Genomic DNA, 72089 nt, shown 5'->3' on the forward strand with positions numbered 1-72089 from the left:
AATTATTCCCATCAATTTGACTTTTTATTCTAAAAAAATTAATATCAGTCTCACTCTTTGTCCATTATTTTTATACCCTCCTCCAGATAATTTACACAAGCATTTTAAAGTACAATCTGGAATAATTGGGATTCTTTTAATTATTAATGATAAAAACCTAACTCAAACTGGCTTAAGCAAAAAGGGGAATTTATTGATTCATATACTCAAAAAGTCTGATTTAAGGCAAACCTGAATCCAAGTGCTCAAATAATGCTTTCAAAAATCTGTCTCTCCAGGTCTCACCCCCATCTTCCTCCATGTGGCCACCCCATCAGGCAGAATCTTCCCAGGTGGCATCTAGAATGGCTACTGGCGGTTCCAGGCCAACATCCTACTAGTTTAGCAATCCCAGCAGAAAGAGGGCCTCTTTCAAAATAGCCCAGCAAAAGTCCCAGGACTGAGTCTCCTTGGTATGACCTGGGGTCAAGTGCTTCTCCCCTCACCATTCACTGTGGCTGGGTGATAGAACGTACTGATGTTTGTGGACTGGGTCATATGCTTACTCTTGAAGTTCCATCCAAACTATATGAATTAGATGTGGAGAAGGAGTGGCATCCTAAAGAAAATCAGTGCTTTTATCAGAAGAAGAGGGATGGAGCCTGGGCAGATAAGAAATAATGACCATCCTCTTTACAAGTTTAATGTTGATTCCTTGGAAATACTGCAAGTTACACTTCACCCAGAGAAGCCCACTGATCTCCACGCCTTATTCCTGGTCCCTAAGCCAGCTTCCAACCTACCAGAAAACAGCACTCACATGATCCCAGGTATGTGTAATTGCTTTCAGAATGTAAAAAGGTTTTTGAATATGTAAATAGGTTACATATAACGAACACATGCATATTTCCCCATGGCAGAGCTTTGGTAGAATAAAATTCCCTCTTAACAGCCTGGTTGTCTTTTCCTGTAGTTGATTATGTTTCTTGAGTTTACTAAAATAACCAGTAGACTTGTGGAGTTGAATCACAGTGTTGGTGAAATAGAAAGAGCCCCGGATAGAGAGGGATAAGACCAGATCCAGCTCTGTTGCTAACAATGGGCCCCAGTCTGTTCATTAGTGAAATGAGGTTGGGCGAGACCTCTAAGGTCTACTCCAGTCATTAAGAACTTAGAATTCTATTCTGAGAACTGAATCATCAGAGAAGCAGTGAGATAGGAAGGCCACTTATTTAGGGAAGAGAAGTTAAGGTCCTCAGGCTGCAGCTATGGGCCAAAGATGAGAGGACGAGTTGTGGTTCAAGTTTTATAGATTTAAGTTTATGTGCATGAAAAGACACAGTCAACAGTACAAAAAGGAAAACCATTGAATGGTAGAACATATTTGCAAATCATGTATCTGATAAGGATACTATCCAAAATACACAAAGAACTCCTACAACTGTACAACAAAAAACCAAATAGCCCGACTTAAAAATGGGCAAAGGGGCTTCCCTGGTGGCGCAGTGGTTGAGAGTCCGCCTGCCGATGCAGGGGACATGGGTTCGTGCCCCGGTCCGGGAAGATCCCACATGCTGCGGAGCGGCTAGGCCCGTAAGCCATGGCCGCTGAGCCTGCGCGTCCGGAGCCTGTGCTCCACAATGGGAGAGACCACAGCAGTGAGAGGCCCGTGTACAGCAAAAAAAAAAAAAAAATGGTCAAAGGACTTGAATAGACATTCCTCCAAAGGAGACATACAAATGACCAAGAAGAATATGAAAAATGTGCTCTACATCACTAATCATCAGGGAAATGCAAATCAAAACCATGTAACATCTCACATCCATTAAGATGGTTTTATCAAAAAATAAACAGAAAACAAGTGTTGGCAAGGGTATGAAGATACTGAAACCCTTGTACTCTGTAGGTGGGAATGTAAGATGGTACAGTCATTATGGAAAACAGGCAGTTTGTCAAAAAATTAAAAATAGAATTACCATACGATCCAGCAATACCACTCTGGATATACAGGAAAAATAATTGAAAGCACGGTCTCTAAGAGATATCTGTACACCTTTGTTCTTAACAGCATTATTCACAATAGCCAAAAGTGGTAGCATCCCAAGTGTCCATGGGGACAGCTGAATGGATAAGCAAAGTATGGTATAGACATACAATGGAATATTATTCAACCTTAAAAAGGAAGGAAATTCTGACACATGCTACAATATAGATGAACCCAGAAGACATTATGCTAAGTGAGATAAGCCAGCCACAGAAAGACAAATACTATATGATTTCACTTATATGAGGTATTTAAAGTAGTCAAACTCATAGAAACAGAAAGTAGAATGGTGGTTACCAGGGACTGAAGGGAGGGGAAAAAGTGGAGTTGTTTACCGGGTACTAAGTTTCATATTTGCATGATGAAAAAGTTCTGGTAATGGATGGTGGTGATGGCTGCATAAAAATGTGAATATACATAACTACTGAACTGTACACTTTAAAATGGTTAAGATGGTAAATTTTATGTTATGTGTATTTTACTACAATTGAACCTTTTTTAAAAAGAAGTTTGAAGCTAGAAGGAACCTTAGAGATCTTCTAGTTCAAACCCTTTATTTTACAGATAGGAAAACTGAGGCGCCTTGAGTGTTAAATGATTTATATAAGAACAGAACACAGTAATAGAGATGGAACCTCCATCCATCCCGGCCCTGCCTTTTCTTTTTCTGATCAATTGTGACTTTAAAATACACATCATTTGACATTTGTATAGTGCTATAATACAGCAACCACACAGATTTCTTTCTGGTTACAAAATGGAAAAAACACAATGAAGGGGTCAACACCTAATCCATGGGGTAATCTTAGCATCACCAATAGTAGGACAACCAGACATGTCTCCCAATGTGAGGCAACGTGAAGTCCCAACATCATCGAGGGTATATCCTTGCTAAAAATGTTTAACTTGAATATAATCAAGCCCTAAAATCTAACTTACCATTTATAGGAAGTAAAGGGCATAGAAGAACCAGCTAGAAGAACATTACAACAAGGAAGCAGTCGGATAAATCCAGAAGTTGGGATGCTCCCCTCCACTTCTCAGCTTGGATTGAGTATTAGACAATATCAGGAAATTATAATTAATTTTGTTGGGTATTATATTTTGATTTCAGCTCTGCAGGAAAGTATTTTTTGTGGTTTAAAAATTTTTTTAATTTGGGGCCTCCCTGGTGGCACAGTGGTTGAGAGTCCGCCTGCCGATGCAGGGGACACGGGTTCGTGCCCCAGTCCGGGAAGATCCCACATGCCGCGGAGCGGCTGGGCCCGTGAGCCATGGCCGCTGAGCCTGTGCATCCGGAGCCTGTGCTCCGCAATGGGACAGGCCACAACAGTGAGAGGCCCGCATACCGCCAAAAAAAAAAAAGATACAAATGAACTTATATACAAAACAGAAATAAGCCCACATACATAGAAAACAAACTTATGGTTAGCAAAGAGGAAACTGGGGGGAAGGATAAATTAGGCCTTTGGGATTAACATATACACAGTACTATATATAAAATAGATAACCAGCAAGGTCCTACCGTATAGCACAGAGAACTATACTCAATATTTTGTAATAACCAATAAGGGAAGAGAATCTGAAAAAGAATATGCATATGTGAAACTGAATCACTTTGCTGTACATCTAAAACTAAGGCAACATTGTAAATCAACTTGACTTCAATCTTGAAAAATTATTTTAAAATAAAATAAAGATATTGTTCCACTGTTTTATTTTAGTTTATTATTTATTTGGTTGCACCAGGTCTTAGTTGCTGCAGGCGGGCTCCTTAGTTGGGAGCAGTTGCAGTTGCAGCATGCATGTGGGATCTAGTTCCCTGACCAGGGATGGAACCCGGCCCCCTGCGTTGGAAGCGTGACGTCTTATCCACTGCGCCACCAGCGAAGTCCCTGTTCCATTGTTTTGAAAAGAGATATATACTGAAGTACTTAGGGGCAGAATGTCATGATGTCTTTAAATATACTTCTAAATATTTTAGCAAAAATTAATAAAGTGAGCTCGATGGGAAAACAAATTCTTCTAGAAGACACTGGACACACAGTGGGGCGGCGGGCAAAAGCAGTATGTCAAGGCCATACAAAACATCAGGGTAAACCACACAGGTCTCCTTGGCAAGGAAAGGGATGATCAATGGCATTGTCCTCAGCATTTCCTTCCCACTTAGATTCTAATTCAGATGCCCTTAGGGTTTGTAAGTTTCTGAGAAACTGATGCTTTTATTAGGACCTCTCCTGGGGGTGTCAGACTAAGGCATCTGAAGGGCTGTCCCATGGAGGAAGGAGAGAGGCCCAGGTGAGCAGGAGGGGACTGTTGGAGGAGGCAGATTTCATCTGGATAAAAGGCAAAAATGGAGCTGATTCCTTGGGGAAGCAGCAAAATTCCCATCTCTGGAAGCATCCAGCACAGGCTGGAAGACTTGGGAGTACTGGCCTTGATGATAACTACAGTCCCTTTCAGCCTCACATGCCAGGACCCAGGAAAAGGAGAGGAGGGGCTGGAGGTTGTGAGAACAGGACAGAGCTGTAGGGAAGGAGGCCAGGGCCAGGCACTGACTGGGCTGGGCCTGGAGCTAATTCTCTGGCTTCCCTCCCAGGACATTGCTTCTCAATGCTGCTTCCTGTCTCTCACAATCTGGAGAAGCCAATTTCCTTCAGTGGCTGATTTCATTTGATAAGAAAGGGAGGGGAGCCCAAGCCAAGCCAACACAGGGCGTTTCTTGAGCAGAAACAGGGAGCTCAGTCTTGACAGTTCCTACCCCCATCCTGGTCAATTCCCAAAGGAGGGAGGATTAGGAGAGAAGCTGCAAGCCAAATTACTGCAATGTTTGTTTTGAACTTTACAAATACTACATGTAAAACTGTCAAAGAACAGTGACTAGCATATTTCCTAGTTCTGGTGAGGATAGAACAATACAGTTCAGCCAAACACACTGGACCCCAGGGCCACTCTGTGCTGGGCTGAGATGGGATAGGAAAATGAACGCATGCTTTTCCTGCCCTTGAAGCGTTCAACACCTTCAACTGCAGAAAAAGGCGAAAAGTGAAATACAAATGACAGCTCACTGTAAAATATACTTGATTCTGAATTGCCAGGAGAGGATATGGAATCTCCCCAGAAACAGCTTAACAGACTATATACCATATTCTTTCTTATCTATCTGAGGTAGTTTAGATGCAGTCTTAGGTGAGAGACAGGGAAATGGCCTAAGACTAATGACCCTTTGGTGATCTTGTCCAGACCCAGAATTCTAGAGGTAGATCACCCTATTAGTCTCCCTTGGCCCAAGGGAAAGAAAGAAACCCCTCCTCTCACAAAGGGCTAGGAGCCAAGTCCCTAGAAATAGTCCCACTCTGTTCTATCCTGACTTGTCTCCCAATAGCCCTGGAACCCACGAGAATCCAGTTTGTCCCAATACCTGATTCTGTGCCCATGAAACAGAAGCCAAACTGCTCTTCAAAAAGAAATAGTCATGGACTTCCCTGGTGGTGCAGTGGTTAAGAATCCACCTGCCAGTTCAGGGGACATGGGTTTGATCACTGGTCCAGGAAGATCCCACATGCCACGGAACAACTAAGCCCGTGCACCACAACTATTGAGCCTGTGCTCTAGAGCCCATGAGCCACAACTACTGAGCCCACGTGCCACAACTACTGAAGCCCGTGTGCCGACAGCCCATGCTCTGCAACAAGAGAAGGCACCACAATGAGAAGCCTACACACCACAATGAAGAGTAGCCCCTGCTCGCCACAACTAGAAAAAGCCCGTGCGCAGCAACGAAGACCCAACACAGCCAAAAATAAATAAATTAAGTAAAAAAAAAAAAAAAAAAGTTGTGACAAATGATAGTTTTGAAGCATTCTATTGTTTATAAAACCTTTTCATATCATTATCTTACTTGGCTATCTCCACTCTGTAAGGTGGTTATAGACAGAATTATCAATATCCACTTGCAGGAGAGTAAACTGAGGCTTGAAGGTAAGTGACTTGCCCCAAACCACACAGCAGTAAAGTCAAGCGTATGGCTTGTGTCCTGGTCCCATGTGCTTTCTACTACACCACACCGCCTCTACAGTAATATGCCAGGCTGGCCATGTTGCATAGGGCATCGTAACAGCAGATTTGGGGGAAAGCAGTGAGAAAGTACTAGGATCACGTTCTTTTGGGATCTTTGAAAAACTATCTCCCACCACAGTGCTTTGATCCCTAACTCCACGTGTTCTGCCCCCAGGAATTCCTTCTCCACATGGCATGCAGGTGTAGACCAAGTTACAGGCCAGATTGCAGGGGTGGTGCCCATGTTCTCATCCTGTCCCGGCAGAGGATTCAGCAAGTGAGTGGGAACAGGATGATGAGCAAGAGATTGCCAGGTGTCTTTGATTAGAGGTGATTCGAGTCTCTAATCTAATTGAAAAATGATGCCTCTAGGGAGGCAAGGAGCTCAGGAAGCCAGCCAGCTTGCCCCTCCCTCACGCTGCATCTCTTCTTCCCAGTGTGACCTAGTGTCAAGGAGGTGATTATTTGGATGGACCCACAACCATGGTGGTGGGAAACTGGAGGAAATGAAAGAATGGAAAAGGAAAGCTGGAGGAACTAGAACTTTCATGGGCAAAAGCAGAGGATAAAGAATTAGGAGAAAGGAAAAAAAAAACCAGGTCCTCTAAAGTATTGAGAGCATCCTCCTCCCTCCATAAGAGAAGACTCTGTCAGCTTTACAGAAAACAGTGTTTGTGGCTCAACCCACCGCAGGGTGTGGGTTTGGCTCTGAAGTGGGTTGAGGAACTAGTTAACTTTTTGCACTCAATGGGTTTCCTTCTGTGAGCTCCTCCCCACTGGGCACCCCACAACACCCCACCCTCCCCTGAGACTCTGAAGTGTGCCGCTGCTGCCCCCTGCTGGGAGAATGCTGCAGGACCCGGGGAGCCGGGTGCCTCTGGAGGGTGGCCCCTTTCTGCACCCAGAGTGGAAGTGGGAACTCTAAGGAGCAGTCAACAAAACAGAGTACTTCACTACAGACTGACACTAAAATCAAGCCTTGCAGGAAATATCTGAAACATCTGGCTTAGAATCAGCATATAGACCTGTTAAAAGAGGTTAAAAAAAACCTATGTAGATCATTGCTTTCATAAAAATTAAAATCAATACATGACATTTTATTTTTATTTTTTTAAAAGGAGGTCAAACAGAGCAAGGGGGAGAGTACTCACTTGAGACAGAAAGCTTTTGATGAGGCCTAGACTACCAATCTTCTCTCTTTGGCCTATTTAAAACATATTAATCTTCCTAAAGGACAGTATTTGTTGTGTGGTGAAAAACATCTTCAAAGACTACATTGCTAAGAGAATAATGTTCAAATTTTTCAACTAACCTTTTCTCACCTTTTATTCCAAAGTCCACAGACTGACCCCAACCCACCTTTCCAGCCTTGCCTCCCACTAGACTTCATTGCACAAGCTTTTCTCCTATCAAACTCAACTCTTCACTGTTCCCAAACCCTCCCTCTTTCCTTCCCATTGTCATTTCACCATCAGGGCTTCTCTCCTATCCATCCCGCTGCTCATCTAGCTCTGTGAATAATATGCATTACACAGATACAAAATTATGAAACAAAAACTGGCAAAAATGAAACAAGAACAGATGTGTTTTTAAAAAGCCACTAACCTCTTCATTATGTTTTATATCTTTTGAATTTTGTACAATGTACCTATATTACATATTCAAAACTAATAATTAAATGGGTTTTTCCTTAATCAGAAAAAATAGTTTAGAAATATTGTAAATATAATCTTTATTCAATGATTTAAAAAATTAGCAAACCGGAACACAAAGAGAAAGTTTGTGAATTAAAATATGACAGAGGAGTAAACACTATGAAAAATACTCTTATGTAAAAAATGTAACAGCAGTCAAGTGACATACAGAATAGGTTGAGTCTCCATTCCAATCTCTTTTAAAAGTCTCATAAGAAAAGAATGCAGAGAATTGTGAGGAAGAAATGTTTGAAAATTAATAGTTCATGTGTTATATGTGGAATCCAAAAAAAATGGTTCTGAAGAACCTAGGGGCAGGACAGGAATAAAGACACAGACATAGAGAAAGGATTTGAGGACACGGGGAGGGGGAAGGGTAAGCTGGGAGGAAGTGAGAGTGGCATGGACATATATACACTACCACATATAAATTAGATAGCTAGTGGGAAGCAGCCACATAGCACAGGGAGATCATCTTGGTGCTTTGTGACCACCTAGAGGGGTGGGATAGGGAGGATAGGAGGGAGATGCAAGAGGGAGGAGATATGGGGATATATGTATATGTATACCTGATTCACTTTTTTATAAAGCAGAAACTAACACACCATTGTAAAGCAATTATACTCCAATAAAGATGTTTTAAAAAAAGTTCATATGTATATCTGCTTGCAAAAGAATGAAGTTGGACCCCTACCTCACACCATAAACAAAAATTAACTCCAAATGACCATAGACCTAAATGTAAAACTAAAATGTAAAACTAAAACTATTAGACTCTTAGAAAAAAACAAAGGAATAAATCTTTATGTCCTTGGATTAGGCAATGGTTTCTCAGGTATGATACCAAAAATCCAACTGACAAAAGAAGAAACAGATAAATTTGACTTCATCAAATTAAGTTTGTGTACTTCAAGAGGGCACCATCATGCTAGGGTATATAAAGAACCTCCGCAATTCAACAATAAAAAGACAAGTTTTTCAATTTAAAAATGGCAAGAAATTTGAATAGACATTTTTCTAAAGAACTTATGTAAATGCTAATAAGTACATAAGAAGATATTCAAAATTATTTAAAAACCACAAGTTACCACTAGGATGGCTAGAATTTTTTTTAAAAAGAACAAGTGTTGGTGAGGTTTTGGAGAAGTTGTAATCTTCATACACTGCTAGTAGGAATGTAAAATGGTGCAGTCACTGTGGAAAACAGTTTAGCCATTCCTCAAAACTTTAAAGTTAGAGTTACTATATTATCCAGCAATTCTACTCCTATGGAATTCCACTGATGGGAATTGAAATCATATTTTTATGCACATGTTTGTCTAAAAATATGGACACAAATGTTCACAGCAGCATTATTCTTAGTAGCCAAAAAGTGGAAATTACAATGTCCTTCAACTGGTGAATGGACCAAAAAATGCAGTATATACTTATGGAATATTATACAGCCATAAAAAGGAAAGAAATATTGACACATGCTACAACATGGACAAACCTTGAAAAAATTATGCTAAGCGAAAGAAGCCAGATACAAAAGGTCACACATGATTTATAGGGAATAGGGAAATTTATTGAGAGAGAAAGTAGGTTAGTGATTGCCAGGGAATCAGGGAAGGGAGGAATGGGGAATGACTGCTGATGGGTATGGAGTTTCTTTTTGCTGTATTGAAAATGTTCTTGACTTAGTGGTGATGGTTGTACAGCTTTGTGAATATACTAAAAACCACTGAATTGTATACTTTATAAAGGTGAATTTTATCGTATGTGAATTATGTCTCAATAAAGCTATAAAAATAGTTGAAAAGTTTTTAGGATTGAAGAAAAACATGAGTTCTCATATAAAAAGTACATGCTGAGTATCAAGCAAGATAAATAAAAATAAATTCACATCTGGTTACATTGAAGTGAAATTGTGGAATAATAAGTTTATAGAAAAAATCTTAATAGCCATTATAGAAAAAAGATTAACTATGGAGAAGTGATAATTAGACTGACAGCAAACTTCTTATCCTGCCAGAAAATAATGGAGTAATATTTTCAAAGTGCTAAGGAAAAGGAATTGTTAACTTAGACTTTGTTCCCCTAGTCAAACTTATTCAAGAGTGAGGGCAAAGTGAAGACATTTTCTAGACATTTAAAGATTAAGAGAGTCTCAGTAAAAGATACGTGTCAAAAGCCCAGAAATTGGTTTCTAAATACTATTCCCCACTAAAAGTAACCAGGCTCCTTGATAGAACAATTGATTCCAGGTCTGGGGCAGGAAAAGTGCAAGATGAACCTAGGACATCTTGTTATGCTAGAAATTTATTTCATGTCATGTGTTTAAAATGACATATGTACAAGGTTACTTGTTGCAGTGTACCTGTAATAAGGAAAGACTGGAAATAAACTGAATATTCATCAATAGGGATTGAGTAAATAAATGATGGGTCATCCATACAACGGATACTATGCGTTCATGTGAAAGAAGTTTACATGGGGATTTAGAGTGAAAGCTCTGGAATCAGACTGCCTAGGCAAGAGCCAGGCTCTACCACATCCTACGTCTGTGACCCTGAGCAAGTTACTTAAACTCTCCGTTGCCTCAGTTTACCTAAAAGAGAATAATAACATTACTTATCTCATAAGGTGGTTCTTAGGTTGCTGAAAATGAGGTCATCATAGATAAATCAATAGAATTCCTATATACCCATGATAACCAATGAAAAACTGTAATGGGAAACAAATTCCATTCTCAATTTAAAAAGACTAAAACCTAATATAAGGTATATAATATAAAGAAAGAATATTTTTTCCTACTTGTAAGATTTCTATCCATTTGAAAGGAGCTCTACTGGTATGACAAACCCTCTCAGTCTCTCTGCCCCTTTACTCATTTTGCTCCTTGGAGGACAGAGTGATATTAAATAGTAAATTTAGGAAGAATAATGTGGGCGTGCTAGGCTCAGTTCTGTTTTTCTTCTTCTTGGGGTGCAAACTCCTGACAGGGTCCTATATATAGTTCTATCTTTGAGATTGTTTGTATAAATCTTTTGAATGCTTACTGATATTTAGTACCAAGAACTTGACTATCTGACCCAAAGCCATATCCTCTAACCTGGTCTCTATCAGCAAAAGGTAATATCTTTGTCTCCTAAGTACTACTCCTTTATTTCTCAATTTGTTCCAAATCCAAGTGGAGAACCCTATCTAATTATCGTACCCTTAAAGATAACATTGAAAGACATAAAAGATAATGAGATATACCATGATCATGGATGAGAATACACTTTATCATAAAGATATAAGCTCTTTTAAAAAAATCAGTTCTTCCCAAATCTAGTAATTCAATATGTATATTGATTTATGTTTTCTATTTTTAATACTTATCACAACAGAATTTTCAGGTAACTTGACAAGTTAGATCTAACATTCTATGGAAGAACAAATGGCCAAGAAAAACCAAAACAATTTTTTAAAATCACAAGGTTGAGGAACTTACTCTTTCAAAAATGAAAACTGATTATAAAGTAAGAATAACTAAGAGTGTATGGTGTTAGCCTATGTGTAGAGGATAGACCAGAGGAATAGAACAGGGAGCCCTCAAACTGACCATGTATGTATGAAAACTTGATTAGTGACAGAGGGGGCATTGTAAATCAATGGAATAAAGTATAGGCTGTTTAATAAATAGGACAAGGATAATATGTTAATCATATTTTTTTAATAATGAAATTTCTACTTTCTCCAAAACAAAACATTCTAAATAGATTAAAGACTTATATTAAAAAATTTAAAACACCCTTTCTTCCTTTGTATTACAGATGTGGACAAGAAGTCCCAAAATACCTTTTTACCTTTCATAGCCCATGATGCACATTTGTCACAATGTTGTCGACTAATACATTCCCTGCATCAGAAGGCCTATGTTTAGCAAGGCCAGAGGTGTAATGTAGAGAGATAAACCAATTGTCTGCAGGACGACTGTTGTGAGCCTTGTTCAGGGAGCCTATCAATGAGCTGGCTCTTCGGGGAGGGCTGCAGAAACTCCGGTCTATAAATTCTCTAAATTATTGGGCTGTTTCCGACACATTTCTCATGCCAGGAAGGCTAAAATCTTAATCACAAAGCCAGCTTGCTCAGATGATCCTGATTCCTCCATACACCTCTATAAACATGTGAGGTCACAGGAAATGTGTAGTCCTTCTCCTGTATACAATACATAGTGCGTCCAGCTGTGCCTGGCCTGAGCACACTTCCTCATGAAATGGTCAGAATCTGAGGCACCACATACTTTCCCTTATACCTGCAGGTTGAAACATGCATGTACCACGTGTTATCTGTGGGGTTTGCCCCTGCCCCTTGCTCGATAAACAGAAATATTGCTAGTGAGAGTAAATTGGTCCAAATGTTTTGATAATCAATTAGGCAATACCTAACAAAGGTGAAGATGAGTATAACCTATAGAATGCCGTTTCTAGTAATATATTCTAGAGAGACTATAGTGTATGTACAGAATGTATTCCAGCTTTGTTTGTAATAATAAAAAATTGGAAATAACCTAAACGTCCATCAACAGAAGAATGAATAGATTGTAGTATATTTGTAAAATGGAATGCTATACAGTAATCTAAAATGAATTAACAGCTCTATGCTTAGGTATGGATAAATCATAAGGACATAACGTTAAAGAAGGACATAAACGGTATTATGATATATATGTACATACACAAATAGTTTTTAGATATGCAAAACAATGCTAAACCTTTAAGGAATCATGCATATGTAGAAAAGTATAAAAATAAACATGGGAAAGAGAAGTCTCAGATTCTGGAAAGGAAAGGAATCAAATCACAGGCAAGGGTATATAGGGGCTTCAACTGTATCTGTAATATTTGTTTCTAGTGAAAAATTATCTGAAGCAAATATTGAAAAATGTTAAGATTTGCTAAAGCTGAACAGTGGGTGTTTGTTGTTATTGTCTTTATTATTCTGCTTATTTCAAAAAAGTCAAAATTACATAGGAATAGTCATGCGATAGAGAAAGCTTCAAGCATGTGTCTGCAGAAAATTGTACCCGTGGGAATCAAGTCAGTGGAGTCGCAGAAGCCCAAGTACACAGAGAAATGAGTTTAAAGTTGGTTGGAAGAGATTCATCAGGAAAGAGAAGGTTCAAGACAGTGTTGTAGCAAGATCCTGAACTCACCTCCTCCCGTGGACACAAGAGAACTACAACTATGTATGGAATAATCCCCTCGGAAGGGGACCTGAAAACTGGAGGAACAGAGCTTCCACAACAAAAGGTAGAAGGACAGCATTGACATGGGTAAGAGAAGCAGAGAGACGGGCTCCTCAAAGAAAAACTCACACCCTAGCCACAGTGATCCACACGCAGAGGGATCACAAAGGTATGAATCTCTTCCCTGAGGAACAAGGGATTTGAGCTCCACATCAGGCACCCCAACCCCTAGAACCTGCATGGGAGAGACAAGCCAGTCAAGCATCCCAAGCTCTTGGCTTTGAAAAACCAATGGGGAATATGCTCAGGAAGACTATAGAAATGCAGGGAATGGAAAACCCACTTTTTTCCCTTTTTTTCTTTAAGTTGAAGTATAGTTGACTTACAATGTTGTGTTAATTACTGCTATACGGCAAATTGATTCAGTTATACATATATATACAATATACATTATTTTAAAAAGTATTCTATTATGGTATATCATCGGATATTGAATATGTTTCTCTGTGCTATAGAGTAGGACCTTGTTGTTAACCCATTCTATATATAAAAGCTTACATCTGCTAACCCCAACCTCCCACTCCGTCCCTCCCGCAACCCCCTCCCGCTCAGCAACCACCAGTCTGGAAAACCTACTTTTAAAGCGCTCATGAGCAGACTCTACCCAAAAACCAGGGTAAAACCACCAGATTGAAAATCACATGGACTATAGGTGATGGGGATCCACTTACTAATCTGTAAATTGGTGGAGCCAATATGGAAAACAGTATGGAGAGTCCTCAAAAAATTAGGAATAAAACTACTGTATGACCCAGCTATTCCACTTCTGGGTATTTATCTGAAGAACATGAAAACACAAACTTGAAAAGATAAATGCACCAAGTTCATTGCAGCATTATTTACAATAGCCAAGATATGGAAACAACTTAAGTGTTCATCAATGAATGAATGGATAAAGAAGATGTGGTGTATATATACAATGGCATGCTACTCAGCCATAAAAAAGAATGAAATTTTGCCATTTGCGACAACTTGGATGGACCTTGAAAGTATTATTCTAAGTGAACTAGTCAGGTGGAGAAAGACAAATACCATATGATTTCACCAATATGTGGAATCTAAAAAAACCCCAAAACGGATGAACAAACAGGATGAAACAAGAACAGATGCACAGATACAGGTATACAGATACAGAGAAGAGATCGGTGGTTACCAGAGGAGAAGGGGTTAAGGGGTAAGCAAAATGAGTGAAGCGGATCAACTCTATGGTGATGGATGGCAGCTAGACTTGTAATGGTGATCACTTTGTAGTGAATACAGATGTCAAATTATAATGCTGTACACCTGAAACTGATACAATTTTTAGACATTAAAAAATAAAATCGGGTGGAAGAGAGAAATAAACCTTATGATATTTTTGATATTTGGGACATGAACATTGCCTGAGATTTTAAAAAACAATAATAAACAATATTTGGAAGTTTTGGTAAAAAACAAATTGCTATAAAGTCTATAAATAGTTAAAAGAAACAAGGTTTTAGTGAACTGGTCATTTGACAAATTATAAATTGCTGTTAATGAATCAGTGTTCAACAGTTTGTTATTTAGCAAAATGAGAATGTTTAAATACTATTTATCCTTTGAGGGTCTGCTCAAAAGACACCCCCTTCACGAAGGAGCTTGGATTGACCCTCTCCCTCACCTTCTTCTTCTTCTTCTGAAGTCCCATAGTTTTCTCTCTGCACTTCCCTCAGGTGTTAATTTTCTACTGTATGTTACAGCTATTTAGGCAGACCTTGGTTTCCTTGCTGGGCCATGAGATCCTTGAGGGAGAAGTTTTCCTCAAGGAAATGAAGCTACTCGTATGGTGTTCATGGTAGGTCCTTCGTAAACATCTGAACAGGGAAGAGGAGGAGAGGGACCAGGAGCCCTAACTGAGGAAAGAATCGAGTAACTAAAAATGTCTGCTTCTTCCAACCTGCAGAGTGAAGGATATTTATTAACAGTCTGTGCTTTGAGTTTAGGTCACAGACTTCTACTGTTTCAACATTTTCCCCTCTTGGGCCATTTCCTTTGAGATGAAGCTCTGCCAATTTCTACCTGCATGCTCTGCCGACTGTGCCAGCCTGCCAGTGTGGTGCCAGGGAGGTGCTATCAGAGAAAGCAGAGCAAGAAAACATGACGAAAGCTTTTCTCTGCAGCAGCAGCAGAGCCCGCTCCCATGCTGGGGCATGTACAGCAGCAGGTGAGGGTGCTTGGGTGGAACCCAGGAGCCCAGGGCCAGGCTGCTATCAGGATGCTACACAGAAAAGCCAAGGGCTAAGAAAGGTATGGCTTCTGGCTGTGAGGACCAAACAAGAGGTCTCTGGCTGGGTTTAGAGTTGTCAGATTTAGCAAATAAAAATACAGGACACCCAGTGAAATTTGAATTTCAGATAAACAATGAATAATTCTTTTTTTATCTAACATCTTTATTGGAGTATAATTGCCTTACAGTGGTGTGTTAGTGGTGTATAACAAAGTGACTCAGCTATACATATACATATATCCCCATATCCCCTCCCTCTTGTGTCTCCCTCCCTCCCACCCTCCCTATCCCACCCCTCTAGGTGGTCACAAAGCACCGAGCTGATCTCCCTGTGCTATGCGGCTGCTTCCCACTAGCTATCTATTTTACATTTGGTAGTGTATATATGTCCATGCCACTCTCTCACTTTGTCCCAGCTTACCCTTCCCCCTCCCCATGTCCTCAAGTCCATTCTCTAGTAGGTCTGCATCTTTATTCCTGTCCTGCCCCTAGGTTCTTCAGAACCATTTTTTTTTAGATTTCATATATATGTGTTAGCCTATGGTATTTGTTTTTCTCTTTCTGACTTACTTCACCCTGTATGACAGACTCTAGATCCATCCACCTCACTACAAATAACTCAATTTTGTTTCTTTTTATGGCTGAGTAATATTCCATTGTATATATGTGCCACATCTTCCTTACCCATTCATCTGTTGATAGACACTTAGGCTGCTTCCATGTCCTAGCTATTGTAAATAGTGCTGCAATGAGCATTGTGGTACGTGTCTCTTTTTGAATTATGTAAACAATGAATAATTCTTTAGCATAAGTATATATTATGCAACACTGGGAACATATTTACACTGAAAAAGTATTCATTTATCTGAAATTCAAATCTCATTGGCCATCCTATATTTTATCTGGCCACCCAGACAAAGGTCAGGGGTTGTGTAGTTACTACTGATCGTAACTAATAGGCAGGACGAAAGGGGACAGTTCACAGAGGTGAGAGACGAAGCGAAGAGGAGCTAGCACAGACCCTGAATGTGGCTTGAGGGCAGGGAACATGTGTTGTGCCCATTTGTCTTCCCAGTCCTGATGAATAAAGCAACTGTCACAGCGTCTCTGCTGACTTTCCAGGCAAGTCAGCCACCACCACTACTTGTGTCTGCCTCTTCAAGAACACCCACTTTGTTATGGGTTGTTTGTCTATTGACGTGTCTGCCTCCCCCTTGAATGGAAAGTGATCAAGCTTTTGAGTCACAGATCTGGGTCCAAATCCCAACTCCGAAACTTAGCAAGTCACTTATCTTCTGAGAGCCTCAGGTCTCTCCTATAAAAAGTGAATACAAAATATTGAGTATAGTTCCCTGTGCTATCTTATGTATAACTGAATCACTTTGCTCTACACCTAAAACTAACACAACATTGTAAATCAACTCACATCCCCAAAAAAGTGAATACCATTAAGATGTTGTGATAAATAAATGAGATAATGTAGGCAAAGCACACAGCAGGTGCTCAGAAATATTAAGCATGACATCTACGAAGATCAGGAGTGCAGGGACCTGGTCCTAACACAGCACCGTACATGCTATGGAGAAGGTGCTCAATAGATGTATGAGAGATGAATGAACATCCAGGTGAGGAGAGTGAGCTCTACACTGATTCCCTACCCTAGAGGCTCTGAGTATTTTATTCATGCCACTAGTCATGATGCTGATGGGAAAAGAGATAAGAAAGCGTCAATCATAATTTTCCACAAGCCACCTCTGATAAGGCCCTGGGTGAGAGATGCATAGAGGACAAACCTTGTAATACCCTTGTTCTTTACTGTATCTTGTGCTTCCTCATGGGAGGGGCTGCTGCACAGAAGAGACTTCAACTCCTCGAGAGGGTCCCTAGGTCAGGGACATGGGTGCAAGTGTGGCAGGCCACAACAGGTCATGGAATCAGGAGACACATACACGCTTGGGCAGGGAGGAGGGTGCGGACGGTGCAGTAGGTCCTCTTGAGCCCTCTCTGGGAGGATGCCTGGCTCCATCTTCCTATAAGAGCTCCTTTTCTACCTCAAAAACCTGCAGCTCTTAAGTTTCACCCCATGCGAAGCAGGAACATTTCACTTGGTTGAAGCAGTAGAGGATTTGAACATATGATTCCTTTGCTGTTATGGACTGAATGTTTGTGTCCCCTCAAAATTTATATGTTGAAACTCCACCCCCAAAGTGATGGTATTAGGAGGTGGGGTTGGGCCTTAGGACGTAATTAGGATAGATGAAGTCATAAGGGTAAAGCTCTCATGAATGGGATTAGTGGCCTTAAAAGAGTCACAAGAGAGCTTGCTTTTTCTGCTCTGCTGTGAGCCGTGTGAGGATACAACTAGAAAGGTGTGCAACCTGGAAGAGAATTTCTCACCAGAAACCGAATACCCTGGCACCCTGATCTCACACTTCTAGCCTCCAAATGTGAGAAATAAATTTCTGTTGTTTATAAGCCACACCGTTTATAATATTTCACTATAGCATCCTGAGCTGACTGAGATCTGTCCTTTCCCTAAAATATTTCCTCAGTTCACCACATCACCAAACTCCCCTCCAGGCTGTGACCCTAAGTTCACTTCAGGACCCCCAAAACAATCGAAATTAAACTTGGGGTCCTCCAGGAGAGGAATCCAATGAACTATGTAAGCATGATTCCCACAAGAGAGGGAGCAACTCATTAACAATGCAATTACCCCCATTTTTCACATTCGCGGAGGGCAACACATTGGCTGTTCAGGATGAGCAGCCAATGAGCAGCTGGGTGCTAATGATGCAAGATCAGCCAAACAAAGAGCAGATCATGGAGCTGGCTTTCCTCTGCATTTCAAGTCTCACCGTCCTTTAGTCTCTGTCTTAAAGCAGGGAACTGAAGTATGAGGCAAGAAGCATAGTTTCTTTTTTCAAGATCCACAGGACCTGAGCTTCTTATTCTTGCCCTCTATTTAGCAAACCAGCTCTTGCTAAGGTGCAGCCCCTGCTGCCCAGGCGGTGTCTGCTGCCTCTCAGGACGGAGTCTGGCATGGAGTCGCTGGTCCTCTCCCTCGGGTGCTATCATGCTGTGAGCCTCCATCCCTCTATGGGGTTGCCCTGCTCTCCTCTCTGTATCCTTTTCTCCTCACCCCTTTCAGCCTCCTGGTTTTTTCCCCCCCCTCAGAGTCCCTAAACGTGCTACTCTTTATATGGCCAAACTTTGAAATAAAAGCATGGTCGATGGCCAAAAAGCACGTGAAAAGCTCAACATCACTAATTATTAGAGAAATGCGAATCAAAACTACGAGGTATCACCTCACCTTAGTCAGAATGGGCATCATCAAAGAGTCTACAAATAATAAATGCTGGAGAGGGTGTGGAGATAAGGGAACCCTCCTACATGTTGCTGGGCATGTAAATTGGTAGAGCCACTATGAAGAACAGTATGAAGGTTACCGAAAAAACTAAAAATAGAACTACCATATGACCCAGCAATCCCACTCCTGGGCGTATACCTGGAGAAAGCCTTAATTCAAAAAGACACATGCACCCCAATGTTCATTGCAGCACTATTTACAATAGCCAAGACATGGAAGCAACCTAAATGTCCATCAACAGAGGAATGTATAAAGAAGATGTGGTACATATATACAGTGGAATACTACTCAGCCATAAAAAAGGAACGGAATATTGCCATTTGCAGCAACGTGGATGGACTTAGAGACTGTCATACCGAGTGAAGTAAGCCAGACACAGAAAGACAAGTATCATATCACATGTGGAATCTAAACAAAAGGGTACAAATGAACTTATTTACAAAAGAGAAGTAGAGTCACAGATGTAGAAAACAAACTTATGGTTACCAGGGGATAAGGCGGGGAGGGATAAATTGGGAGATTGGAATTGACATAAACACACTACAATATATAAAATAGATAACTGATAAGAACGTGCTGTATAGCACAGGGAACTCTGCTCAATACTCCATAATGGCCTATATGGGAAAATAATCTAAAAAAAAAAAGAGTGGATATACATATATGTGTAACTGATTCACTTTGCTGTACACCTGAAACTAACACAACATTGTAAATCAACTATACTCCAATAAATTGTTTTTTTTTTTAAAGCACGTTTGGGGGCTTCCCTGGTGGCACAGTGGTTGAGAGTTCGCCTGCCGGTGCAGGGGACGCAGGTTCGTGCCCCAGTGTGGGAGGATCCCACATGCCGCGGAGCGGCTGGGCCCGTGAGCCATGGCCGCTGAGCCTGTGCGTCCGTGGCCTGTGCTCCGCAACGGGAGAGGCCACAGCAGTGAGAGGCCCGCGTACCACAAAACAAAACAAAACAAAAAGCACGTTTGTTGGTGTTTGTGTGGTATCCAGCCTCTCTTCTCTGTGACTGCCTCCCAACTACCCTCCTCTCCCCTCCCAGCCATTGGGTACAGACTTGGGACCCTAGCAGCTTCGGTACTAGTGAACCTGCTCCCCACCCTATGACATGACCACAGCTGACTGGAGTGGGAAGTGGAGTCCCTATCTTTCGAATTTGGTATTAGGACTAGGGGTTCAATCTCATCCTGGGTTGATATCTGAACAAAGAGGTACAAGGCAGCCATTTTCCACAAAGTGAACTATGTAGAAGAGAAAGAGTGAAGAGATGTCTCAGAGACGAGGAAGAAGCGATACTCCCAGGCTCCTGATGCCTTTCCCTTGCCTTGTGCAAGTCCCTTGTGAAGTCCAGCTGCATTCTTGCCATGGTCCTCTGTGAAATACCCCTTAATCTGTCTCTTTTGCTTAAACTACCTAAAGTTTCTCTTGCTTTGAATACTTTCTTTTTAATGTTTCCTATTCCTAATTTTAGGACCAAATGTGTTAAAAAAATTTTTTTTACACACACACACACAATTGCTTTTTTCTCAAGGTCGGTTCTTAATGATATTTACCTATTATAATGAGAAATGTACTGAATGCTTACTATGTTCCTGGCGCTGTTCTAAAGCAGCTCAATGTGCCTTTCATTTCAACCTCACCATATCCTATAAACGATTTAGCACTCCCCTCGCCGTTCCCCTTTTACAGAGAAGAGAACTGAGGTACAGAGAAATCAAACGTCTTCTCCAAAGTTACGCAGCTATTAAGTGGTAGAACTGGGGTTGAATCCAGGCAGTCTTGACTCCAGAATCGATGCCCTTAACCATACACTACGTATTGTACTTTACAAACTCTGGGTTACCAATGCAACCTGACAAAAGACCTTCCAACAAATCTATAACACCCTTGAAAATATTTCCTGGCCTTACTCTTGATTCAGTGAACAACACAGTACAGCATCGAAGTTGCCCCCAGAGAGAAATAGGAAAATTGGTAGAGCAAAAACTTACCAGGTATATTGATTTCCTAGGGCTGCCATAGCAAAATACCACACACTGGGTGACTTAAAAACAGAAATTTGGGGCTTCCCTGGTGGCCCAGTGGTTGAGAGTACGCCTGCCGATGCAGGGGACACGGGTTCGTGCCCCGGTCTGGGAAGATCCCACGTGCCGTGGAGTGGCTGGGCCCGTGCGCCATGGCCGCTGAGCCTGCGCGTCCAGAGCCTGTGCTCCGCAACAGGAGAGGCCACACCAGTGAGAGGCCCACGTACCACAAAAAAAAAAACAAAACACCAGAAATTTATCTTCTCACTGTTCTGGAGGCCAGAGGTCCAAGATTAAAGTGTGGGCAGAACTGGTTCCTTCTAAGAGCTGTGAGGGAGGAATCTGTTCCATGCCTCCTCTGTCCTAGCACCTGGTAGTTTTGCTGGCAATCTTTGATATTCCGTGGCTTCTGCTCAATCTTTGCTTTTATCTTCACGTGGTATCCTCCCTCTGCGCATGTCTGGGTCCAAATATACCCTTTTTATAAGGACACCAATCACACTGGATTGGAGACCCACCCTATTCCAGTATGATCTTAACTAATTACACCTGCAACAACCCTATTTCCAAATAAGGTCACATTATGAGGCACCTGGGACTTTGACATATGAATTTGGGGGTGGGGGTGGGACACAACCCAACCCGTAATACCAGCTTTTACCATTTCTCTCCTGCAGCAATTTTCAATGATTATATCTCCCTTTTTTTCGAAGAGGTCAAAAGTTTGATTCTAACATGTGACAAACCACAGGTGCAGCTTCTCAGCTTTGGTTTAGCACTCAAATTTCATAACCACCCTGATTCAGGAAGGATACTAAATCCACTGTCCCTGAAAGAATCCTAATAAGGACACTGACCTCTTATTTTTTTTAACATCTTTATTGGAGTATAATTGCTTTACAGTGGTGTGTTAGTTTCTGCTTTATAACAAAGTGAATCAGCTATACCTATACATATATCCTCATATCCCCTCCCTCTTGCGTCTACCCTCCCACCCTCCCTATCCCAGCCCTCTAGGTGGTCACAAAGCACCGAGCTGATCTCCCTGTGCTATGCGGCTGCTTCCCACTAGCTATCTATTTTACATTTGGGAGTATATGTATGTCCATGCTACTCTCTCACTTCGCCCCAGCTTATCCTTCCCCCCTCCGTGTCCTCAAGTCCATTCTCTTTTAAATGACTGCATATATTTAGCTAAGGATGACAGAAGGACAAACAGAAGAGGTAGGTATTAGATGCCTCAGCTACTAGCTCTGGCTCTGCCATTGACTTGTTCTCAGTAAAGGGCTAGAGTTTTATATATGAATATATATATATAAAACAAATTATATATTATATAAACTATATAGATATATTTTGTTGTTGTTGTTTTGTTTTGTTTTTCCTGGTCATAAAAGAGATTTTGCCTCCGCTCTCAGTCTCTTCAAAAGTCAGTCCTGAATGGTGATTTCTAGTCAGAGGAGAATTACTGGGAACTTTAAAAAAAAGTAGTGTTACTGATGCCTGAGTGCATCCCCCCTACCCCATCTAATTTAATTTGCCTGGAAATCTTATCTTTTAAAAGCTTCCCAGGTATATATTAACTTGATTGTGATGGGTGTATACCTATGTCAAAACTTATCAAAGTGCACACTTGAAGTAAGTGTAGCTTACTGTATGTTGATTATATCTCAATAAAGATGTTTAAAAAATTAAAAGCTTCCCAGGTGATTCTAGTGAGCAGCCCAAAATGAGAACCACTGAGCTGGGTCAATCTCCTCATTTAAGCACATAAAGAAACAGCCCTAAAAGGGAAGAAATCTGCTCAGGAATCATGTCATGGCTACCAGGACTGCCAGGCCTTAGAGCTTGTGACTCCTGAACTATTACTCCAGTGTTCTTACCTTAAAACCAAAATGCTAGAACATTACTGAGCTCCTCAAAACATTTAAAAAGAGGCATCTGAAAAAATCTGAAGTGCAGGGATTGTTACACAGATGTAGGCCATGAGAGTTAAAACAAAACCAAAAAACCCCACCAGCCTTTACCTGGTAGAGTCACTACTTAAAAGAGCAGTTGGTTGTCCTTTCAATGTACTCCAGGCCTACCCTCCCCTCACTCTGCCCACTGGGTTGTGGAGTCTAGTGAGGCTGGTAGAGCTCTGGGCAATTTAGTTGTGAACTACATGTATCACTCTCTGGACTGTTGAAGCGGGGAGAGAAGTCATTGACCCCCTCCCATTTGAACCTTAAGTATCCTTTCTTTCGAAAGTAAAGGTAATCAACAAAGGGCACGGCTGAATAAAAAACCTTTTAAACGTTGCTGGAAAACATGAATACATTAGCTACATTAGAATAAAGATATCTCGCCTACTCCCATTACAATATGCCTCTAATTAATCTAAATGGATATTAGCATTTTAATAAATCATTTCAGGAGCCTTCTCAAAGGAGATAGGACCTCTAAACCATTCCCATTACTCAATTTCATCCTCCATTTCATTTATAGAGAAAAAGAGGGAGAAGAAAGACAATCCCTAATCTTTCTCTTATATGTTTTCCCCCCCTCTCAGAAAAGAAACAGAAATTAAGGACTGTCAACAGAGTGACCTAAGGAAAACTCTCTAAATGATTCTTACTTCTTGAGTCACTCATTCATCATGAAATCCTATACACAGAAGCGGAACAATGACAATCGTAAATCTTGAGGGGCTACTTCTTTCAACAAACTATATTCTGAAAAGTAGAGAACATGTTGCTCTCAAAAATATTTTAATGACTACATTAAATAAAAAGCAAATGGCTTGGGGGAGGGTTCAAAAAAGAAATTAGGACAACAGACTGGTAAAGCTGTCCCTGGTATCTCTTCCCACTAAACAAAAGGATACAGAAATTTTACACCTACTTAATTTTCCTTTAGAAAATTAAAACTCTTTGTATAAATTTTAACATATTAATACATCAAGCAACTTTCAGCAACATGATCAACTGATTCTTTTAAGCTTTTAGATCACAGGAGCCATTTGTTCAGCCATGCCTGCTTCTCATAACTCTTGGCAAACAACTGCATTATCAAACAACTGTTAGCTGGGGGTGGAGGCGATAGCGAAACAGGAGTCTAGTGAATTATTATTCCCTGGCCATGGTCCATTCTAAACATGGAAAATGTGGATTCCATTATTAAAAGGCATGGAATTTATAGGTAAATTCCATCAACACATTTGACTACTAAGGTATTACCATTTTTCTTGCTGACCAATATATTAAAAAATTCCTTGTTTTAAATGTAAGCAATCACAGGTGATTAATGTTTGTCTTAATTTTTTATTAAGAAACTAAAGCAAAAAAGAATTTCAAAAAATATACAGAATTCTAATTTTAATTCTAAACAAATAAGAAATCTATACCAAGAACTAAGTATCAGAGTTTACCAATATTTAAGAAGAAAGGGGAATGGCTAAAATGCATTCACAGTCACTATTTCTTCCTTACAAGCCTCAGATTTGCTTCACTCGGATAGGATACAAAAAGAATTTTTCTCGTCTACCTTTAGTTACTATCGTCTGTAAATTCAGAGCTTTTTTTCTTCCTACATTGGGTTTGATAACATGAGCATAAAGATGAGTCCATCAGAGGTTCTTTCTTAAGATGTTTAGGGGAGCTAAGACATAAACAAATAATAAATATAAATAAATTTATACAAGGTACAAAGTAATATAGCATGAGCTATGTATGGATAAATATAAAGACAAGGAAATTTCAAGGAAGGAGAGATTACATTCAGCTGGAGAAACTGAGGAATGCTTTATTAGAATAGCATTTGGGTTAGGTATGAACTGTTCCTTTCAGGAAGGCTTTAAAGTGGTGGTCTTGATTTCTAGAATGTAATCTCAATACTCATCTTTAAAATTCAAGTTTCTATCTTATCAAACTGTTCATTTTTTTAGACGATCAAAAATATAAATATTACAGTCTATATAAACAGCAGTTTGGAGACATAAATGAAAAGTTAATTGTAATACCTACTATGTGGGTTAGGGCTCTGTTCTTTTAAAAACTCTCTCTCCCAGGTCAAATCATATCTAAAAGACGGAAGATGCCTAATCACGGAACCATGAGTTGAAGTATTCAACTGAGCAACACCTACTTGCTTTAGGTGCCTTATCAAATCTATATCCAAACTTACAGGAGTAAGAATGAAGGAGGTGAAATAAATGGTTCAATGTTCAAAAGTCAGGTAATGAAAAAATAACGGCAACTAAGAAATGACATATATTAACCACAGAATTCTTTGTATGAAAAGTTTTAATGAATTGTGAGCCATTGACCATTACAGACTTTAAAACTTAATATTTCTTCTTTCCTGTGTAAAACCAGATAATTAAACCAGCCTATCCCAAGTATGACAGAAGACCATAGAATGAATAAGAGTAATAGTAATGTTTTCTTACCCATCTGCATGCTTTGCTAAATTTAAGAACCAAAGAGAGTGCTCCTGGTTTCCAAAGTCAACAGAGCAAATTCAATTACACATTTCTTCCTGATCATAGTTTCAGCTGAAATACAACAAATATAACTTTGCCTTTCAATAGCACTTTTTATCCACAGCACAAGCACTTTCCCATTATTTTCTTCTTTACCCCCAATATCCTTATGAGGTAGTGAAGGGAGGGAGTAAGGATTTTTTTTTTTTTTTTTTTTTTTGCAGATGAGAAAACTTAAGGTGAATTTAGATCAGTGGTTCTCAACCTTGGCAACATATTGAAATCACCTAAGAAGTTTTTAAAAATCCTTATGGTCATGTCATAGCCCAGACCAACATCAGAATATTAGGGTATGGGACCCAAGCATCAATATTTTTCAAAATGCCTGTGACTCTAAACTATAGCCAAGGTTGAGAACCACTGGTTTAGATGATTTATATTCAATATTCAGAGGCAACTGGCTTCTACCTAAGTGCTCTCTCAGCACCAATGAAAAAGAGATTCCATTTCCTCAAACATTATAACAGTTTGTCTTAGTATTCTGTACAACTACTATTGGTCTCCAGTAACAAATTAATTTACCAGGTTATAAATGAAGGCTCTTCATTCCCCTGATGCTCATGCTAAATATGAACCTCCATTTTATAAAATTTGCAAATTGGATATTAAAGAATTTAAGTCTTTGAGACAAGAATGGCTTGTTATTAAATATTTAGGCAATCATTTGATTCTAGGTTCAATATGCAATAACCATGTGTTTCCATTTTCCATTCAGCACCTTCCAAACTTTGTTACAAATGAATGTTTACTAATAAGACAAAACAGAAGATATAAACAAAACTCTGAGCAAAAGCTCTTAGAATTGACCATATCACAATCTGAAAAAGAAACAAGTGCTTAAAAGACCTTACAGCTTTCTAACTAGTTCAATCTTTATCCTGAACCAGATCTCTTCTTTAATTAAATTTTAAACTTTGCCAAATTGAGTTTTCTACACCAAGAAAAATCAATTTCTGTAGCAGCTATGTTCTCTAATACATTTAACATATAATTTCACTCTGTAGTATTAAATATGGTTTCTAGGAGGTTTCTTTCTTGATGTGGATATCAAAAAGGATCTTTAACAGATTACACCTTTAAGCAACACACCAAATACACAACAAATACTTGTAAACCTTTCAGGTGGCAAAAATGAAATCTTTGTTCATGACTGAAATCCCTTGTTTCACAGGAGTACTGATAATATTAACTCGCAAGGAGCAACCCAAGAACCACAGCCAGATGCTTGCTGTCCCTAATTTTTTTAGATTCGAAACAAAATATGCATACAGCAAAACCTAAAAACTGCAAAGATTCCACTTGCCTTAGTCACTTCTTATCACAAAGATGTATCTGAAACCATACAATTTATACTTTCATACAGAAAGATGTTTGTTTCCTTTCTAACAAAAGAAAATCTCAGCTCATGTACGTTGAATTATTAATTTGAAAGACTATTAGTGAAATCAGATTTCTTAGTCAAAAATTCTGAATAGGAATTAACGTTAAACTCTTCTACAATAAAACCTTCAAAATATCACCAACCTGAAGTTTCCAGCATAAGGTGTTTTATTTCAAGTCCCATGGGGGCAATTATTTATAATGAGATAAACAACATTCTTAAGCTGGGTTCAGGTTAGCACTGTTTCAGATGGATGAGTAAACATTTTCTTGACAACCCCAATGAAGAGTTTGAGGCTTAGATTGTTGCATGATGTAAACAATATGAAATTTAAAAATTATAATATCTACAGCATTATAAAGTTACAAAATAAAAGGACCATTGATCAATTATTTTCTTAAGGTCTGTGACTAACAGCTTTCATATTTGAGGCCTATAAGAACAAATGGCAATGTTCTCTGTTCTTATGAGACACCTTCTTGCAAGGTCAAAAAATAAAACCAGATTCTATAAGATGCACATTATTATTATTATTGATATATGAATGATTAGAAATAGATTTGCCTTCCCTCAATCTTAGCCTGGAGATTTGAGGGATCTGTATAATAATTTTGATGGTTAAAAAAATAAATCAGACTGTAATAGGCATGGAAACTGTAAGCCAAATATAATACAAAATGAGCCAATACAACACATCTCCTCTTAAAATTTTCTTCTTTGTAGTTACCAAACTGTCCCTAAATGTTATTCTAATTTTGTACCATGTAGTGGTTTTTAAGAAATTGAACTAGAACAAAGCAACTCCTTTGTCCTGTTTTTTTTTACAGTTTTTTTTTTACACACATATTGTATATACAACTTTTAAAATAGCTGCACAATTTTATATCTCGCCGTTAGAGAAGTGCAGTCCAGGCAGACCATGCTTCTCAATATATTAAAAATATTAAATAAAATCCAACCAGTTTCATACTTTTCTAATAGTCAAGCTGGCTGGAAAAAAGGGTCTGGAGAAAAAACAGGCAGTTGTAAAACAGGATCAGTCTTTCTTCACAAACACACTACTTAAAACTCTTGCTAGTTCCTTATCTTATCCCTTTTACACCATCTCTAAGATCTCACCTTAAAAGTTGAAAATATCACATCGCTAACTTAGAGACAAAATCTGTTGAAACATGCATATGTCAACTGCCCACTCAACCAGCTGCAACCCTGAGGATTTTTCTGGCCCAGTAGAAAAGAGGAAACACTAAGATAATCTCTGCTGTAGAGTTGCTTCTCCAGTTAACAATATCATGTGTTTTTTCAGGATGTTTCTTGGGCATGCATGTATGACACTGTCACTTCATGATTCTACTTTCCATAAGCAGGTATCTCCTCCACTCTGTCTTTCATCCCAAGAAAGCCACTGTCATCCATCCAAAGGTTTTCCAAGGTAAACCAAAGTCACTTCTGTGTTACCATATACAGCAGAAACTGCTGGATATAAGCAGACCTTTGGAAGTCCTCTAAAGGCAACCCCCAGGAATTCATATCCACGTTCAAAAGCTAAAGTTTTATCTTCCATGTCCAAGATGACTCGAATTCTTTCTCCTATCTGCAAACAGACATCAAAAGAAGGTAAGAAGAAAACCCATCAAAGGCACAGCTAGATGTAATCAAGTTGAAAATATTATTAAGAATATGTATATCTCAAAAGTTATCTAGAAAAACCAAAAAAGTTATTTGGTCAGGGAGAAACATCTAGAAAAAGAACATACATCAATTTCATCATAAAAGTTTGTTTTGATAGTTTTTTTTAAAAAAACTTAAGACTTGTGTGGGATTTATATTTAATACTGAAAATTTAAATATTCTTCCTGAACAGTCCCCAGATTTTATTTATTCTTTTTAAAGACTTTTCTTAAGAAGGTTACCACTAAAATCTATAACTTGGCATATTTTACCAAAAAAGGCTACCTAAATTTTCTCAAATTACTATAGTACATACATACAATGGGATGTTATTCAACCTTAAAAAGAAATGAAATTTTAGTATGTGCTACAACATGAATGGACCTTGAAAGCATTATGCTAAGAGAAATAAGCCAGACACAAAAATACAAATATTATATGATTCCACTTGTATCAAGCACCTGGAATATTCAAATTCATATAGATTGAAAATTGAATAGAGGTTACCAGAGGCTTGGGGGAGGAAGAAATGTGGAGTTATTGGTCAGTGGGCACAGAGTTTATGCTGGGGATGATGAAAAAGTTTTGGGTATATATAGTGATGATGGTTATACAACATTATGAATGTATTTAATGCCACTGAATTATACACTTACAAATAGTTAAAAGAATAAAGATTGTTGTGTATATTTTACCACAATAAAAAAAATTACTATAATAAAACACTTCCACAACCTTTAAAATTTACAAAGCAGTTCTACATACAACATGGAACCTACATAATCATGAATAGCCAAATCTGATTATAGGTTCTAAAGATGCAGAATAGGCTTATTAAACAATCACTTTGTGGTCCACTACTCTGAAACACCCGTTTGTTATAAAAATAGCAGTACTGATTGTTAAACTAAACTGGAAGCACAATTACCCATTTCTTTTCCCATTTGGAAAAGTAAACAAAGAAAGAGCATGTTTATCCTTATAATTTGCATGTATTAAAGGCTGTTGCATCTATATACTTGGAGGCAGAAAGTCCTAACATTTGCAATCAAAAATCATAATTTAATACTTCCCAATTATGATACCCCCTGCTGCTATCATTACTTTCCTTCATTGTATTTCCTATCACAAATAACTACCAACATCTACTTTTTCTCTCCCTCTGCCCAACTCACAGATTAACCCCATTTTAAGAACCTCCAAATCACCATCATCACTACTGTTACAAACAAAACACGAACAACAGCAAAAATCAGAAATAAAAGCTAGGGGCTTCCCTGGTGGCGTAGTGGCTGAGGGTCCGCCTGCTGATGCGGGGAACGCGGGTTCGTGCCCCGGTCCGGGAAGATCCCGCATGCCGCGGAGCGGCTGGGCCCGTGAGCCATGGCCGCTGGGGCTGTGCGTCCGGAGCCTGTGCTCCATGGCGGGAGGAGCCGCAGTGGTGAGAGGCCCATGTACCGCAAAAAAAAAAAAAAAAAAAAAGGAAATAAAAGCTAATATTTTCATGAGTATTGTTGAGTGATTTTATATTATCTCATTTAATTCTCATATCAATCCTAGGAGTTATCCCTGTTTTACAGAAGATGAAAATAACAAAATAGAACCACTCCAAGTGAAATCTGCAAGTCTGCTTTACCTTTGAGCATACAGCATACATACACATAGCACAGACAGCAGAAAGACAGTCTTACAGTTTTAGGTGTCAGAGGACAAAATTTGGAGACAGCAGAGCAACTGGAAACTTAGAGGAACACTGCAAGCAAAAAACCACAAAGAGGATGAGCCCCAAAATCTGAAAATAAACTCTGCCCAAATCCTCATGTGATGACTGTATTACACAAACACAGGGGAAACCCCCAGGGAACCAGGCAGAAAAAGTAGCAGCTAGAGGCCAAAAAAACTGAATAAAGACACAAGCTGCTGTATAGTTTCAGTGCAGGCAAGTTAACTGCCTACTAGAACAAGAAAACCTACAGTTTTCAGAAGTACAAAGTAGCTTCTAAAGAAACAAAACATTCCAGAGTCACTACCATGTCCAATTTTCATTTAAAAAATGACTGGATACGAAAAGAAACAGGAAAGTGTAACTCATACTCATGGAGAAAAAAGCAGTCAGTAGAAACAGACTCCAAGTGGGCCTTAGATGCTGGATTTGGCAAAGACTTAAAGTAGTTATAAAATATACCCAAAGAATTAAAGAAAAATATAGTATTAATAAATGAACAAACAGAGATCTCAGTAGAGAAATGGAAACTATAAAAATGAAAATTTTAGAACTGAGGGGCACAATAACCAAAATTCACTAGCCTGGCTCAATAGCAGAGTTCAAATGACAAGAAGAAAAAAATCTATGAACTTGAAGACAGAACAACAGAAAGTAATGAATCCAAAAAAGAGAGAAAAAAAGAACACAGCTTCAGAGGCACAAAAACAAGGATGATATCAAGCAGTCCAACAATTACATTAAATATAAATGGACTAACTACTCAAATCAAGAGACTGGGTTAGATAAAAAGCAAGATCCAATTACATGCTGTCTGGGGGACCCACTTTAAATACAAAGATAGTCTAAAAGTAAAAGGATGAGGGAGAAGAGGTGCTTTGCGATAGTAAGCATAAGAAAGTTGGATTGGCTTTATTGATATCAGACAAAATAGATGTAAAGACAAGGAATATTACTAGAGTCAAAGAAGGTCATTTCATAATGATAAAAGAGTTAACCAGGTAGGTAGATATAACAATTTTAAATGTATATGCACCTAATAACAGTTCCAAAACACATGAAGCAAAAAGTGACAAAACTGGAAGAAGAGGTAGATAAATCAGCAACTATAGTTGGAGATTTTAATACTCCTTAGTAAATGAAAGAACAGGTAGAAAGAAAATACAGAAAGCAGATAGAAGACTTATACACTACCAACCAATTTGACCTAGCTGTCCTTAATAGATTATTCTATCCAACAGAATATATATTCAAGCATATATAGACATTTATCAAGGTAAACCATATGCTGGGAATAAAACATGCTGCAATAAATTTAAAGGGACTGAAATCATACAGAGTATGTTCTCTGAAAAACAAAGAATAAAGGACTTTCACTACAAAGTCACAAGGTTAGTCATAGGTCTTTATCTTCAATGATTATTAAGTCTGTTCTCCTTAGGGCATTTGCAGAGCCTGAAAGGACAGTAAGGAAAGGATTCTATGAAAGAAAATCCTTCCAGGCTTTTATACATCAGGAAATGGGATATATTTTAGTTCTTCTACTTTATTATGTCTCACTTGAGGTCATTACTGAGGCTAGAGCTTTCAAACCACATGTTCCTCTGAAATGTACTATCTATAATTCCTTAAAATTTCCAAGTTCTTATCAGATTATTATTTTTTACACTCTGCTGAATCTATGGTAATCATATAGCTTTTACAAATAGGAACTATAATTATGACCCTAGAATCAAGTGAGTATGGCTCAAGGCTAAGAATTTTTAGGGACTTCGCTGGTGGTCCAGTGGTTAAGAATCTGCCTTCCAATGCTGGGGACCCGGGTCTGATCCCTGGTCAGGGAACTAAGATCTCACATATACCGTGGGACCACGAAGCCCGCGCGCCACGACGAAAAATCTGCGTGCCAGAACTAACACCTGATGAAGCCAAATAAATAAATAAATATTTTTTTAAAAAAGAATTTTTAAATGTAGTAGTTTGGGACTTCCCTGGCGGTCCAGTGGTAAGACTCCGTGCTTCCACTGCAGGGGGCACAGGTTCGATCCCTGATCAGAGACCTAAGATCCCGCATGCCGCGCGGGGTGGCCAAATAAATAAATATGCAGTAGTGTGCCTGAACTCACCTATGTTTATGGAAATTGCTGACACCTCCAGACGCTTTAAATACAATCCAGATTAATAAGTAGCAGAGGGTAAGTATGTGTGCACATGCACACAGGAGCATTTGTGGGGGTGAGGGGGTGAGGTATCCAGAAAAAGTAAATTTGGATGTGCATGATATAAGAAAGATTACAATCCAAAGCACAAGTTGGCAAACTATGGCCCCTGGGCCAAATCTGGCTTGCAGTCTATAAATAAGGTTTTACTGGAATACAGCTATGCTCATTCATTTACATAATTCACGGCTGCTTTTGTGCTATAACAACATAGTTGCACAGTTGTGAGAGACAGTATGGACAACAAAGCCTAAAATATTTACTATCTGGCCCTGTATAGAAAAAGTTTGCCAACCTGATTTAAAGACAGATTGCTCAGATTGAATATGTATTAGGAAACAAATACTGAGATACTAAAGATTATTGTCAGAGTAGCCAAAAAAGGCCAGTTACACTATTTATTTAAAAGTTACCAAAAAGACAAATAATGCTGCTATATAAAATTTTGTAAATTTAAAACAAATTAAGCCAGTTCCTCACCTGATATTTTGGTGCATTGTTGCATTGTGGAAAACTGCCATTGACTTCTCCATTATGTAGTAGATTATTGTCCACTAGATTCCAGCCCCAGCTCTGGTCATCACTGCCCAGCAATGCCACATAACCTTGGCATTGCATGGGGGCCCGTTTTGTGGCAATTCCAATCACTGCCACAGTGCCCAGAGGGCCCTCCCACCACACTTCCCATGCATGGCGGCCCTCACTGAAACCAATCTTGGTCCTTGCACCATCAGTGCTCTGAGCGATGGGGTTTCGATGTAAAGTAAAGCCATTCTTCTTAATGTAGACATTCCTGGAGCAGTCGTTAGTGCTGAAAGCATGTTGGAAAGCACGTATCTGAAAAGGTGGAAAGCACACAAAAGAAATAGAAATTTAATTTTTCTTAAACATTAAAAAGTACCCAAACTTTAGGCTACATGTTTTTAAACAATAAAGTTATATATTTTAAGTAATACAGTAATTATTTCTCAAAAATGGCTCACGTTTCAGCATGGAATCCTAACATAATAAACTATGCAACATTAAAAATAAAACTGCCAGCTGTTTCGTTATTGACTAAAATTCTAAACCACAGTATAATTTCTCCAAATAGACTTCTTAACACATCAAAAGATATACACAAGAATCCTTATATTTTAGAGATAGTACTGAAATGTTTATGGGTGACATATCTGGGAATTGCTTTGAAATATCCAGGAATGGAATGGGAGAGTGGGAAGGGTAGACATGAAAGTAGACTGCCCATGAATTAATCACTGGTAAAGCTTCGTGATGGGTATAGGGAGGTTATTTTCTATACTCTTGTTTATATTCGATATTTTTACATTAAAAAGTTAAGATATGCACAGTTTTCGTTTTGGCAATGCTGCCACCAAAAAGAACTGTATTTTAAGTAAAATAGAGAACTTAGGCATATCAGCTCTAGAGTTTATGAAAAATTTTAATAACCACAAACTATCTTAGATCCACAGCCTCCTTGCTAGGTATCACTCATACACTGAGACATCACCACTCTCATTTTACCAAATCAAATAATCCCCTAGATAGCATAAATTCAATCACTAAAATTTATAAAGAGATAGTCATTAACAGCAGCTACCACTGACAGGACAGGATAGTTGACCTTCAGTAATCACCAGTTTTTTAAGTTTCCAAAATAAAGACAATATGAAAATTGCTACTCTGTACAAATAATAACATTCTCTCATGTTTTAATAATTTATAGGTTTTAGTTTGTACGTTTTTTAGAAAATCCCTTCTTTATTCAAACAACCCAAAAGCAGCTGAAGGCTGGGACCTATTGCTTTAGTTAACCTGAGAAATCAACTCCAGAATCACAGAATTTCAGCATTAGGAAAGACGTTAAAGTTCACCTACTTCAACTCAGGGATGGGGACACAGGCGTAAAGTCAACAGGTAGTTAGCACAAGAGCCCCAAAGAGAAGTCAAGCATCCAGTCCCCTCATCCAGTTCTCATTTACCATTAGCAAGTACTTCACTGTTTAATTGTTGTACTCCAGAGGACAGATTAAAACAAAAACAAAAAACCTCCTTGGTTCAGGTATCCCATATTTTCATAAACAGGATGTAAACCTGAAGTATACCTAAATTTTTTCCGATCTGTTATTATAACACACTTTTAAGCACCTAAAAGTGCTGTACACACCTCAACCATTTGACTCTAGTAAAACATATCTTGAAAAAAATCTAATCTCACCTAAATTGATCAAACTTCTATAGGAAATACAGAGGACAGAAAGCATGTTAAGCAACACCATGGGAATGAAATCAGCAAAATCCAGATTGAGGGAACCTCTCTACAGGGTAAACAACCTGGTTTCTTCAACAAATAAACTGCCGGGGTAAGAGGTGAGAGAGATGGAGGGTGTATCTGTAGACTAAAATAGCCTTAAGAGACATATCAACTGTTTGTCATGGGAACTTTATATAGATCTTGCTTAAATAAACTGAAAATTAAAGATATAACATTTGACATTTATGAGACAACTGGAAATTTGAACACCAAACTTTTTATATAAAGGAATTATCATTAATTTCTTTATACTTTGGATGTACTAATGGTATTGTGATTAAGTGTCCTTATCTTTTAGAGATAATGTGAAAAATCAGATAAAATGGAAAAATAAATACACAAATAAATAAAAACAATCTATAGTTCTTGCTACACAGTCTCATGCGTAACCTGGATTTTGCATTATAGCAAACAGCTTTAAGACCTAGTTTAGGATGTAAGTCTGAAATTTAGACAATTATAGCTAGATGCCAAGTATGACTGGAATAACTGATGTTACTTGGTAATATGTAAAACATGAACTTTTAAAAAGAAGACAAATCCTAGGGGCTTCACTGGTGGTGCAGTGGTTGAGAGTCTGCCTGCCGATGCACGGGACACGGGTTCGTGCCCTGGTCCGGGAAGATCCCACATGCAGCGGAGCGGCTGGGCCCGTGAGCCATGCCGCTGAGCCTGCGCGTCTGGAGCCTGTGCTCCGCAACGGGAGAGGCAACAGCAGTGAGGGGCCCGCGTACCGCAAAAAGAAAAAAAGAAGACAAATCCTAATTAGATTGACAACTCCAAATACTTTCCAGTTTTATGCTATCTCAAGCCTGTTCTCATCATTTTCTCAGTTACCCAGGCTCCCTGGAAATCCTATTTGACCCTTCCTTCTTCTTCATCCCACCTCACCCAGTCAGCTGTCCACCTATGTGGACTTGTTTTCTTGCAATTCCTCTCCCAGCCACCCCCTTCTCTGCTCTATACACTCGTTCTGGTCTTAAGTACCTCTGGTATAGGCACCAACCCCTGCCTTCCTGAATTCACCTTATGGACTGGTTTCTCTAAAGCACAGCTCTTACTTCGTCCCTCCTTTGTTCAAATTTCTGTGTTTTCCAGCTGTAAGACAAAGCCCAAACTACAGACTGAAGGCTGTATGTCAAGGACCTCCATGATATATCTAGTTTCAGCTTACCTTTACAATCATATTTCCTATCACAGTTCAATCTAACTAAACTATTTTATATCTTTAGCCTTTCCTCCAAGCTACAAATTGTAACAGATGCCTATCTGAAAACTCTTGGATGTCTTAAAAACACTGTAAACTCTGTTCTACCAAAACTGAACTCATTGTTATTCATCCAAAATCTAGCCGAGGTAATCCCTATATCATATAAGCCAGATACCTAGGAGTCATCCTGAGCACCTCCCTCTTCCTCCCCGCTATTTCAAATCTATTGCCAAGTCCTGTAGATTTTATTTCCTAAATTTATTCTAAATTTCTCCCCATCTCTTTTACTACATACTTCCTAATACTCATATTTCTAAGGTCCCCCTCCAACCTGTTCTCCATTCTTAAGTTTGAATAACCTCTAAAAAATGGAAAAATATCACATCACCAATCCCCACACTCCTAACCCCCTTTTGCTTACAATTTAAAATGGCTTCCTTTTGTTTGGCCCCAGTCCACCTCTTCCATCTTTCTCAAACGTGCCTCACTTTTGCTGTCTATGCTCCAGCCACATTGATTATTTTCTGTCCCTCATACTCATCAGGTTCCCTCCTGGAAGGCTCCTCTCTGTCTGGCCTATTTATCCTTAACATTCAGGTCTCAGTTCATGCATTATTTCCTCAGAGAAAGCCTTCCCTGACCTCCCTACTTAGTTCAAATTCTCCATTACTGACATTCAGAGCATCATGTATCCATCCTTCGTAGGACTTAACACAAATGCAATTTTACAACTGTGTGACTATTTGATTAATACCCACTTCCCTGCACTAGATTGTAAGTGCCATATGGCAAGGCATCCATAAGAGTCTGTATCTGTTTTTATTCACCATTGCATCTGCAAAACTGAGCATAGTGCCTAACATTCATATTTTTTTAAATAAAAATATATGCTGTACAAACCCTCTGCTTTCCATTGCCTTGCTTTTGTTCAGGGTACTTCCTCTTAGTAAAATGTTCACATTCTCCCCATCTTTAAAGTTCAGCTCAAATACAATCTCAACCCCAAACCTTCTACAATCATCCACTCAACTTGTAAATCTCTTTCAGTAAACTTCTAGTATATATATATTTTTATATCTCTAACAGTTAGCAACAATTTCTACCATTTCTAACTAATAACCACTAGTTATTTCTATACATTTTTTTCTCCTCTACTAGACTGAGGACTTCCCTACTAGGCTATGTGACTCCTTCTGAATTAATCTTTTATCTTCAAGATATTCAAGAAAAGTCCTGCAGTATCTGAATGTACATGTGATTAGTACAGGTCTATAATACCTATAGTGCAAGTAGTACAAAGGCATACAAAGTATTAAAAACTTATGAAACCTAAAATATCTCTGGAAGGATACAGAAGAAATAGGTAACATAGGTTGCCTCCAACCTGGATGGTGGTGGTATAAGGACAAAAGGAAGACATTTTGCTTTACATCACTTTGCTTCTTTTGAATCATGTATTCTTCACATGAATTACATTATCTATTACATATTATTATATGAATCTTGAATCATGTGAACATGACTATTACAGACCAATTACAAAAATGTCTTAATTTAAAATAAGTAAAAACAATAAACTTTATGGAAAAGTAAAAAATAAGACTCATGAAATCTACACGTTTATCAGGCACAGTAAGACAAAACTGCAATCTACTGCACTCTACTATATGAATTACAACTAGTATCCATTGAGAATCTACCATGTACAAATACTGTCCTCGCAAATTAACATTATTTCATTTAATAGAAAAACAACTTGACAGTTGACATATTAAAAAGCGATATTCCTTATCTTACTAAACTAAAACCTGTTTTATTACAGAAGAATACATTTTACATCTACTTCACATGGAGAAAAAATTTACTCCTTATTCTGGCCCCACTGGCAGTCTAACATTAAAAAGGTATGTTTTCCCTTTTTAGTTGTTAATGTATTTTTATGTTTACCATATTCTAGGTCAGACTTTATCCTGTCTCATATATGCTCTTGGTGACTGCTATTCTGAAGAGCTGTTTCCATCCAAACTGAACCCAAGTTTAAGGCCTTTTATTTATATTGCTTGAAGAATCCTCTCAGTCCTACCATTATCTGCTACTTGACATTTTTACTTGCATATGAAAGCAAGACTAATCACAAGAATCTGGCAGGGGAAAAAAGGCAGCAAAAATGGAATCAGCATGTTAGATGACAAATAGAACATAAGAGACACAACACCAAGGTGGAACTACGAAAAAGGTGGCAAGGAAGTAGCTAATAATAGTGGGACATGGCAGTATTATGACTGTTAAGTGGTGCCGATGGGAGGATGTTCTATTAAAGCCTCTATGTTGAAAGTCAGCACGATGCCTTGGACCACACTCATTTATAAGCCTGTAACATAGTGGAGGGAATTAAAGAGTGCTTGGGCAAAAATAAAGAAAAGATGATTATAAATCAGCTTGGAAAAGGTGCGGTGAAAGCAAAGATCTGAGAAACTAAGCCGATGTTAAGGCAGCCAAGGTGATTTAATAAAGGGCAGGGAGAAAAATAGGATGAGAGTATTGAAACCTACAACAATGAGGTGGTCTGTTTTTAAGGGTAAAGACTGTGAAAAGTAGAATGAGTGACGGAAAACAGGGATGGGAAACCACCTGGCCCTTCAAAAAGTGTATCGCGGAAGTGGGGTGGGTTAAGGAGCAGAACTTCAACCCAAAGAGAAGAGGATCTTCATGGCGCGGGGAGGTAAGGTAAGGTATTGACTGGAGCGGTGGAAAGGCGGGATGGTGAGGCGAGGCTTCCGACTCAAAAGCTTAGCTGAGAAGCACTGAGAGCGGCCCGGACAAGCGGGACCGGGGGCAGCGGCGTGGCGCGGGGCTCCCTCACCTTGGCCTTGTAGCTCGGCAGGTTGCAGAGGATGTCCGTGCGCAAAGCCTCCTCTGCCAAGCTGCGGGCGCACAGGCTCCGCCACACCTCGCTGTTCTCATCGCCGTGCAGGCAGCGGTACCAGTGCTTGCACACCAGGGCGCAGCTCCGCAGCTCGGACAGCTCCAGGTAGGAGAACACCAACTCCAGCACCCGGCTGGGCAGCCGGCCCCCGGCCCCGGCGGCCCCGGAGCCGGCGCCCGCGCCGCCGCCACCGCTACAGCCAGCGCCTCCCGAGGCTGCCCCAGCCCCCGGGGCCGGCGCCGCCATCGCCTCAACAGCCGGCCCGAGGGCCGCTGCCGCCGCCGCCGCTTCCCCCCGTCTCTGCTCCGGAGGCCAAGCCTCGCCTTGAGACCGGAGCAGTTCGCTCACCGCCCCTTTCACAGACTACCGTCCGGCCCCTCCACCACTCCCGCCCCTGCCCGGGGGCGTCCGCCACGCGCCCCGCCTCACTGAGGGCAGACGCACCGGCCGCACGGGCGTCCCCCGCCCCTCCCCCGCGGCTCAGCGCGGGCGCCGGAACGGCCCGACTCGCACGGCCTCCCGGCGGCGCGCCCGTGCCTCCGCCATGCGGGTTGAGGGCACGAAGCAAGGGCGCACGCCCAGCTCGCGCGGTTCCTCTCGGCCCCGGATGTGACTGTTTGGCTGAGGCGCCTCCCCCCACTACGCTAGATGGGATTGGGCGCCCACGGGTGAGGTCATCATCAGGCGCCTAGGAGAGAAGCTGGAAGCGCAGGTATGAGGCTATCGCCGGTGGGTTCCGGGCTATCCTCCGGTGCCTTTTCCCTTTTTTAATCTAGTGGTTTCGCGTCGGCTTTTCTGGACCACTTTTCCTATAAGTTTTCGCTGAGTCATTTGGGTCCCTGCTTCATCTTTCCAATCTAACGCATGAAATTCTCTCTCCTTATTAGCCAGTCCTTCGGTGAGGTCGTGTTTTTCTGGTCAGGTCCTCTTGTTCTCCCTTAGTACCAGTGCTTATCAGAACGTGTGTCCCAGCGTGTATACAGCATGTGAGGTCGCCACATTTGAACACCTTCCCCACCCCCCCACCCCCCAGTGTTTGGATCACCTTAAAGTGCCATTTAAGTGCTTATTAAGTGCTACATTCTTTTGGACAAAATGTGGCTTTTCCTAGTCTTTCCTACTAACCCACGATTGGTAGGCGAATTAAAGCAGTGTGTTTTTAACCAATGAGACATTCCAATAGGGAGAATGACATGGAGGCTATAATTATATAAGGCTTCTTGGAAGGGAAAGAGTTTCAGCATTATTTAGTCATATTGCGTTTTCCTAGGTGGCCAGAACGTTTTCTGACAGCCTTTAAAGAATGCTTGGTACGAGAAAATAATATCTATCATGTGAGCCAGGCAACCGACTGAGGCCCTTTACAGGGGTGTTTATATAACTCTCTAAACAACTATGAGATAATTATTATAATAATAGGTTTCACAGATTCCTTTAGTAGTCAATTCTACTGTCTTGCCTTTACGTAGTAAGCAATCTTTCCAAAAGCTCCCTTGCTGTGTATAGTCAATTTCTTGTTCTCCAGTAAAAACAAAAGAACAGCACCTACCATCTCTACTCTCTGATGGGTGGTGTTTGGTTATTACTTGCCAGTCCCTTCTTCCCAGATGTTTTTTCCTCCAAGCTTAGTAACCCAGATACTTTTCATTCTTACTAGTGCCAGTGCCACAGCCCTTCAGCCTCTTCGGTTGCTATCTAGCTTCTCCACATCGAGACCAACTTTGGAAAACTCAAACATGTCAAGAAAAGTTGACCTATACTTATTACAGTGATAGTGACTATCACATTATTTAGATGTCAGGCTTCGGAGTTTTATTTATTATTCAGCTTTCAGCCATCAAAGGAAGACGGTCCAAGATTTGTCTGGAAAGGCACTGAAGTTTCTTTTACAGCTTCAAGGATAAGTAGAGTCAGTCCATCCAAGAAGGGACCAAAGAACAGACAGAATGAATAGCTTTAAAGGCACAGACACTTGAAAAGGACAAATGGATACATGGAGGTATGACAGGAGTAAGTGTTTAGAGTAGAGAGCATTCAGTTATTAAAGACATTGCCCTCTATCCTGTCTGCCGTGGTGTGAGGTAGAGCCTTTGAAGGATCTGATGAAATAATTCTGGCACATCTTGTCCACTCAGTGAGGTGACTTTTTGTGGCAAAGTACCCCCCAAGTGGCCCAGGTAGGATTTCAAAGTAGGAAAAGATTTCCTTTATCACTACCTCCTTTTCTTTCTTGCCTGCTCATCACCCTCCTGATCATGTCCCCTCCGCCATGTTCAGTACCCTTTTTCTACCCTTTCACTGTTTAGAACTTCCATCTTTGCACTGCACCCTTTATAAAAATGTTCTCATAGTACCCCACCTTCCTCGCCCCCTCTCACTCCATGATCTCATTAGGTGTAAGAAGGAAGGAATCCAGTATCTAATTAAACTAATTCACACTGGGATATGATTAATTACTGTGCTTGACCCTTTAGTCATCTACCTAAGAGAAAAGCTAGTTGACTTGATACCTGAGTGTGGGGATAGTGGCACTTAGCTATTTCCAGGTAGGCTTTCCAGTCCCAGTAAAAGAAAAACAAGAAACAGTGGCTTGCCAACTCATTTCTGAAAGATTATTTTGATTTAACCCATATGTAGTTAATTTTTCCCACTACCTCATACCGAAGCAGTCTGATTGTTTAACACTTTTTGATGGTGATCTTCGAATGTGTTTCAAATAATAACAAATAATTTTAATTTTGTAGACTAAGTAAACAGGTGATCTGGGGGGCTCTCGTTGAATCCCTGATCAATACTCTGCATGATAAAATTAAAAGCCTCAGAATGTATGGATTTCTGGGGCTTTCTCAACTCTTTTTCCTAACATTCCACATAATAGGTCTCTATTTTAATTTTTCTGACTAGCTAGGTGATCGGTGAATATCATCCATGTGGTGTAGAGATTAGAAGTTTAATTTGCTCTTTACTCTGGTGCATAGAGGTTAAGGTAGAGCTGACCTTGGACTTGTGAGAGTAATAGTCCAAGAGTTACTACTGCTTCCATTATGGAAAAATTTACAGGAACTGTGGCGTTGTCTATAATAGTCTCTTTAAGTACAAAATTCATTTATTGCCTAACTTCTCACACTTTGGGGTGAATTTAACCAAATGCATCTTTAAAATTGAATTAATCTTTTCTGGAAAAGAGTTATATTAGGAAGAAAACCTGCTAAAACTTTTGTCTGCTAGTCAGCATTTACTTAGGTCCCTTGTGAGTAGATTTGTGATGGAGAAATAGAAGTACTAGAAACCCTGCCTCATTCTTGTCTTAGCAAAAACCTAATATATCCCAACAGGGATCCAAAACCTATATGGACACAAAATCCTAAAGCTGTAGGGAGCAGACTTCTGGACTTTAAAGATAATTAATTGTAGAAAAATTAAAACTCTGACTTAGGAAATAAGTGGTCAATACCCTAAAGATTCATGACAGAGTTAAATAAAACGATTTGTAACTTTTCAGTGATTAATTCAAATTTCATATTTTAAGGTAGGATATTGTATTTATCATATCAATCAATAGTCACCACAAATGACAGTTCCTAAGCCTAAATAATATTAATACCTTTCATTTTAAATTGTGTTAAGTGTCCTTTTTCCTTGGTTTATCTGGAACATTTGGCAAAAGTCTTTGTTATTTAACTACTATTTCAGTACTTGTTGGCAAAAATCAAACCACCAGAGTTCCCTGTCTTTATCTCCCTTTGAGTTATTTCCTCTCCAAACCTCTCCTTTAAAACTTGTTTCAGTCTCTATTTAATTAGTTTCCTCTGTTTACTAATTGAGTGCTTCTGCTGAAATTTAAAAATGTATCTTTTTGTCTTTTTTCCATTTTATCTGTATGAAAATTGCTGATTTTGTGATCTTGTTTCTGTTACTTCGATTACTATTAGATTGGTGATTTTTTGCAGTCTAGTTAGTGATTTTGTTTGTGTGTGTGGCTAAAAGTGGAGGAAATAACCTTTGTGTTGGGAATAGAAATTTTAGGCAGATCACCAGATTATTTTAAAATTATTTTCAAAACAATTTTAGGAAATTTATCTCTGTACAATTGAACTAAATTCAGGTATTGTATCTGAAAATAGTAAAGCAACTATGGCAGTTTCTTACTAGATAAATTCTCCCTTGTCTTGTGGAATGAAAAATTAAATTTATCTAGATAGATTTGTTTGCTTCCTTTTGACCACTTAGAGTTGTAGAAATTGCCCCTATTTCCTTTTTCGCTTTGCACAGGAGGTAGTTACGAGAGGGGGTAGTATTATGTGGCAGTTACAATTATAGATACAGGCTGCCTAGCGTATCAGGAAACTAAATTTTGCACGTAAGTACTACTGTTATATAAGTTCAAGTAGGTGATAATGTGATTAAAATATGTGAATATATTTAGAAGCAGTAATGAATTATTAGCAGCTTTCTAGTAATCGTTTTCTGCACTTTCAAAGAATACTAACAAGTTAAACCTGTTGTCAAGTAGAATTGTTAGAAAAAGGTCTTCATTGTTTAGAAGTTTAGGATCCCTTTATATTAGATCCCAAGTACAAATCCTAAGAGCCAGGTGACTTTGGGAACATTATTTAACATTTCTGAGACTCAGTTTTATTACCTGTAAAATGGAATAATAATTACCAATCAGAAGTGTTGTTTTGAGAATAAAATTAAATAATGTACTGAATTAGTCTCCGATCGTAAGACCCAGGGGTTTGCATTTTTAACCAGTTCCCCTGATGATTACTGGTGTAGTACAGGTTCTCAAATTCTAGCATACATCAGAATCACCTGGAGGGCTTGTTAAAACACATTGTTGGGGGCTTCTCTGGTGGCGCAGTGGTTGAGAGTCCTCCTGCCGTTGCAGGGGACACGGGTTCGTGCCCCAGTCTGGGAAGATCCCACATGCCGCGGAGCGGCTGGGCCTGTGAGCCATGGCCGCTGAGCCTGTGCGTCTGGAGCCTGTGCTCCGCAACGGGAGAGGCCGCAGCAGTGAGGGGCCCGCGTACTGCAAAAACAAAACAAAACAAAAAACACATTGCTGGGTGTCAACCCCAGAGTTTTGATTCAGTGGGTCTAGAGTGGGGTCCAACAATTTATATTTCTAACAAGTTCCTAGGTGATGCTAATGCTCCTGGAGACTATACTTTGAGGACCATTTGTGTAGTATATATGATGCCACTTTGACTAGCCTAATAAAAGTAAGAAAAGTGACAGTGGTAATATTTGTTGAGCCCTCATTATGTACCAGGCACTGTTATATGTGCTTGACATTTATTATGTCATTTAATCCGATCTGATCCTGTGAAATGGATGTTATTATTACCCTCATTTTATCAATAATGAAAGTGAATTATAGAGAGATTCAGTAATGTGCCCAAAGTTGCCCAGCTGATAGGTAATAGAGCTATTCAAACCCAGAGAGTCTAGTTCCAGGGCTCATTCTCTATAAACATTATTCAGATAAAGGATATAACCTGATGATTGTGCAGCCCTTTCTTAAAAAGGATTTTTCTTAATTTAAAATAAATATATTTATTGTTTATTCTTATGTGAGCCTCACATCAAAGGCTGGAAGACCAGGCTTACCTGTGCCCCTGATTGCAAGGAAAGCCCATGTAGGCATGTGCCAGCCAGGTGCACCATAATCTTGTGTTCAACTAGGCTTTGTAGGCTTGATCTTCAAATGTCTTTTTTTATTGATTGAGTTTTTTAGATATCTTTTAATATTTAAATGAAATACTGCTTATTGAATATGTCTCTCGTGAAGTTCTTAGATAAAACACGAGATTATAATTTTTCCCCCTTCTTCACAGAGTCATCTGAGCCATTATGGCAGTCAAGTGGACTGGTGGACATTTTTCTCCTGTTCTCTGCCTGAATGCAAGTCAAGAAGGGCTAGTGGCTTCTGGAGCAGAAGGTGGAGATCTCATGGTTTGGGGTGAAGATGGGACTCCATTAGGACACACACGCTTCCAAGGGGCAGACGATGTTACCAGTGTCTTATTCGCTCCCTCCTGCCCCACCAAGCTTTATGCCTCACATGGAGAAACCATTAGCATACTGGATGTCAGGTCTCTCAAAGGATCCTTGGACGATTTTCATGCGAATGAAGAAGAAATCAACTGTGTTTCACTGAATGAAACTGAAAACCTTCTGGCTTCTGCTGATGACTCCGGAACAATCAAAATCCTAGACTTGGAAAATAAGAAAGTTAGCAGATCACTGAAGAGACATTCCAATATCTGTTCTTCTGTAGCTTTTCGGCCTCAAAGACCTCAGAGCCTGGTGTCATGTGGACTGGATATGCAGGTGATGTCTTGTAGAGAGTACTTGGGTAATTTCTAGATGCGATTTGGTAACAGAATCAAATTATTAATTGGGCTAAATATATCTTTCCATTTTCTATTCTCTACTAACATGTCTTATGTATTTTATGAACCATAAGCTTTACTTCTACTGCATGTTTAATGCTAACTTGACAAAGTTTAGTAGATTTTATTCACAGAGTAATTATTAATCTTTTACTGTTCCTTTCTCTATGCTTTAAGACATTCCTAAAACATGAGAATTCAAATATTTGATTCTAAACATCTGTTTAAACAAAGTCATGCTAAAGTCAGAGTTTATCACCCACTCTCTACAAAGTCTGTTGTTTAAAAAAAAAAAAGTTGGAGGGCCTGGATCTATTATTGTTTTTACTCTAAAAATCACTGGAGTGAGAATAGTCATGGCTTCTCTTTGGTGAGCATTTACTACTTCCCACTGCTTTACATTTACTACTTCCCACTGCTTCATTGTTTAGGGGCTCCCCCAGCACTGTTCTAGGCATTTAATCTACATTCCCAACTATATATTAGTATCTTCTAAGACTTGTGGCCACTTCTTGGCCAGTGGTCTTTACCATTCCCTCCTTTACCCTCCACACCTCCTTATAATTTAGAAATAATGAGGCTAATTTTAGTTGTTGTCACTATGACTGCCAGCCCCTCCCCGCAAACTACTGGCATTTAGTAGGAAGAATTGGTAGTTGTCCTGCAGTGCTGGGGCAGCCCCTAAACAATAAAGAATTGTCCAACCAAAAATTTGTAGTGCCTCTATTGAGAATCATTTATACCTACAAGGCATAGTGACCCCATAACCTCTAAACTCCTTTTCTACTCCTAGGTCTTGTCCAAAACTTTAATAAACCTCCTACATTTCCTATCGTAGTGGAGATAATCTGCTTACTTGGTTGGGCAGAAAGACCTACCCAACCAGTCAGATACCTGTTTTAAGTAGGCAGATTGTACAGTGTCTCTTTGACTAGTCATTCTTTCATCCTTAAGCTATACCAGTTTTCAATCACTGGTTCATTAACTACTAGGCATGGCAATAAACAATTAGGTTTGCAGCAATCACAGATTAGATAAGAAGCAGGCACCCAGAATTTACCATTTTACCTCCAGTTCTAGATGAGAATGTTTAGTGGCAGGCAGCTGCTAGAGAACAGTATAGGAAAAAAATGTTTTGTGAGAAGAAGGCTTAGGTAATTGCTTTTTTTTTTCTTTTTTTTTTGGTAATTGCATTTTGATTTGACTGTCAAGAATTGCTAAAAATACACTGTAGATTAACTTCTGCATTGGGTTGTGATGTAACAACAGTGGCTAAGATAACACAGCCACGCTTTTAAAAAATTACTTCTTTAACTGACGTTGAAACTATAATTTCTTCCAATTTATCAGTATTTCTTAAAACCTGGTTATCTGGTATTTTTCTAAACCTTAAGAATAGCTAGTCTATGGGGGAGTCCAAGAATGTAGGCATAATAGTGGAAGGGAGTTCTTATCAGATTAATGATGAGTTATTTCTCTCTGAACAAGTGTGTTTTATCTCAAGGCAGGAATTGAATTATTGCCACATAAAATAGATGGGTTCAACACACCTATCTTTGTTATTATACAAATTATAAAAATTATACCCTTTGATTTAGATAGGTTTAAATAGGCAGTGCGGGCTTCCTTGGTGGTACAGTGGTTAAGAATCCGCCTGCCAATGCAGGGGACATGGGTTTGAGCCCTGGTCCAGGAAGATCCCACATGCCGTGGAACAGCCAAGCACATGCGCCACAACTAATGAGCCTGTGCTCTAGAGCCCAAGAGCCACAACTACTGAGCCCGTGTGCCTAGAGCCTGTGCTCTGCAAGAAGAGAAGCCACTGCAATGAGAAGCCTGCGCACTGCAACAAAGAGCAGCCCCCAGCCACCGCAACTAGAGAAAACCCATGTGCAGCAACAAAGACCCAATGCAGCCATAAATAAATAAATAAAATTTTATAAATAAAAAATAAAATTAAATAGGCAATGCTTACTCAAAGAGGCAGGGACCTTAAGAATGAAGTATGATTTATTAAGACACTTGAGACTGCTTAATCTTTTATTAAATAGGCCCAAAATAATATTCATAATATATGTATAAGGTATAAAAAATAACATTAAACAAATACATGTGTACCACCACTCAAATATAGTTTTTTCTTATAAGGACCTTTGGAAATTTGAAGCCATCATGAATTTCTGTAGCATACACATTGGTTTTCTTTCTCTCTCATTTCCACATTTGAAAATAAATGGTTCAAAGGTTTGTTCTTTCTGGAGTTTGAAAGATCTCTAGTACAGAACTTAAGGACTGGGACAGTAGAGGAGCCTTTTTTTTTACCCCCTTGAAAATGAATCTTTTATGTGGAAAGAAATGTTTTTGTAGGAGAAATTTTTGAGCAGGGTCACTTTGATATGCTTGCATTCACTTCTGAACATTTGCCGGTTGTCCACTTTCTCTCCCTTTGACGTTTTATTGGACCTTAAGCCCTGAACGCTTGTATACTTTTCCTTCAAATCAATTTTCTTTAATATTCTTTTCCTTTAATACCTTACCTCTCTTGCTTAGGGTGATACTGCTTGATCAGGTGGTTGAGAAACTGTGAGATACCTTGGACTCTTGGGCAGTTAGGAAGAGTAAAGAAGTACAAAGGGAATTGTTCCAGGCAGGAACAATTTGGGAATCTTCAACACTTGGAAATGACTGCTGGGTTGGTACAATTTGAAATGGCTATTAACACGTTTAGATGATTTAAGTAAATACAAAAATGTTTAAGCTGCTGAAAACACTTTGGGTGTAGTTCATGTTTGGATGTCTTAGGGCAGAAAATATAATCCAGGCATTATGGGGCTATGTGAAAAAGAATTTGGGGATACCTGCCATACAGTTAAGCTAGTATATTTTGGAATGTCCATTTTCCTTGTGTTCAGGTTTTTTATAGAGATTGTTGCCATGTCAAGTTTTTCTTTTTTTTTGGCTGCGTTGGGGCTTCGTTGCTGCACACGGGCTTTCCCTAGTTGCAGTGAGTAGGGGCTACTGTTGGTTGCAGTGTGCGGGCTTCTCATTGTGGTGGCTTCTCTTGTTGCAGAGCACGGGCTCTAGGCATGCAGGCTACAGTAGTCGTGGCGCACAGACTCTAGAGTGCAGGCTCAGTAGTTGTGGTGCACGGGCTTAGTTGTTCCGTGGCATGTGGGATCTTACCGGAACAGGGATCAAACCCACATCCCCTGCATTGGCAGGTGGATTCTTAACCACTGTGCCACTAGGGAATTCCCTCAAGTTTTATTACTCATTCATTTTTGTTATATTTTCTGATTTTTAAAATTTTACTTTATTTCAATTTATTAGTATTTTGGCTTCACCCATATGTATAACAATTGGTGGCCTCTTGGTATAATGTTATAAATCCAATCCAAAGAGATTTTCAGTGTTTTCCCTAGTATAAGCAGAATATAAGTGTTACTAGATGTTGCTTCTTTTGAAAGTAGGCAGAGTTAAAGGAAGTTACCTTGAATAGAAAACCAAATCCTTAATATAATCAACAGTAGTAATCTTGTCAATTCAGATCTGTGCTTTTGACTAAAGAAGGTCATGCTTATCCTAGTGTCCATTTTAAATTGTGAGTCATAATTCAGGGATAGTACTAGGGGATAAAATACAGCTGTCTGTTTTCTCTGAAAGTATGAAGAATATTTTCTTTTTCAAATTGGTTGCTACAGGAAGAAAATTGCTAGATGTAAACTCAGTTCACAGAGTTTATTGTTTTGTTTTAAACAGTTTTTAATTAGCATTTAATTTAAATTCGCTTAGTAGGTCCAAGATCATGGTAGGGAACAAGAACAAAAAGCTAAGTAAAATTGAAACTGTGATTAAAAATCTTCCAAAAAACAAAAGCCCAGGACCAGATGGCTTCACAGGCGAATTCTATCAAACATTTAGAGAAGAGCTAACACCTATCCTTCTCAAACTCTTCCAAAATATAGCAGAGGGAGGAACACTCCCAAATTCCTTCTACGAGGCCACCATCATCTTGATACCAAAACCAGACAAGGATGTCAAAAAGAAAGAAAACTACAGGCCAATACCACTGATGAACATAGATGCAAAAATCCTCAACAAAATACTAGCAAACAGAATCCAACAGCACATTAAAAGGATCATACACCATGATCAAGTGGGGTTTATTCCAGGAATGCAAGGATTCTTCAATATACACAAATCTATCAATGTGATAAACCATATTAACAAATTGAAGGAGAAAAACCATATGATCATCTCTATAGATGCAGAGAAAGCTTTTGACAAAATTCAACACCCATTTATGATAAAAACCCTGCAGAAAGTAGGCATAGAGGGAACTTACCTCAACATAATAAAGGCCATATATGACAAGCCCACAGCCAACATCATTCTCAATGGTGAAAAACTGAAACCATTTCCACTAAGATCAGGAACAAGATAAGGTTGCCCACTCTCACCACTCTTATTCAACATAGTTTTGGAAGTTTTAGCCACAGCAATCAGAGAAGAAAAGGAAATAAAAGGAATCCAAATCGGAAAAGAAGAAGTAAAGCTGTCACTCTTTGCAGATGACATGATACTATACATAGAGAATCCTAAAGATGCTACCAGAAAACTACTAGAGCTAATCAATGAATTTGGTAAAGTAGCAGGATATAAAATTAATGCACAGAAATCTCTGGCATTCCTACACACTAATGATGAAAAATCTGAAAGTGAAATCAAGAAAACACTCCCATTTACCACTGCAACAAAAAGAATAAAATATCTAGGAATAAACCTACCTAAGGAGACAAAGACCTGTATGCAGAAAATTATAAGACACTGATGAAAGAAATTAAAGATGATACAAATAGATGGAGAGATATACCATGTTCTTGGATTGGAAGAATCAACATTGTGAAAATGACTCTACTACCCAAAGCAATCTGTAGATTCAGTGCAATCCCTATCAAACTACCACTGGCATTTTTCACAGAACTAGAACAAAAAATTTCACAATTTATGGAAACACAAAAGACCCCGAATAGCCAAAGCAATCTTGAGAACGAAAAACGGAGCTGGAAGAATCAGGCTCCCTGACTTCAGACTATACTACAAAGCTACAGTAATCAAGACAGTATGGTACTGGCACAAAAACAGAAAGATAGATCAATGGAACAGGATAGAAAGCCCAGAGATAAACCCACGCACATATGGTCACCTTATCTTTGATAAAGGAGGCAGGAATGTACAGTGGAGAAAGGACAGCCTCTTCAATAAGTGGTGCTGGGAAAACTGGACAGGTACATGTAAAAGTATGAGATTAGATCACTCCCTAACACCATACACAAAAATAAGCTCAAAATGGATTAAAGACCTAAATGTAAGGCCAGAAACTATCAAACTCTTAGAGGAAAACATAGGCAGAGCACTCTATGACATAAATCACAGCAAGATCCTTTTTGAGCCACCTCCTAGAGAAATGGAAATAAAAACAAAAATAAACAAATGGGACCTAATGAAACTTCAAAGCTTTTGCACAGCAAAGGAAACCATAAACAAGACCAAAAGACAACCCTCAGAATGGGAGAAAATATTTGCAAATGAAGCAACTGACAAGGATTAATTTCCAAAATTTACAAGCAGCTCATGCAGCTCAATAACAAAAAAACAAACAACCCAATCCAAAAATGGGCAGAAGACCTAAATAGACATTTCTCCAAAGAAGATATACAGACTGCCAACAAACCCATGAAAGAATGCTCAACATTAATCATTAGAGAAATGCAAATCAAAACTACAATGAGATATCATCTCACACTGGTCAGAAAGGCCATCATCAAAACATCTAGAAACAATAAATGCTGGAGAGGGTGTGGAGAAAAGGGAACACTCTTGCACTGCTGGTGGGAATGTGAATTGGTTCAGCCACTATGGAGAACAATATGGAGGTTCCTTAAAAGACTACAAATAGAACTACCATATGACCCAGCAATCCCACTACTGGGCATATACCCTGAGAAAACCAAAATTCAAAAAGAGTCACGTACCAAAATGTTCATTGCAGCTCTATTTACAATATCCTGGAGATGGAAACAACCTAAGTGCCCATCATCGGATGAATGGCTAAAGAAGATGTGGCAGATATATACAATGGAATATTACTCAGCTATGAAAAGAAACGAAATTGAGCTATTTGTGATGAGGTGGATAGACCTAGAGTCTGTCATACAGAGTGAAGTAAGTCAGAAAGAGAAAGACAAATACCATATGCTAACACATATATATGGAATTTAAAAAAAAAATGTCATGAAGAACCTAGGAGCAAGACAGGAATAAAGACACAGACCTACTGGAGAATGGACTTGGGGATATGGGGAGGGTGAAGGGTGAGCTGTGACAAAGCGAGAGAGAGGCATGGACATATATTCACTACCAAACGTAAGGTAGATAGCTAGTGGGAAGCAGCCACATAGCACAGGGATATCAGCTCGGTGCTTTATGACCGCCTGGAGGGGTGGGATAGGGAGGGTGGGAGGGAAGGAGACACAAGAGGGAAGAGATATGGGAACATATGTATATGTATAACTGATTCACTTTGTTATAAAGCAGAAACTAACACACCATTGTAAAGCAATTATATCCCAATAAAGATGTTAAAAAAAAAAAGCTAAGTATACCAGGATGTCAAATTAGTCAACAGACTTGTTTAGAATTTCTGCTCTTTTCTCCAGGTACTATGCTAGGCATTAGCAAAGATGAATTAAATCTCAAGAAACTGAAAAGCTAGTAGTATATGTCAATTAATAGAACAGGGATTAAATATGGGAAAGAGAGAAGGGGGCTGGAATAGTTAGGAAAGCCTTCCTAGAGGAACACAATTTGAGCTATGCCCCTAGGATGAGTAATTTGGGTAATGTGAAAGGAAAGGAAAAGCATTCCAGATAAAAATGATTTCAGTGGTATTCTAGTTTAGTTTATTTAGTTGATAGGTATTTTTACTTTAACAAGCATAGACGAAAATTAATAAATTTCATAATCTTCAATTTTACCTGCAGAGATCAGGGTAGAATGACTCAAAGAAACTGGCATCTGCTTAAGAATTTGGATTACACTTTAATGGGTTTGTTAATCGAAAGTTACTCAGGATCTTGTTTTCTAAATTCTGTCTTCCTTACTGCCCATTGGCATTCTAGTTTTGGCACTAGGGTTGCATCCCACTGGCATGTCATGGTGCCATCTGAATTTTTTTCTTTTTAATATTGCTGGAAATGTATCCTACTAACCATTCTCAGACTACTTTGATGATTTTGTTAGAAGTGGAATAAGCATGTTAAACAAACTGACTAGAACCGTAACTATGTAACTTCCTCTTATTTAAAGGTGATGCTGTGGAACCTTCAGAAAGCCCGGCCCCTCTGGATTACAAATTTGCAGGAGGATGAAACAGAAGAAATGGAAGACCCACAATCACCTGGTCAGCTTTTAAATCCTGCCCTAGCCCACTCTGTGTCTGTGGCATCGTGTGGCAATATTTTTAGTTGTGGTGCAGAAGATGGTAAGATTCGAATCTTTAGGGTGATGGGAGTCAAGTGTGAACAGGAACTGGGATTTAAAGGCCACACCTTAGGGGTATCCCATGTCTGCTTTCTGCCAGAATCCTATTTGCTGCTTACTGGAGGGAATGATGGGAAGATAATGTTGTGGGATATAAGCAGTGAAGTTGAGAAAAAACAGAAGAGTCCTATAAAACATACCCACAAGAAGAAAACCAAAAGGGCAGCTTATACCAAGCAGGGTGGAAACACTCATGCTTCAGTAGCAGGTGAAGACGAACATGGCAAAATTTTACCAAAGTTAAGTATTGAACATGGAGAAAAAGTGAACTGGCTCTTGAGTACAAAAATAAAGGGATACCAAAATATATTGGTAGCTGATCAAACTAATTGTATATCTGTATATCCTTTAAAAGAATTTTAAATCCAATAAAACATTTGAAAAACTGCAGAACTTTTTATGGGTTAAAAAAAATCCTGATTCTTTGTTTGAACTATTTGTCATATGTGGAAATAATACCATTCCATCATATAAATTTTAAAACATTTGAGCAAAAGGAGATAATTGGGTAACACTTGTTATAGTAAATGACATATTAAAATTTGGAGAATGAGAACTAATATTCACTGAGTACTGCTTGTGTACCAGCCATTTTACATGTTTCCTTTCTTATTCCAAATCAGTGAAGTGGGTTACTTTGTTCATTTTTTGCCACAGGAATCAAGACTCAGAGATGTTAAGTAACTTGAGGATCCAAGAAAATTGCAGGCACGATTACTTTCCTGCAAAGGATCTTCATTGTCTTGTCAAGCCTCCTGCCATAGGGAAGCCCACATCCTGATCCAAATATGGTCACCACATTAGTTATAACATTAGTAATTTCTGATCCTAGGATGTCATGAGGAACTTTACCAAGTTGAAAGAGGAAACCTGTTCTTGCTTGTTTTGTGTAAAGCCCAGAAGGCTTTACTGACAATCACCTTTTGCCATTTCTAAGAAAAGTGTTCCAGGTCAAATCAGTTTAGGATATTACGAAGCAATCCAGGCTGTGATGCTTATGGGACCAAGAATAAGCTGAAGTTATGAATAAGCAGAAACTCTGACTAAGCAGAAGATGTAAGGTAGATAGAAGAGGTAGAGAAGAGAAGCCAAGACTGTGTAGAGAGTAAGTTTTCTTTTCATCATGCCCTGGATTGCTGATTTCTCTGCATGTCCTTTCAGCTTCTGCTTAAATTGCCTACTCTTATATTCAAAGGTTTAAAGAGAGATTCTGATTGTTGGTTACCATTATCCTTTTTTGTGGAGAACTCTTTGATAAGCTCAATTTTAGTCAGAATGTTTGCTGCAGATGACAGAAACCAAACTCAAATTGACTTAAGGGAATAAAAAGGAATTTATTTGCTCATGTAACTGAGAAGTCCAAGGATAATCAGGCTTGTACTGCTGAGGTAGCTAAGCTGAAAGGATGTGAGTCTTATAGGTGCCTCACCTGTGAAAAGTCTTTCCTAGGGATGGAGTGAGAGAATCCTCACAGTAATGTTGAGCCTGGAACCAGCTATGCCTGAAACAAGTTATTTCTGGAGCCTTTTTTTTTTTTTTTTTAACTTGTGACTAAAAGTGTCCTGACCAATTAAGTGGGTGGTCAGTAAATATTGTTTAGTGATCTCACTTAAAATTTAAAGCAAGGAGAATACCATCTTGGCCCTAAAAAATTCATTGACAGGGACCTTGGCCTGAGTATTGACAGAAACAAGTTTCTAATCCCAGCAATGGGCAAAGTTCTTGGCCATTCTGGGCCTTGATTTCCTTTCTTGAAAGTGAAGGGTTGAATTAGACATCCCCTAAGGTCCTTTCCGTGCCACTGTTTTATGAAATGAAAACATTGTCATAATACTGTGTTTATCCAGTGATTCTAATATTTATTAAAATGTCAGTAAAGACTAATTATCATGGGCAATCACTGGAGATTAGAGGAATCTTTTGAAAAGTTACCCAAGTACAGCATCATCTTAGCTATTGAGCCTGAATAATGTTATGGGAACAAGGTAAGAAGTATTTAAACCAGCATTGATTTTTTTTTTTTATTGAAGTATAGTTGATTTAGTGTTGTGCCAGTCTCTGCTGTACAGCACAGTGACTCAGTTATACGCATACATACATTCTTTTTTTATATTCTTTTCCATTATGGTTTATCACAGGATATTGAGTATAGTTTCCTGTGCTACACAGTAGGACCTTATTGTTTATCCATGCTAAATGTAATAGTTTGCAACCCTAAACTCCCAGTCCATCCCTCTCCCTCCCCCTAACCAGGATTGAAACATTAGTTTTAAACTTTTTGTTGCTAATAGCAGATACCCACTCAGACTGCCTAAGCAAAAAGGGAAATTTACTATGGGGAGTGGAGGAGCAGAATTCTCTCAACCCAGAACAGAAATGTCGCTTGGCTCTACGTTTCTAACCGGGGAAATCTCTAACCAGGGAAGCCATCAAGAACCAAAGCAGCTACCCTTTCTGTTTTTCTGAGTTCCTGTGGTCACTTGTCTCTGCTTCTTTCTGCATAGTGGCTTTCACCTGACAAAAGATGGCCTTCCAGGGCTACATCAGCAACCCATTTCAATTCCAGAAACTGAGTAGTGTCTAAGTTCCAAGGCCCTGAAGAGAATCTGATTGGTCTAACTTCGTCAAGTGCCTAGCTCTGATCCAATCAGCTCTGAGCAGGGGGGTGTTGTCATTTAGTATCAACATTGCCAATAGGGCCCCCATAGGTGGGGAGGTAGTTCTCAGGGAAGGGGAGTATGGGCTGAACTAATAGTCCCCGAAGATCTACAACCAACAATTGAGATTTTGGCAGATTTACAGTGCGAAAATTATATGCAAAATGAACCCTTCTTGGGTCAGCCATTTTACTACAGTTTGACTTTCAATTTTCAAACAATAAGATACACCCAGATTACTTTAGTTAATGAGAGTTTGAAGAATGGTAAAGTAAGCAAAATAAAGTGCCTCAGCCTGGGCTTACAGAGAATCGGTACCGTTTTGGGGTTTTGGGGGGCGGGTTTGTTTGTTTTTTACCACACCATGCAGCATGCAGGATCTTAGTTCCCTGACCAGGGATTGAACCTGCACCCCCTGCAGTGGAAGCACAGAGCCTTAACCAGTGGACTGCCAGGGAAGTCCCAGGATACTATTTTGAATATTCTTAGCTCGATTAGTCAGCTGGCCCCTCAGATAACTGAGTAAGAACTTAAGTGGCCTCGCTTTAGAAGTGGGCATCCAATGTCCCCAATCTATAGAAGGCTGAAAATGTGCCCCAAAGATATCAGGTTCTAATCCCTGGAACCTGTAAATGTTACTTTATTTGGTAAAAGGATCTTTGTAGATATAAGTTACAAATAGTAAAGGATTATGTTAAAGGAACATAATTGTATACTTACCTTTATACTTTATTAGAGTGTAAGATGCTTGGGGGCAAGGATCTGCCTTTTGAGTTTCAGAGCTTGTGGTTTGGCCTGACCTGAACCACCCAGCTCACACACAAAAAAATCATCATTAAATCTTAAATGAATCAAGGGAGGTCCAGAAGGTGAAAATGTTAAGAGATGTGGATAGAACAAAATAACAATAAAGGTCAACCTGAAGGGAGCTAGTAGCAGGGTTGCCTGGCAACCAGATTGAACCCTTTCTTTGTTATGCTTCAGGTTATTTTTAACACCAGCTATCAGGACTAAACATGGCTCTCCCAACCAGTGCTCAATTCACAAACAAACACCCAGACATGCTCATCATTTCACATTTGATGTTCTCTCCAAATTACAATCAGTTGTGCTCCAGGATAGACAATCCTGAGGCTGATGCAGTGCCCACCCAGTTGCTTCTCCCTTCCAAGAGCGGAAATACCTTTAGGATTAATCAATCACCCTCTGGCAGAATTATGTATAATCCTGATGCCTTAACCTATGAATAGCTCTCCCATGACCTCAGTTTTCCTATTTACAAGCAAAGAATTAATGAAAAACAGAGTACTATACTGCACATGTGCTGTGTGTGTGTATTTGGTTTTCTGAACTATTTGAAAGTGAGATACCATGACACTTGACCTCAAAATACATCAGCATGCATCTCCTAAAAAGGATACTTTTATATATAACCATAGTACTGATCTCATACCCAAGAAACTTAGCAATAATTCACATTCTTGCCCTTAGCCAGCCAATTGTGACTAATATCATCCTTACTGCACTAAAGTCTGGTGGTGAGAGAGGGTGGCAGCCAGAACTGCAGAAGATGGGTCCCTCAGCCATGGGCAGGGCTTATGGAAATGAGAGGGAACAAGAAGGACCTTGTGGCTTAGTCTAAGGTCTGAACAGAGATAGGTGTCCCTTGGAGCCAACCCTCTTCCTGTGGCACATCCCCAGTGGGGAACACTGCCCCTTCCTCTGGGCTAAGGTTCATTTTAGAGACTGAGTTGTCAGGCAAAAGGGACATTGTTGAAGAGTGAGGACATGAGTCTCAACTGGAGTGAACAAAATACCCTATCACCAACACCACCTGGGCCATACTCCAACTAGAGAAAGAGGATTTAATCTAGGCCCAGTAGAGGACATGGGAGAAATTCAGAACAACCCTCATATACCTGGAGAGAGCCCCTGCCATACCCTCGTATCCTTGGTGGAGGAAAGGACTGGGCTGGGGTTTAACAGAGCCTCCATCAGGTCTTCTTCTCTATAGCCATAAAAAACGCTTGAGGAGAGTGACCCAAAGTTCACTTGAGCATGATTTTCCTATAATCATTCTAGGCAATGAATGAAGAAGCATCCAGAGCATGCAGTGATCAAGTATCAATAAAAACAATTCTTACTGGGACTTCCCTGGTGGCACAGTGGTTAAGAATCTGCCTGCCAATTCAGGGGAGATGGGTTCAATCCCTCGTACAGGAAGATCCCACATGCTGCAGAGCAACTAAGCCCATGCGCCACAACTACTGAGCCTGCACTCTAGAGCCCAAGAGCCACAACTACTGAGCCCATGCACAACCACTGAGCCCACGTGCTGCAACTACTGAAGCCAATGTTCTCTAGGGTCTGTGTGCCGCATCTACTGAGCCCACATGCTACAACTACTGAAGCCCACACCCCACAACAAGAGAAGCCACCACAATGAGAAGCCCACGCAATGCAACGAAGAGTAGCCCCCGCTTGCCACAACTAGAGAGCCCGTGTGCAGCAACAAAGACCGGCCGTAGCCAAAAAACAAAACCCAAGAAAACCCCAATTCTTACTGACTTATAAATGTTGACACAACAGGTCACAAATAGGTAGCAACCTGAAAATTGAATGCATTTTTCTGTTATGAACAAGATGGTTAAACATGTTACAAACCAATGTGTGGCTAGATAAATGCAAATGTTAATATTTTATTAAAAATTAAGATATAAAAGTCTCAACTAAAAGACTGTTGATTCTACTCAATAAAATCAGTAAAGTTGAAGTGTATAAAGTGAATACACAGAAATGAGTTGCTTCTCTATACACCAATTGTGAAACATCTGAAAAGGAATACAACTATCCCATTCACAATAGGATCAAAACAATAAAATGGGGCTTCCCTGGTGGCACACTGGTTGAGAGTCCGCCTGCCGATGCAGGGGACATGGGTTCGTGCCCCAGTCCGGGAAGATCCCACATGCCATGGAGCGGCTGGCCCGTGAGCCACGGCCGCTGGGCCTGCATGTCCAGAGCCTGTGCTCTGCAATGGGAGAGGCCGCAACAGTGAGAGGCCCGCATACTGCAAAAAAAAAAGCAAAACAAAACAATAAAATACCTAAGAATCAATAAACCAAAAAAGTGAAAGATCTGTAAAATGAAAACTACAAGACCTTGCTTAAAGAAACCGAAGGAGAAAAACAAATGGAAGGACACGTGTCTGCATGGAATGGAAGAGTTAATATTGTTAAAATGAACATGCTACACACAGCCATCTGTAGATTCAATGTAATCCCTATCAAACTTCCAATGGCATTTTTCAAATAGAGAAAAAATAATCCTAAGATGTGTATGGCACCACAAAAAAACCCAAATAGCTAAGGCAATCCTGAGAAAGAAAAACAAAGCCACCACACATCCTGATATGGGACTACACAACAAAGCTATAGTAATTAAATGAGTATGGTACTGGCATAAAAATGGACACACAGACCAATGGAAGAAAATAGTGCAGAATTAAACTCCCACATATATGGTCAGCTATTACTTGATAAGTGAGCCGGGAACATCAGGTTGGGATAGGATAGTTTCTTCAGCAAATGGTGTTGGGAAACCTGGATAACCACATGCAGAAAAATGAAATTTTACCCCTATCTTACACTACTCATAAAAACCAACTTGAAATTAACTTGAAAGACTTAAACATAAGATCTGAAACCATAAAGACTTAAACATAAGACCTCCTCACCAGGAGGGAGGAAGCTCCTCAATATCAGTATTCACAATGGTTTTTTGGACCAAAACCACAAACAACAAAAGAAAACACAATGGGACTCCATCAAATTTAAAAGCTTCCACACAGAGGGCAGACAGCAGAAGAAGAACTACAATCCTGCAGCCTGTGGAACAAAAACCACATTCACAGAAAGAAAAGATGAAAAGGCAGAGGGCTATGTACCAGATGAAGGAACAAGATAAAACCCCAGAAAAACAACTAAATGAAGTGGAGATAGGCAACCTTCCAGAAAAAGAATTCAGAATAATGATACTGAAGATGATCCAGGACCTTGGAAAAAGAATGGAGGCAAAGATCGAGAAGATGCAAGAAATGTTTAACAAAGAGCTAGAAGAATTAAAGAACAAATAAACAGAGATGAACAATACAATAACTGAAATGAAAAATACACTAGAAGGAATCAATAGCAGAATAACTGAGGCAGAAGAATGGATAAGTGACCTGGAAGACAGAATGGTGGAATTCACTGCTGCTGAACAGAATAAATAAAAAAGAATGAAAAGAAATGAAGACAGCCTAAGAGACCTCTGGGAAAACACTAAACTCGACAACATTTGCATTATAGGGGTCCCAGAAGGAGGAGAGAGAGAAACGACCCGAGAAAATATTTGAAGAGATTAATAGTCAGAAAATTCCCTAACATGGGAAAGGAAATAGCCACCCAAGTGGAGGAAGTGCAGAGAGTCCCAGGCAGGAGAAACCCAAGGAGAAACACACCGAGACACATAGTAATCAAATTGGCAAAAATTAAAGACAAAGAAAAATTACTGAAAGCAGCAAAGGAAAAATGACAAATAACATACAAGGGAACTCCCATAAGGTTAACAGATGATTTCTCAGCAGAAACTCTACAAGCCAGAAAGGAGTAGCATGACATATTTAAAGTGATGAAAGGGAAAAACCTACAACCAAGATGACTCTACCCTGCAAGGATCTCATTCAGATTTGATGGAGAAATCAAAAGCTTTACAGACAAGCAAAAGCTGAGAGAATTCAGCACCACCAAACCACCTCTACAAGAAATGCTAAAGGAACTTCTCTAAGTAGGAAACACAAGAGAAGAAAAGGACTTACAAAAACAAACCCAAAACAATTAAGAAAATGGTCATAGGAACATACATATCGATAATTACCTTAAACGTGAATGGATTAAATGCTCCAACCAAAAGACACAGGCTTGCTGAATGGATACAAAAACAAGGCCCATATATATGCTGTCTACAAGAGACCCACTTCAGACCTAGGGACACATACAGACTAAAAGTGAGGGCATGGAAAAAGATATTCCATGCAAATGGGAATCAAAAGAAAGCTGGGGTAGCAATACTCGTATCAGATAAAATAGACTTTAAAATAAAGAATGTTATGAGAGAACAAGGAAGGGTAGTACATAATGATCAAGATATCAATCCAAGAAGAAGATATAACAATTATAAATATATATGCACCCAACGTAGGAGCACCTCAATACATAAGGCAACTGCTAACAGCTATAAAAGAGGAAATCGACAGTAACACAATAATAGTGGGGGACTTTAACACCCCACTTACACCAATGGACAGATCATCCAAAATGAAAATAAATAAAGAAACAGAAGCTTTAAGTGACACAATAGACCAAATAGATTTAATTCATATTTATAGGACATTCCATCCAAAAACAGCACATTACACTTTCTTCTCAAGTACGTACGGAACATTCTCCAAGATAGATCACATCTTGGGCCACAAATCAAGCCGCAATAAATTTAAGAAAATTGAAATCATATCAAGCATCGTTTCTGATCACAACACTATGAGATGAGAAATCAATTACAGGGGAAAAAATGTTAAAAACAAACACATGGAGGCTAAGTGATATGTTACTAAATAACCAAGAGATCACTGAAGAAATGAAAGAGGAAATCAAAAAATACCTAGAGAAATATGAGTGAAAACACGATGATCCAAAACCTATGGGATGCAGCAAAAGCAGTTCTAAGAAGGAAGTTTATAGCAATACAAGCCTACCTCAAGAAACAAGAACAATATCAAATAAACATCTAACCTTACATCTAACTAGAGAAAGAAGAACAAACAAAACCCAAAGTTAGCAGAAGGAAAGAAATCATAAAGATCGGAACAGAAATAAATGAAACAGAAACAAAGAAAACAATAGCAAAGATCATTAAAACTAAAAGCTGGTTCTTTGAGAAGACAATATTGATAAACCATTAGCCAGACTCATCAAGAAAAAGAGGGAGAGGACTCAATAAAATTAGAAATGAAAAAGGAGAAGTTACAACAGACATCACAGAAATACAAAGCATCCTAAGATTACTACAAGCAACTCTATTCCTATAAAATGGAAAACCTGGAAGAAATGGACAAATTCTTAGAAAGGTATAACCTTCCAAGACTGAACCAGGAAGAAATAGAAAATATGAACAGACCAATCACAAGTAATGAAATTGAAACTGTGGTTAAAAATCTTCCAGCAAACAAAAGCCCAGGACCAGATGGCTTCACAGGTGAATTCTATCAAACATTTAGAGAAGAGATAACACCCACCCTTCGCAAACTTTTCCAATAACTTGCAAAGGAAGGAACACTCCCAAACTCATTCTGAGGCGACCATCACCCTGATACCAAAACCAGACAAAAATACTACAAAAAAAAAATTACAGACCAATATCACTCACGAATACAGATGCAAAAATCCTCAACAAAATACTAGCAAGCAGAATCCAGCAACACATTAAAAGGATCATACACCATGAGCAAGTGGGGTTTATCCCAGGGATGCAAGGATTCTTCAATATACTCAAATCAATCCATGTGATACACCATATTAACAAATTGAAGAATAAAAACCATATGATCATCTCAATAGATGCAGAAAAAGCTTTTGACAAAATTCAACACCCATTTATGATAAAAACTCTCCAGAAAGTGGGCGTAGAGGGAACCTATCTCAACATAAGAAAGGCCATATACAACAAACCCACAGCCAACATCATTCTCAATGGTGAAAAACTGAAAGCATTTCCTCTAAGATCAGGAACAAGACAAGGATGTCCACTCTCACCACTACTATTCAATATAGTTTTGGAAGTCCTAGCCACAGCAATCAGAGAAGGAAAAGAAATAAAATGAATACAAATTGGAAAAGAAGAAGTAAAACTGTCACTGTTTGCAGATGACATGTTACTATACATAGAGAATCCTAAAGATGCCACCAGAAAACTACTAGAGCTAATCACCGAATTTGGTAAAGTTGCAAGATACAAAATTAATGCACAGACATCTCTTGCATTCCTATATACTAATGATGAAAAATCTGAAAGAGAAATTAAGGAAACACTCCCATTTACTATTGCAACAAAAAGAATAGAATACCTAGGAATAAACCTATCTAGGGAGAAAAAAGACCTGTATGCAGAAAACTATAAGACACTGATGAAAGAAATTAAAGATGATAGCAACAGATGGAGAGATATACCATGTTCTTGGATTGGAAGAATCAATATTGTGAAAATGACTATACTACCCAAAGCAATCTACAGATTCAATGAAATCCCTATCAAATTACCAGTAGCCTTTTTTACAGAACTAGAACAAAAAATCTTAAAATTTGTATGGAGACACAAAAGACCCTGAATAGCCAAAGCAGTCTTGAGGGGAAAAAACGGAGCTGGAGGAATCGGGCTCCTGGACTTCAGACTATACTACAAAGCTACAGTAATCAAAACAATATGGTACTGGCACAAAAACAGAAATATAGATAAATGGAACAGGATAGAAAGCCCAGATATAAAGCCACACACCTATGGTCAGCTAATCTATGACAAAGGAGGCAAGGATATACAATGGAGAAAAGACAGTCTCTTCAATAAGTGGTGCTGGGAAAGCTGGACAGCTACTGTAACTGTAAAAGTATGAAAACTGTAAAAGAATGAAATTAGAACACTCCCTAACACCATACACAAAAATAGACTCAAAATGGATTAGAGACCTAAATGTAAAACCAGACACTATAAAACTCTTAGAGGAAAACATAGGAAGAACAGTCTTTGACATAAATCCCAGCAAGATCTTTTTTGATCCACCTCCTAAAGTAATGGAAATAAAAACAAAAATAAACAAATGGAACCTAAGGAAACTTAAAGCTTTTGCAAAGCAAAGGAAACTACAAACAAGAGAAAAGGCAACCCTCAGAATGCGAGAAAATATTTGCAAACGAATCAACGGACAAAGGATTAATCTCCAAAATATATAAACAACTCATGCAGCTCAATATTAAAAAAACAAACAGCCAAGTCCAAAAATGGGCAGAAGACCTAAATAGACATTTCTCCAAAGAAGACATACAGATGGCCAAGAAGCACATGAAAAGATGTTCAACATCACTAATTATTAGAGATATGCAAATCAAAACTACATTGAGGTATCACCTCACACCAGTCAGAATAGCCATCATCAAAAAATCTACAAACAATAAATGCTGGAGAGAGTGTGGAGAAAAGGGAACCCTCCTCCACTGTTGTTGGGAATACAAATTGATGCAGTCACTGTGGAGAACAGTATGAAGTTTCCTTAGAAAACTAAAAATAGAACTACCATATGACCCAACAATCCCACTACTGGGCATATACCTTGAGAAAACCATAATTCAAAAAGTCACATGTACCCCAATGTTCATCGAAGCACTATTTGCAATAGCCAGGACATGGAAATAAACTAAATGTCCATCAACAGATGAATGGATAAAGAAGATGTGGTATGTATATATAATGGAATATTACTCAGCCATAAAAAGAAATGAAAATGGGTCATTTGTAGAGATGTGGATGGACCTAGCGTCTGTCATATAGAGTGAAGTAAGTCAGAAGGAGAAAAACAAATATTGTATATTAATGCATATATGTGGAATCTAGAAAAATGGTACAGATTAACCTATTTGCAGGGCAGGAATAGAAATGCAGATGTAGAGAACGGATGTGTGGTCACGGGGTGGGAGGGGAGGGTGGGATGAATTGGGATATTAGGTTTGCCACGTATAAAATAGCTAGCTAGTGGGAACCTGCTGTATAGCACAGGGAGCTCAGCTTGGTGCTCTGTGATGACCTAAATGTGTGGGATGGGGCAGGGGAGGTCCAAGAGGGAGGGGATGTATGTATACATATAGTTGATTCACTTCATTGTACAGCAGAAACAAACACAACATTGTAAAGCAATTATACTCCAATAACAAAAATAAATTTTAAAAAAAGATAGAATATCATTATGCCAGATACAGGGGGTTATATAACCATGGACTGATGAGGAGAGCCTTTTTTCTGTAGCTTAGTGTAGTGTACTCATGAAAGAAGGAAAGATGAATAAATTGGTATTTGAACAGAACATATTTGTCTGAAGGACTAAAGTAAACTTCTGTGACCCAGGATCCTGGCTTCATCTTGCCATCTGATGAGGCTTCTCTGTAATTCTGTCCCTCCCTCTGAAAACCTAAAGTAATAGATGGCACCCCCACCTGCCCAGCATCTTTCTTGTCGCTTGTAGTCCTTTCTCAGCCAGGTTCTGAGGCTGGCCCAAGTGTTCACAAGCATTCCAACTCTACGTCTCAGGTTCAGGAGCTAAAGACTCAGCTGCAAACCGTATAGCACATGCTGACATTGTGAATTATAAAGACACAGGTGATGGCAATTTCCTCCCTTCTTGACTATTTCTAGATTCCTTTATATGCTCTTGTTTGAAAGGAGGAATTAAACCTATGGAAAAATTTTGTTTCTAATATAAAAAATACAGGACAATATGCGAGGAGAATTTGGAAGGTCACGAGGTTGAAGTCCTCCTATACCACGAAGGGTTTGGGGAAGCTGCAGTCCTCCATATTCTCACTAGTCAGGTGGTACCCACATAGCAGGAGGAAAACCAGAGACTGAAACTAAGGTCTGAGTTTGTATCCCCAGTGGTCTGCAAGTTCTCCATTATACTTTCTGTTTACTTTAGCTTGCTGTTTCTTATGTAATTGACACATCAGTGAAACTAAACTTTTTTTTTAATCTTAGTGTGCCTGTGTGTGTTTTGTGACTAGAAGAAATTTTAACAGTGTAAGAGAGAAGCTGCTGTTTCAAACACTGGAAATAACAATTGTTTTATGGTACTGGTAGAAACAAGAATATAGCTTTAGAGAACAAAAAATTTAAATCAATAATTTTGAGGGGGATTTTTAAAGCAACATTATTAAGGTATAATTCAATACCATATAATTCACCCAATTAAAGTGTACAATGCAATGGTTTTTAATAAATGAACAGGGTTGTACCACCATCACAACCTAATTTTAGAAAATTTCTCTCCCCCACAAAAGGAAACCCTGTACTCATTAGCAGTTATTCCCCATTTCCCCTATACCACCACTCGCACCATTAATCTACTTTCTGTTTCTGTAGATTTGCCAATTCTGGACATTTCATATAAATGTAATCATATAATATGTGGTCTTTGTGACTGGCTTCTTTCACTTAGCATAATGTTTCCAAGATTCATCCATGTTATAGCATGTATCAGTACCTCATTACTTTTTATGGCCAAATAATATTCCATTGTATGTGTATGTTTATAGATATATACAAACACACACATATGTGTGTATGTATATACATAGATTTGTGTATGTATATATATATCCCATTTTGTTTATTCATCAGCTGATCGATGTTTAAGGTAGTTTCCACTTTGGGGCTACTGTGATTAATGCTGCTGAGAACAAGTATATACCTAGGAGTGGAATTGCTAGGTCATATGGTAACTATGTGTTTAATATTTTGAAGAACTGCCAGATTGTTTTCCAAGGTTACTGCAACATTTTATATTCTAAGCAGCAAATTATGAGGATTCCCATTTCTCTACATCCTCACCAACATTTGTTTTTTCCTTTTTATTGTAGCCATCGGAGTGGATGTGAATTGGTATTTCATTGTAGTTTTGATTTGCATTTCCCTAATGACTAATGATCTTAAGCATCCTTTCATGCACTTATTGTCTTGCACGTTTATGGCAAACAAATTTTCAGCAGAGTTACCAAAGTAATTCAATGTGGTCTTTCCAACATGGTCCAATATGGACCACAATCCAGTTAGGGTCTTTCCAACAAATATTGCTGGAACAATTGGATATCATATGCCAGAAAATGAACCTCAACCCTTACGTCATACCATAAATAATGGATCATAAGAGCTAACACTGTAAAACGTAGGAAACATAGAAAAAGATCTTTGCGACCTTGAGTTAGACAAAGCTTTCTTAGGACGTAAAAAGCATGAACCATAAAAGAAAAAAATTGACAAGTTGGACCTCACCAAAATGGAAAACTTCTGCTCTTCAAAAAAAAAAAAATCTATTAAGAAAATGAAAAGGCAAGCCATAGACTGGGAGAAAATATTTGTAGAACACATATCTGTTAGAGGACTTACCAACATATAATATACTCTTACAAATTAATGAAAAGACAAACAGTCCAATTAAAAAATGAACAAATGATTTGAAGAGACACCTCACCAAAGTGGATATACAAATAGCTAATAAGTACATGAAAAGGTACCTGACATCAATAGTCACTAGGTAAACACAAATTAATACCACAATGTTATATCTATACACACCCATTAGAATGGCTAAAATTAAAAATACTGACAGTTGGTCTTCCCTGGTGGCGCAGTGGTTGAGAGTCCGCCTGCCAATGCAGGGGACACGGGTTTGCGCCCCGGTCCGGGAGGATCCCACATGCCGCGGAGCGGCTGGACCCGTGAGCCATGGCACTGAGCCTGCGCGTCCGGGGCCTGTGCTCCGCAGAGGGAGAGGCCACGACAGTGAGAGGCCCGTGTACTGCAAAAAAAAAAATACTGACGGTGTTAGAGAGGATGCAGAGCAACTGGAACTCTCTTACATTGTTAAGAATGAAAAATGGAAGAGCCACTTTGGAAAACTGTTTGGCAGTTTTTATAAAGTCAAACATATTTACGTATGACCCACCAAATCCATTCCTAGATATTTACCCAAGAGAAATAAAAACTTAGGTCCACGCAAAGATCTCTACCCAAATGCTTATAGCTACTTTATTCAAAATAGACAAATTGAAAACAAACCAAATGCCCACCAACTGGTGACTATTTAAACAAATTGTAGTATGTCCATACCATAGGATATTACTGAGAAGTAAGAGGAACAAACTATTGATACATGCAACAAAATTTCAAAAGCATTATGATATGTGAAAGAAGCCAGACACAAAATACTGTATTATTCTTATATGAAGGTCTAGAAGAGGCAAAGCAGAAGGCAGATCAGAGGTTACCAGAGGTCAGAGGTGGGTATAGGATTGATTGCAAAGAAGTACCAGGGAACTTTTGGGGGTGATAGGGGTGATGTTCTGTGATGTTTGTCATGATTGTGGTGGGGGGTCACATGACTATAAACATTTGTCAAAACTCAACAAATTGTACCTTTTGAAATTATTGAGGACTTCCCTGGCAGTCCAGTGGTTAAGACTCCACGCTCCCAATGCAGGGGGTATGGGTTCAATCCCTGATCCATCCCTGGTCGGGGAAGATCCCACATGCCATGTGGCATGGCCAATAAATAAATAAATAAAATTATTGAACTTTATTGTATGTAAATTATATCTCAAAACAGATTTTTAAAAAAAGATTGCTTGCTATATAAAGTACATTTTCAAGACAAGTTTCTTAGTGTTCTTTCCAAACCTATTACCACCCATTGTCCTTGTACATAGAAAGTTTGAGGCTTTCATGACTTTAAGGTTTGTCTTGCTTTGAGTTATCACTAATTTTTCACTTAAAATTAGGCTTTTTTCCCCTTAGATTTCACATACTTTTTCTATGCTTTCTTTTTTAGTTTGAAAGTTGTGTTAGAAATAATAGTACAAACAGGAGTTTAAACTGAGCATGTGTTCAATAGAAACACTTTGATTGGTTGTTCAGCAGGCACAGGTCCCCCCAGAGCCAAGAGTTACTCAGTATGTGTCAATAAACACTCTCCCAGTGTTCCATGATCAGTACTCCACTCATCAACAGCAGTAGCAGAAGTAACAGAAAGAATGTATCTTCTAAATCATGTTGTTAACTAAAAATTCAAAGAATGGAGACCTGGTTGAGGCAAAACAAAACAAAAAGCTTTTATTTGGGATTTGTTAGGACTGCAGCCTGGGAAGCACAAATCCAAGCACAAATCCAACTTGAATTGTGTCCCACCAGACTACAAAATGGAGGAAGCTTTACATAAATTGTTTGTCAAGAATTAGGATTGGAGCTGGCGGGAAGTAAGGGTGCTTGTTAAGCAAGGATTGTTTGGGGTTCAAAATGATTACATAGTTGCTAAGTAGGGGTGGGGAGTTTTAAAACTACAAGGTTGCATCTAGCAGCTGCTAGTAGATATTGTTTTGAAAATGGCTGGTGGTGTCTTTGAGTTTTATACAGTTCAGAAAGTTCAGGTTCTCAGTGATGCAGGAACATGTCTGAAACCACATCCACAATGGCCACCCAGCTCCATTTTGGACGCTTGAACCATAGTTACTCCATGTTGATTTTTAAATGATCTTAAATATGTCATCAATGTCATAGAGTGTCTTTGCCTTGAAAGGAACTCATGAAATCTAAAAATGTTTCAAATACATGGCTGGTGTAAATATTCAGAGTGTTGTGTTTCTTTTAATCTAAAATCTACAAACTAAGAAGGCATACACCAAGTGATGGATGTAATTCAATTACAGAAATGTTTTGTAATTGTCATTACTCTGCCCAAGGTAGTATCAACTTGCCAAAGGCAAAAGCATCTCCTCTAAAGCAGGTAGTACCAAATCCATGATGTTACAGGTGATTTAGTTTCAGCAAAACAGCATCAGCCATCATAATAAATTAATATTGACAATTTAATTAGTTGTAATTTGGTTTGTATTCAATATGTAGATTTGTTTTGATTTTATAGTTATGTAAGAGTTGTAAGAAGTTTATACCTAATGCTGGATTTGGACAAATAATTTTGGTATAATAATTAATCACTCATAGAAGTCTAATAATTTTTTTCTTTTAAAAGTGGACAGTACTCAAGCTTGAATGCATGGACTTGTACACAGAGTCTTGAAGATCCTCTTGAGTGACTTTTAGCATTTCTAGGTGAGACTACAACTAAGTCAATGATGTTGCTGGGGAATGTGGGGAAGTAGCAAGGATAGAACCCATAGTTTGTTCTGAAGAGGGTGTTCTGAAGGAGCACAGAGAACTTTTCAGTATAAATTCTAAGGTAGCCAGGTAGGAAAACTAGTCAAATTATCAGTATGAGGTACTGGAGTCAAGAAGGAAGCCCAGATTTCTGGTTTCAGTGACTGGGTGGATCCTGAGGCCATAAATCCAGGTAGGGAGAGCACCAGAGGGTGAACAGGTTTGACTACTTTAGACCTGATCTGCCCTGACTTGCCCTGGCTAGCATTTCTGGTGTCATTACCATCAGTCCTCCAAAATGACACACAGCTGCTCTTATTAGTCAATACTCTTTGGTTGCACAAGACAGAATCCCACTGGAGAGGTAGGGGTGGTTCGGAGTCTGTTAACAAAGCCAGAGGGAGGACTAAGCAGACACTTCTGTTTCTCTTTGTTTCCCTTAAATCTCTTACTCTTAGTCTTGCTCCCTTTTTAATAACATATTCTAATTTTCTAATTGATGCTAATGCTTTTCATGAGGCATTACTTTTTTGGTTCTTAGAATTTTCAGTATTTTCCCTTCCTGCATTGCTCTGTAGAGATTCAGGTCCCCCTAGAGACACAATCCGCAACTTTTTCCGGGTCCTCAGAGATTTTGATAGCCTCAAATTGATCAATTAATTTATTAGTCACTACCTGAGTTTATTATTTTTTGTTCTTTTCTGAGTGGGACAATTGTACATCTCCTTATCAACTAACTTATTTTTCTTTTCTTTCTTTCTTTCTTTCTTGTTAATAAGGAATTCTTCATGGCTCTAAGTAACCATTTATTATTTTGATATTCAAATTAAAAATTTTCTTTTGGTCTAAGTAGACCCCTTAAAAATTAATCCAGTTTTGTAATAACCTATAAGGGAAAAGAATCTGAAAAAAATATATATGCATGTATAATTGAATCACTTTGCTGTACACCTGAAACTAACACTATATTGTAATTCAACTACACTTCAACAAAAAAATTTTTTAAATTAAATTAAATTAATCTAGTTTGAATCTTCAAAAGCTTAAAAAATTATTTTCCAAAATATGGTAATTTTCAGGGTCATAGAATCCTTGTTAATGTTTCTGAAACATTTAGCTCTACTATCTACCACATATTTTTATTGTCTATGACATTCCCATCATTTAATATGGCTGTTTTTCTTTTCTTTTTTTTTTTTTGAGCAAAGACTTCTTTATTACTGGCATTTAAATGTCTTTCAGATCCAGACTACATATTTTTAAAATGAGCTTTCAATACTGGATATTGTGAGTGCTGCTCTTGTCTGACTTGATGTCATGTTTGCTTAGGCAAAGCAGTTTTTCTGCTCTTCTCCTTTCTGGGTCAACCTAGTTGCAGCAAATCAAACTGGTCTCCCTCTTTCTTTCTTTCTTTCTTTCATACATCATCATTTAAGATCACCAAGAATTCAAGTTCCAGAACCTGCCCTTGTCTCCTTTGACAATATCTGTTTTTTTTCTGAACAGCATTCATAAAGGAGAACACTTTTTGCAAGTTAATCAGGGAAATTGCACAGGCTGACAGCAACAGCAAACTTATCGACTGCAATGAAAGTCTCAGGAATGTGTGTGCCATTGGCTTCTGCGTGGAATTATTTGTAAAATTGTAGAGCTCGGATTCAGCTTGTTTGTAAAGCTTGACACAACTGGAAATAGCTATTTGATGTTTCCCTTGAAGAGACTTCCAGTGCTGGCTTTCTGCTTCTCAGGGGCCTAACGTTACAATCCTCTTGGTGTCTGTGATGTTTCTACTGCCATCAAAGGTCAAACAAGAGGTGAATAGACATTTTAGTGGGTATGCTGCTATTTTGTCTCTTTTTTGTTGCCCACAGCACTTTCATAAAAATCCTATGTTTGGGGAAAAAAAAAAAAGAAGGGAGGGAAGAAGGGAGGGAGGGAGAGGGAGGGAAGAAGGGAGGAGGGAGGGAGAGGGAGGGAGGAAGGGAGGAAGTAAGAAAGGAAGGAAAGGCTGTTTCTTTATAGGGCTTTTCCTTCAAAGCTTGTGTCTTCTGAGACCAAGGTATCATCATAATCTTGGCTGCAATTCAGATTCTCCAATTAACATTTTAAAAATATCTAGATGCCTGTGTCCTATCCCTCAAATATCTGATTCAGTACCAATTACAGAGATTTTACATGTTGCAGATCAACTCACCCTTCAAAAATACTAGATAATCTGAATGACTTTTTTTTTTTTTTTTTTTTTTTGCGGTACACGGGCCTATCACTGTTGTGGCCTCTCCCGTTGCGGAGCACAGGCTCTGGACGCGCAGGCTCAGCGGCCATGGCTCACGGGCCCAGCCGCTCTGCGGCATGTGGGATCTTCCTGGACCGGGGCACGAATCCGCGTCCCCTGCATCGGCAGGTGAACTCTTAACCACTGCGCCACCAGGGAAGCCCCGAATGACATTTTTTAATTGATTTACACACCAGTCAGAATGGCTAAAATAAAAAATAGAAAAAAAAAAGTGAAAACACCAAATGCTGGTAAGGACATGGAGAAACTGAATCTCTCCTCCACTGCTGGTGGGAGTGTAGAATGCTATAGCCACTCTAGAAAACAGTTTGGCCGTTTCTTACAAAACTAAAAATGCCACTACCGTATGATCCAGCGGTGCATTCCTGGGCCTTTATCCAAGAAAAATGTAAATATGTGTTCACATAAAAACCTGTACACAAATGTTTACAGTGACTTTATTTGTGATAGCCCCAAACCGG

At 39.0% G+C, this 72089-nt stretch overlaps 2 protein-coding genes across 2 annotated transcripts; one reads left to right on the forward strand and one right to left on the reverse strand.

The window, feature by feature from the left end:
• Positions 1-27777: 27777 nt before the first annotated feature.
• On the reverse strand, positions 27778-38959 carry FBXO45 (F-box protein 45). Its single transcript, XM_065876891.1, has 3 exons — positions 38609-38959; positions 32702-33058; positions 27778-28202 (listed from the first exon to the last, which is right to left on the reverse strand). Exons 1-3 carry the CDS (start codon positions 38915-38917, stop codon positions 28017-28019), a joined length of 852 nt encoding a protein of 283 aa, XP_065732963.1. The 5' UTR covers positions 38918-38959; the 3' UTR covers positions 27778-28016.
• Positions 38960-39327: 368 nt separating this feature from the next.
• Positions 39328-53221, forward strand: WDR53 (WD repeat domain 53). The gene is made up of 3 exons (XM_065876899.1): positions 39328-39383; positions 44512-45007; positions 52438-53221. Exons 2-3 carry the CDS (start codon positions 44528-44530, stop codon positions 53032-53034), a joined length of 1077 nt encoding a protein of 358 aa, XP_065732971.1. The 5' UTR covers positions 39328-39383; positions 44512-44527; the 3' UTR covers positions 53035-53221.
• The last annotated feature ends 18868 nt before the right edge of the window (positions 53222-72089 follow it).

This window comes from Phocoena phocoena, chromosome 4 (genome assembly GCF_963924675.1).
Source record: "Phocoena phocoena chromosome 4, mPhoPho1.1, whole genome shotgun sequence".
NCBI classification, from domain to species: domain Eukaryota; kingdom Metazoa; phylum Chordata; class Mammalia; order Artiodactyla; family Phocoenidae; genus Phocoena; species Phocoena phocoena.

Bases quoted from the DNA above. Each gene is read 5' to 3' on its own strand.
- FBXO45 (XM_065876891.1), bottom strand. From the start codon at position 38,917: ATGGCGGCGCCGGCCCCGGGGGCTGGGGCAGCCTCGGGAGGCGCTGGC. The intron at 33,059-38,608 runs GTGAGGGAGCCC...CCACCTTTTCAG, and splicing joins TGCCGAGCTACAAGGCCAAG to ATACGTGCTTTCCAACATGC. The intron at 28,203-32,701 runs GTGAGGAACTGG...GTCTGTTTGCAG, and splicing joins ACAATGCACCAAAATATCAG to ATAGGAGAAAGAATTCGAGT.
- WDR53 (XM_065876899.1), top strand. From the start codon at position 44,528: ATGGCAGTCAAGTGGACTGGTGGACATTTTTCTCCTGTTCTCTGCCTG. The intron at 45,008-52,437 runs GTGATGTCTTGT...TCTTATTTAAAG, and splicing joins CATGTGGACTGGATATGCAG to GTGATGCTGTGGAACCTTCA.